The sequence below is a fragment of the Hypanus sabinus genome, chromosome 18 (assembly GCF_030144855.1).
Source record: "Hypanus sabinus isolate sHypSab1 chromosome 18, sHypSab1.hap1, whole genome shotgun sequence".
Taxonomy (NCBI): Eukaryota; Metazoa; Chordata; class Chondrichthyes; order Myliobatiformes; family Dasyatidae; genus Hypanus; species Hypanus sabinus.
The window spans coordinates 53139802-53199528 of record NC_082723.1 but is presented as its reverse complement, the minus strand read 5'-3'; the positions used below and the strand labels follow the sequence as shown (position 1 = coordinate 53199528).

The 59727-nt window shown below is 45.3% G+C and overlaps 1 long non-coding RNA gene across 1 annotated transcript; it reads right to left on the bottom strand.

Annotated features, from left to right (window-relative positions):
- Nucleotides 1-28652: 28652 nt before the first annotated feature.
- LOC132377521 (uncharacterized) lies at nucleotides 28653-42718 on the bottom strand. Its single transcript, XR_009506669.1, has 3 exons — nucleotides 42690-42718; nucleotides 33401-33500; nucleotides 28653-28713 (listed from the first exon to the last, which is right to left on the bottom strand). It is a non-coding gene; the product is annotated as an uncharacterized LOC132377521 (long non-coding RNA).
- Nucleotides 42719-59727: the final 17009 nt, after the last annotated feature.

Here is a 59727-nt window from a genome sequence, read left to right as displayed (position 1 = left end):
GTGTTACAGTGGGGTGGGTGTATTAGTGTTACAGTGTAGTGGGTGTATCAGTGTTACAATAAGTGGGTGTATCAGTGTTACAATGGGGTGGGTGTATCAGTGTTACAATGTAGTGGGTGTATCAGTGTTACAATGGAGTGGGTGTATCAGTGTTACAGTGGGGTGGGTGTTTCAGTGTTACAATGGGGTTGGTGTATCAGTGTTACAATGGAGTGGGTGTATCAGTGTTACAGTGGGGTGGGTGTATCAGTGTTACAGTGGGGTGGTGTATCAGTGTTACAATGGGGTGGGTGTATCAGTGTTACAGTGGGGTGGGTGTATCAGTGTTACAGTGGGGTGGGTGTATCAGTGTTACAGGGGGTGGGTGTATCAGTGTTACAATGGAGTGGGTGTATCAGTGTTACAATGGAGTGGGTGTATCAGTGTTACATGTGGGGTGGGTGTATCAGTGTTACAGTGGGGTGGGTGTATCAGTGTTACAATGGGGTGGGTGTATCAGTGTTACAATGGAGTGGGTGTATCAGTGTTACAGTGGGGTGGGTGTATCAGTGTTACAGTGGGGTGGGTGTATCAGTGTTACAATGGAGTGGGTGTATCAGTGTTACAGTGGGGTGGGTGTATCAGTGTTACAGTGTAGTGGGTGTATCAGTGTTACAATGGGGTGGGTGTTTCAGTGTTACAGTGGGGTGGGTGTATCAGTGTTACAATGGAGTGGGTGTATCAGTGTTACAGTGGGGTGGGTGTATCAGTGTTACAGTGTAGTGGGTGTATCAGTGTTACAATGGAGTGGGTGTTTCAGTGTTACAATGGGGTGGGTGTATCAGTGTTACAATGGGGTGGGTGTATCAGTGTTACAATGGGTGGGTGTATCAGTGTTACAGTGGGGATGAGTGTATCCGTGTTACAATGGAGTGGGTGTATCAGTGTTACAATGGAGTGGGTGTATCAGTGTTACAGTGGGGTGGGTGTATCAGTGTTACAGTGTAGTGGGTGTTTCAGTGTTACAGTGGGGTGGGTGTATCAGTGTTACAATGGGGTGGGGTGTATCAGTGTTACAATGGAGTGGGTGTATCAGTGTTACAGTGGGGTGGGTGTATCAGTGTTACAGTGTAGTGGGTGTTTCAGTGTTACAATGGTGTGGGTGTATCAGTGTTACAATGGGGTGGGTGTATCAGTGTTACAATGGAGTGGGTGTATCAGTGTTACAGTGGGGTGGGTGTATCAGTTTTACAATGGAGTGGGTGTATCAGTGTTACAGTGGGGTGGGTGTTTCAGTGTTACAATGGGGTGGGTGTTTCAGTGTTACAATGGGGTGGGTGTATCAGTGTTACAATGGGGTGGGTGTATCAGTGTTACAGTGGGGTGCGTGTATCAGTGTTACAATGGGGTGGGTGTTTCAGTGTTACAATGGGGTGGGTTTTTCAGTGTTACAATGGAGTGGGTGTATCAGTGTTACAATGGAGTGGGTGTATCAGTGTTACAATGGGGTGGGTGTATCAGTGTTACAATGGAGTGGGTGTATCAGTGGTTAGTGGGGTGGGTGTATCAGTGTTACAATGGGTGGGTGTATCAGTGTTACAATGGAGTGGGTGTATCTGTGTTACAATGGGGTGGGTGTATCAGTGTTACAGTCGGGTGGGTGTATCAGTGTTACAGTGGGGTGGGTGTATCAGTGTTACAGTGGGGTGGGTGTATCAGTGTTACAATGGGGTGGGTGTATCAGTGTTACAGTGGGGTGGGTGTATCAGTGTTACCATGGAGTGGGTGTATCAGTGTTACAGTGGGGTGGGTGTATCAGTGTTACAATGGAGGGGTGTATCAGTGTTACAATGGAGTGGGTGTATCAGTGTTACAATGGAGTGGGTGTATCAGTGTTACAGTGTGGTGGTTGTATCAGTGTTACAGTGGGATGGGTGTATCAGTGTTACAGTGGAGTGGGTGTATCAGTGTTACAATGGGGTGGGTGTATCAGTGTTACAGTGTAGTGGGTGTAATCAGTGTTACAGTGTAGTGGGTGTATCAGTGTTACAATGGAGTGGGTGTATCAGTGTTACAATGGGGTGGGTGTATCAGTGTTACAATGGAGTGGGTGTATCAGTGTTACAATGGAGTGGGTGTATCAGTGTTACAATGGGGTGGGTGTATCAGTATTAACACAGTGGAGTGGGTGTATCCGTGTTACAATGGAGTGGGTGTATCAGTGTTACAGTGGGGTGGGTGTATCAGTGTTACAATGGGGTGGGTGTATCAGTGTTACAATGGAGTGGGTGTATCAGTGTTACAGTGGGGTGGGTGTTTCAGTGTTACAATGGGGTGGGTGTATCAGTGTTACAGTGGAGTGGGTGTATCAGTGTTACAATGGGGTGGGTGTATCAGTGTTACAATGGAGTGGGTGTATCAGTGTTACAGTGGGGTGGGTGTATCAGTGTTACAATGGAGTGGGTGTATCAGTGTTACAATGTGGTGGGTGTATCAGTGTAACAATGGAGTGGGTGTATCAGTGTTACAGTGGGGTGGGTGTATCAGTGTTACAGTGGGGTGGGTGTATCAGTGTTACAATGGGGTGGGTGTATCAGTGTTACAATGGAGTGGGTGTATCAGTGTTACAGTGGGGTGGGTGTATCAGTGTTACAATGGAGTGGGTGTATCAGTGTTACAGTGGGGTGGGTGTATCAGTGTTACAGTGGGGTGGGTGTTTCAGTGTTACAGTGGGGTGGGTGTATCAGTGTTACAGTGGGGTGGGTGTATCAGTGTTACAATGGAGTGGGTGTATCAGTGTTACAGTGGGGTGGTGTATCAGTGTTACAGTGGGGTGGGTGTATCAGTGTTACAATGGGGTGGGTGTATCAGTGTTACAATGGAGTGGGTGTATCAGTGTTACAATGGGGTGGGTGTATCAGTGTTACAGTGGGATGGGTGTATCAGTGTTACAGTGGGGTGGGTGTATCAGTGTTACAATGGAGTGGGTGTATCAGTGTTACAGTTGGGGTGGGTGTATCAGTGTTACAATGGAGTGGGTGTATCAGTGTTACAGTGGGGTGGGTGTATCAGTGTTACAGTGTAGTGGGTGTATCAGCGTTACAATGGAGTGGGTGTATCAGTGTTACAATGGGGTGGGTGTATCAGTGTTACAATGTAGTGGGTGTATCAGTGTTACAATGGAGTGGGTGTATCAGTGTTACAATGGAGTGGGTGTATCAGTGTTACAATGGGGTGGGTGTATCAGTGTTACAGTGTAGTGGGTGTATCAGTGTTACAATGGAGTGGGTGTATCAGTGTTACAATGGAGTGGGTGTATCAGTGTTACAGTCGGGTGGGTGTATCAGTGTTACAATGGGGTGGGTGTATCAGTGTTACAATGGAGTGGGTGTATCAGTGTTACAGTGGGGTGGGTGTATCAGTGTTACAATGGGGTGGGTGTATCAGTGTTACAATGTAGTGGGTGTATCAGTGTTACAATGGAGTGGGTGTATCAGTGTTACAATGGAGTGGCTGTATCAGTGTTACAATGGGGTGGGTGTATCAGTGTTACAGTGTAGTGGGTGTATCAGTGTTACAATGGAGTGGGTGTATCAGTGTTACAATGGAGTGGGTGAATCAGTGTAACAGTGGGGTGGGTGTTTCAGTGTTACAATGGGGTTGGTGTATCAGTGTTACAATGGAGTGGGTGTATCAGTGTTACAGTGGGGTGGGTGTATCAGTGTTACAGTGGGGTGGGTGTATCAATGTTACAATGGGGTGGGTGTATCAGTGTTACAGTGGGGTGGGTGTATCAGTGTTACAGTGGGGTGGGTGTATCAGTGTTACAGTTGGGTGGGTGTATCAGTGTTACAATGGAGTGGGTGTATCAGTGTTACAATGGAGTGGGTGTATCAGTGTTACAGTGGGGTGGGTGTATCAGTGTTACAGTGGGGTGGGTGTATCAGTGTTACAATGGGGTGGGTGTATCAGTGTTACAATGGGGTGGGTGTATCAGTGTTACAATGGAGTGGGTGTATCAGTGTTACAGTGGGGTGGGTGTATCAGTGTTACAGTGGGGTGGGTGTATCAGTGTTACAATGGAGTGGGTGTATCAGTGTTACAGTGGGGTGGGTGTATCAGTGTTACAGTGTAGTGGGTGTATCAGTGTTACAATGGGGTGGGTGTTTCAGTGTTACAGTGGGGTGGGTGTATCAGTGTTACAATGGAGTGGGTGTTTCAGTGTTACAATGGGGTGGGTGTATCAGTGTTACAATGGGGTGGGTGTATCAGTGTTACAATGGGGTGGGTGTATCAGTGTTACAGTGGGGTGGGTGTATCAGTGTTACAATGGAGTGGGTTTATCAGTGTTACAATGGAGTGGGTGTATCAGTGTTACAGTGGGGTGGGTGTATCAGTGTTACAGTGTAGTGGGTGTTTCAGTGTTACAGTGGGGTGGGTGTATCAGTGTTACAATGGGGTGGGTGTATCAGTGTTACAATGGAGTGGGTGTATCAGTGTTACAGTGGGGTGGGTGTATCAGTGTTACAGTGTAGTGGGTGTTTCAGTGTTACAATGGTGTGGGTGTATCAGTGTTACAATGGGGTGGGTGTATCAGTGTTACAATGGAGTGGGTGTATCAGTGTTACAGTGGGGTGGGTGTATCAGTGTTACAATGGAGTGGGTGTATCAGTGTTACAGTTGGGTGGGTGTTTCAGTGTTACAATGGGGTGGGTGTTTCAGTGTTACAATGGGGTGGGTGTATCAGTGTTACAATGGGGTGGGTGTATCAGTGTTACAATGGGGTGGGTGTATCAGTGTTACAGTGGGGTGGGTGTATCAGTGTTACAATGGGGTGGGTGTTTCAGTGTTACAATGGGGTGGGTTTTTCAGTGTTACAATGGAGTGGGTGTATCAGTGTTACAATGGAGTGGGTGTATCAGTGTTACAATGGGGTGGGTGTATCAGTGTTACAATGGAGTGGGTGTATCAGTGTTACAGTGGGGTGGGTGTATCAGTGTTACAACGGGGTGGGTGTATCAGTGTTACAATGGAGTGGGTGTATCTGTGTTACAATGGGGTGGGTGTATCAGTGTTACAGTCGGGTGGGTGTATCAGTGTTACAGTGGGGTGGGTGTATCAGTGTTACAGTGGGGTGGGTGTATCAGTGTTACAATGGAGTGGGTGTATCACTGTTACAATGGAGTGGGTGTATCAGTGTTACAATGGGGCGGGTGTATCAGTGTTACAGTGGGATGGGTGTATCAGTGTTACAGTGGGGTGGGTGTATCAGTGTTACAATGGAGTGGGTGTATCAGTGTTACAGTGGGGTGGGTGTATCAGTGTTACAATGGAGTGGGTGTATCAGTGTTACAGTGGGGTGGGTGTATTAGTGTTACAGTGTAGTGGGTGTATCAGTGTTACAATATAGTGGGTGTATCAGTGTTACAATGGGGTGGGTGTATCAGTGTTACAGTGGGGTGGGTGTATCAGTGTTACAGTGGGGTGGGTGTATCAGTGTTACAATGGAGTGGGTGTATCAGTGTTACAGAGGGGTGGGTGTTTCAGTGTTACAGTGGGGTGGGTGTATCAGTGTTACAGTGGGGTGGGTGTATCAGTGTTACAATGGAGTGGGTGTATCAGTGTTACAGTGGGGTGGGTGTATCAGTGTTACAATGGAGTGGGTGTATCAGTGTTACAGTTGGGTGGGTGTTTCAGTGTTACAATGGGGTGGGTGTTTCAGTGTTACAATGGGGTGGGTGTATCAGTGTTACAATGGGGTGGGTGTTTCAGTGTTACAATGGGGTGGGTTTTTCAGTGTTACAATGGAGTGGGTGTATCAGTGTTACAATGGAGTGGGTGTATCAGTGTTACAATGGGGTGGGTGTATCAGTGTTACAATGGAGTGGGTGTATCAGTGTTACAGTGGGGTGGGTGTATCAGTGTTACAACGGGGTGGGTGTATCAGTGTTACAATGGGGTGGGTGTATCAGTGTTACAATGGAGTGGGTGTATCAGTGTTACAGTGGGGTGGGTGTATCAGTGTTACAATGGAGTGGGTGTATCAGTGTTACAGTTGGGTGGGTGTTTCAGTGTTACAATGGGGTGGGTGTTTCAGTGTTACAATGGGGTGGGTGTATCAGTGTTACAATGGGGTGGGTGTTTCAGTGTTACAATGGGGTGGGTTTTTCAGTGTTACAATGGAGTGGGTGTATCAGTGTTACAATGGAGTGGGTGTATCAGTGTTACAATGGGGTGGGTGTATCAGTGTTACAATGGAGTGGGTGTATCAGTGTTACAGTGGGGTGGGTGTATCAGTGTTACAACGGGGTGGGTGTATCAGTGTTACAATGGAGTGGGTGTATCTGTGTTACAATGGGGTGGGTGTATCAGTGTTACAGTCGGGTGGGTGTATCAGTGTTACAGTGGGGTGGGTGTATCAGTGTTACAGTGGGGTGGGTGTATCAGTGTTACAATGGAGTGGGTGTATCACTGTTACAATGGAGTGGGTGTATCAGTGTTACAATGGGGCGGGTGTATCAGTGTTACAGTGGGATGGGTGTATCAGTGTTACAGTGGGGTGGGTGTATCAGTGTTACAATGGAGTGGGTGTATCAGTGTTACAGTGGGGTGGGTGTATCAGTGTTACAATGGAGTGGGTGTATCAGTGTTACAGTGGGGTGGGTGTATTAGTGTTACAGTGTAGTGGGTGTATCAGTGTTACAATATAGTGGGTGTATCAGTGTTACAATGGGGTGGGTGTATCAGTGTTACAGTGGGGTGGGTGTATCAGTGTTACAGTGGGGTGGGTGTATCAGTGTTACAATGGAGTGGGTGTATCAGTGTTACAGAGGGGTGGGTGTTTCAGTGTTACAGTGGGGTGGGTGTATCAGTGTTACAGTGGGGTGGGTGTATCAGTGTTACAATGGAGTGGGTGTATCAGTGTTACAGTGGGGTGGGTGTATCAGTGTTACAATGGAGTGGGTGTATCAGTGTTACAGTTGGGTGGGTGTTTCAGTGTTACAATGGGGTGGGTGTTTCAGTGTTACAATGGGGTGGGTGTATCAGTGTTACAATGGGGTGGGTGTATCAGTGTTACAATGGGGTGGGTGTATCAGTGTTACAGTGGGGTGGGTGTATCAGTGTTACAATGGGGTGGGTGTTTCAGTGTTACAATGGGGTGGGTTTTTCAGTGTTACAATGGAGTGGGTGTATCAGTGTTACAATGGAGTGGGTGTATCAGTGTTACAATGGGGTGGGTGTATCAGTGTTACAATGGAGTGGGTGTATCAGTGTTACAGTGGGGTGGGTGTATCAGTGTTACAACGGGGTGGGTGTATCAGTGTTACAATGGAGTGGGTGTATCTGTGTTACAATGGGGTGGGTGTATCAGTGTTACAGTCGGGTGGGTGTATCAGTGTTACAGTGGGGTGGGTGTATCAGTGTTACAGTGGGGTGGGTGTATCAGTGTTACAATGGAGTGGGTGTATCACTGTTACAATGGAGTGGGTGTATCAGTGTTACAATGGGGTGGGTGTATCAGTGTCACAGTGGGGTGGGTGTATCAGTGTTACAATGGGGTGGGTGTATCAGTGTTACAATGGGGTGGGTGTATCAGTGTTACAATGGGGTGGGTGTATCAGTGTTACAGTGGGGTGGGTGTATCAGTGTTACAGTGGAGTGGGTGTATCAGTGTTACAGTGGGGTGGGTGTATCAGTGTTACAATGGAGTGGGTGTATCAGTGTTACAGTGGGGTGGGTGTATCAGTGTTACAATGGGGTGGGTGTATCAGTGTTACAGTGGAGTGGGTGTATCAGTGTTACAGTGGGGTGGGTGTATCAGTGTTACAGTGGGGTGGGTGTATCAGTGTTACAATGGGGTGGGTGTATCAGTGTTACAATGGAGTGGGTGTATCAGTGTTACAATGGGGTGGGTGTATCTGTGTTACAATGGAGTGGGTGTATCAGTGTTACAGTGGGGTGGGTGTATCAGTGTTACAGAGGGGTGGGTGTTTCAGTGTTACAGTGGGGTGGGTGTATCAGTGTTACAGTGGGGTGGGTGTATCAGTGTTACAATGGAGTGGGTGTATCAGTGTTACAGTGGGGTGGGTGTATCAGTGTTACAGTGGGGTGGGTGTATCAGTGTTACAATGGAGTGGGTGTATCAGTGTTACAGTGGGGTGGGTGTATCAGTGTTACAGTGGGGTGGGTGTTTCAGTGTTACAGTGGGGTGGGTGTATCAGTGTTACAGTGGGGTGGGTGTATCAGTGTTACAATGGAGTGGGTGTATCAGTGTTACAGTGGGGTGGGTGTATCAGTGTTACAGTGGGGTGGGTGTATCAGTGTTACAATGGGGTGGGTGTATCAGTGTTACAATGGAGTGGGTGTATCAGTGTTACAATGGGGTGGGTGTATCAGTGTTACAGTGGGATGGGTGTATCAGTGTTACAGTGGGGTGGGTGTATCAGTGTTACAATGGAGTGGGTGTATCAGTGTTACAGTTGGGGTGGGTGTATCAGTGTTACAATGGAGTGGGTGTATCAGTGTTACAGTGGGGTGGGTGTATCAGTGTTACAGTGTAGTGGGTGTATCAGCGTTACAATGGAGTGGGTGTATCAGTGTTACAATGGGGTGGGTGTATCAGTGTTACAATGTAGTGGGTGTATCAGTGTTACAATGGAGTGGGTGTATCAGTGTTACAATGGAGTGGGTGTATCAGTGTTACAATGGGGTGGGTGTATCAGTGTTACAGTGTAGTGGGTGTATCAGTGTTACAATGGAGTGGGTGTATCAGTGTTACAATGGAGTGGGTGTATCAGTGTTACAGTCGGGTGGGTGTATCAGTGTTACAATGGGGTGGGTGTATCAGTGTTACAATGGAGTGGGTGCATCAGTGTTACAGTGGGGTGGGTGTATCAGTGTTACAGTGGGGTGGGTGTATCAGTGTTACAATGGGGTGGGTGTATCAGTGTTACAATGTAGTGGGTGTATCAGTGTTACAATGGAGTGGGTGTATCAGTGTTACAATGGAGTGGCTGTATCAGTGTTACAATGGGGTGGGTGTATCAGTGTTACAGTGTAGTGGGTGTATCAGTGTTACAATGGAGTGGGTGTATCAGTGTTACAATGGAGTGGGTGTATCAGTGTAACAGTGGGGTGGGTGTTTCAGTGTTACAATGGGGTTGGTGTATCAGTGTTACAATGGAGTGGGTGTATCAGTGTTACAGTGGGGTGGGTGTATCAGTGTTACAGTGGGGTGGGTGTATCAATGTTACAATGGGGTGGGTGTATCAGTGTTACAGTGGGGTGGGTGTATCAGTGTTACAGTGGGGTGGGTGTATCAGTGTTACAGTTGGGTGGGTGTATCAGTGTTACAATGGAGTGGGTGTATCAGTGTTACAATGGAGTGGGTGTATCAGTGTTACAGTGGGGTGGGTGTATCAGTGTTACAGTGGGGTGGGTGTATCAGTGTTACAATGGGGTGGGTGTATCAGTGTTACAATGGAGTGGGTGTATCAGTGTTACAGTGGGGTGGGTGTATCAGTGTTACAGTGGGGTGGGTGTATCAGTGTTACAATGGAGTGGGTGTATCAGTGTTACAGTGGGGTGGGTGTATCAGTGTTACAGTGTAGTGGGTGTATCAGTGTTACAATGGGGTGGGTGTTTCAGTGTTACAGTGGGGTGGGTGTATCAGTGTTACAATGGAGTGGGTGTTTCAGTGTTACAATGGGGTGGGTGTATCAGTGTTACAATGGGGTGGGTGTATCAGTGTTACAATGGGGTGGGTGTATCAGTGTTACAGTGGGGTGGGTGTATCAGTGTTACAATGGAGTGGGTTTATCAGTGTTACAATGGAGTGGGTGTATCAGTGTTACAGTGGGGTGGGTGTATCAGTGTTACAGTGTAGTGGGTGTTTCAGTGTTACAGTGGGGTGGGTGTATCAGTGTTACAATGGGGTGGGTGTATCAGTGTTACAATGGAGTGGGTGTATCAGTGTTACAGTGGGGTGGGTGTATCAGTGTTACAGTGTAGTGGGTGTTTCAGTGTTACAATGGTGTGGGTGTATCAGTGTTACAATGGGGTGGGTGTATCAGTGTTACAATGGAGTGGGTGTATCAGTGTTACAGTGGGGTGGGTGTATCAGTGTTACAATGGAGTGGGTGTATCAGTGTTACAGTTGGGTGGGTGTTTCAGTGTTACAATGGGGTGGGTGTTTCAGTGTTACAATGGGGTGGGTGTATCAGTGTTACAATGGGGTGGGTGTATCAGTGTTACAATGGGGTGGGTGTATCAGTGTTACAGTGGGGTGGGTGTATCAGTGTTACAATGGGGTGGGTGTTTCAGTGTTACAATGGGGTGGGTTTTTCAGTGTTACAATGGAGTGGGTGTATCAGTGTTACAATGGAGTGGGTGTATCAGTGTTACAATGGGGTGGGTGTATCAGTGTTACAATGGAGTGGGTGTATCAGTGTTACAGTGGGGTGGGTGTATCAGTGTTACAACGGGGTGGGTGTATCAGTGTTACAATGGAGTGGGTGTATCTGTGTTACAATGGGGTGGGTGTATCAGTGTTACAGTCGGGTGGGTGTATCAGTGTTACAGTGGGGTGGGTGTATCAGTGTTACAGTGGGGTGGGTGTATCAGTGTTACAATGGAGTGGGTGTATCACTGTTACAATGGAGTGGGTGTATCAGTGTTACAATGGGGTGGGTGTATCAGTGTCACAGTGGGGTGGGTGTATCAGTGTTACAATGGGGTGGGTGTATCAGTGTTACAATGGGGTGGGTGTATCAGTGTTACAATGGGGTGGGTGTATCAGTGTTACAGTGGGGTGGGTGTATCAGTGTTACAGTGGAGTGGGTGTATCAGTGTTACAGTGGGGTGGGTGTATCAGTGTTACAATGGAGTGGGTGTATCAGTGTTACAGTGGGGTGGGTGTATCAGTGTTACAATGGGGTGGGTGTATCAGTGTTACAGTGGAGTGGGTGTATCAGTGTTACAGTGGGGTGGGTGTATCAGTGTTACAGTGGGAGTGGGTGTATCAGTGTTGCAATGGGGTGGGTGTATCAGTGTTACAATGGAGTGGGTGTATCAGTGTTACAATGGGGTGGGTGTATCTGTGTTACAATGGAGTGGGTGTATCAGTGTTACAGTGGGGTGGGTGTATCAGTGTTACAGAGGGGTGGGTGTTTCAGTGTTACAGTGGGGTGGGTGTATCAGTGTTACAGTGGGGTGGGTGTATCAGTGTTACAATGGAGTGGGTGTATCAGTGTTACAGTGGGGTGGGTGTATCAGTGTTACAGTGGGGTGGGTGTATCAGTGTTACAATGGGGTGGGTGTATCAGTGTTACAATGGAGTGGGTGTATCAGTGTTACAGTGGGGTGGGTGTATCAGTGTTACAATGGGGTGGGTGTATCAGTGTTACAATGGGATGGGTGTATCAGTGTTACAGTGGGGTGGGTGTATCAGTGTTACAATGGAGTGGGTGTATCAGTGTTACAGTGGGGTGGGTGTATCAGTGTTACAATGGAGTGGGTGTATCAGTGTTACAATGGGGCGGGTGTATCAGTGTTACAGTGGGATGGGTGTATCAGTGTTACAGTGGGGTGGGTGTATCAGTGTTACAATGGAGTGGGTGTATCAGTGTTACAGTGGGGTGGGTGTATCAGTGTTACAATGGAGTGGGTGTATCAGTGTTACAGTGGGGTGGGTGTATTAGTGTTACAGTGTAGTGGGTGTATCAGTGTTACAATATAGTGGGTGTATCAGTGTTACAATGGGGTGGGTGTATCAGTGTTACAATGTAGTGGGTGTATCAGTGTTACAATGGAGTGGGTGTATCAGTGTTACAGTGGGGTGGGTGTTTCAGTGTTACAATGGGGTTGGTGTATCAGTGTTACAATGGAGTGGGTGTATCAGTGTTACAGTGGGGTGGGTGTATCAGTGTTACAGTGGGGTGGGTGTATCAGTGTTACAATGGGGTGGGTGTATCAGTGTTACAGTGGGGTGGGTGTATCAGTGTTACAGTGGGGTGGGTGTATCAGTGTTACAGTGGGGTGGGTGTATCAGTGTTACAATGGAGTGGGTGTATCAGTGTTACAATGGAGTGGGTGTATCAGTGTTACAGTGGGGTGGGTGTATCAGTGTTACAGTGGGGTGGGTGTATCAGTGTTACAATGGGGTGGGTGTATCAGTGTTACAATGGAGTGGGTGTATCAGTGTTACAGTGGGGTGGGTGTATCAGTGTTACAGTGGGGTGGGTGTATCAGTGTTACAATGGAGTGGGTGTATCAGTGTTACAGTGGGGTGGGTGTATCAGTGTTACAGTGTAGTGGGTGTATCAGTGTTACAATGGGGTGGGTGTTTCAGTGTTACAGTGGGGTGGGTGTATCAGTGTTACAATGGAGTGGGTGTATCAGTGTTACAGTGCGGTGGGTGTATCAGTGTTACAGTGTAGTGGGTGTATCAGTGTTACAATGGAGTGGGTGTTTCAGTGTTACAATGGGGTGGGTGTATCAGTGTTACAATGGGGTGGGTGTATCAGTGTTACAATGGGGTGGGTGTATCAGTGTTACAGTGGGGTGAGTGTATCCGTGTTACAATGGAGTGGGTGTATCAGTGTTACAATGGAGTGGGTGTATCAGTGTTACAGTGGGGTGGGTGTATCAGTGTTACAGTGTAGTGGGTGTTTCAGTGTTACAGTGGGGTGGGTGTATCAGTGTTACAATGGGGTGGGTGTATCAGTGTTACAATGGAGTGGGTGTATCAGTGTTACAGTGGGGTGGGTGTATCAGTGTTACAGTGTAGTGGGTGTTTCAGTGTTACAATGGTGTGGGTGTATCAGTGTTACAATGGGGTGGGTGTATCAGTGTTACAATGGAGTGGGTGTATCAGTGTTACAGTGGGGTGGGTGTATCAGTTTTACAATGGAGTGGGTGTATCAGTGTTACAGTGGGGTGGGTGTTTCAGTGTTACAATGGGGTGGGTGTTTCAGTGTTACAATGGGGTGGGTGTATCAGTGTTACAATGGGGTGGGTGTATCAGTGTTACAGTGGGGTGCGTGTATCAGTGTTACAATGGGGTGGGTGTTTCAGTGTTACAATGGGGTGGGTTTTTCAGTGTTACAATGGAGTGGGTGTATCAGTGTTACAATGGAGTGGGTGTATCAGTGTTACAATGGGGTGGGTGTATCAGTGTTACAATGGAGTGGGTGTATCAGTGTTACAGTGGGGTGGGTGTATCAGTGTTACAACGGGGTGGGTGTATCAGTGTTACAATGGAGTGGGTGTATCTGTGTTACAATGGGGTGGGTGTATCAGTGTTACAGTCGGGTGGGTGTATCAGTGTTACAGTGGGGTGGGTGTATCAGTGTTACAGTGGGGTGGGTGTATCAGTGTTACAATGGAGTGGGTGTATCACTGTTACAATGGAGTGGGTGTATCAGTGTTACAATGGGGTGGGTGTATCAGTGTCACAGTGGGGTGGGTGTATCAGTGTTACAATGGGGTGGGTGTATCAGTGTTACAATGGGGTGGGTGTATCAGTGTTACAATGGGGTGGGTGTATCAGTGTTACAGTGGGGTGGGTGTATCAGTGTTACAGTGGAGTGGGTGTATCAGTGTTACAGTGGGGTGGGTGTATCAGTGTTACAATGGAGTGGGTGTATCAGTGTTACAGTGGGGTGGGTGTATCAGTGTTACAATGGGGTGGGTGTATCAGTGTTACAGTGGAGTGGGTGTATCAGTGTTACAGTGGGGTGGGTGTATCAGTGTTACAGTGGGGTGGGTGTATCAGTGTTACAATGGGGTGGGTGTATCAGTGTTACAATGGAGTGGGTGTATCAGTGTTACAATGGGGTGGGTGTATCTGTGTTACAATGGAGTGGGTGTATCAGTGTTACAGTGGGGTGGGTGTATCAGTGTTACAGAGGGGTGGGTGTTTCAGTGTTACAGTGGGGTGGGTGTATCAGTGTTACAGTGGGGTGGGTGTATCAGTGTTACAATGGAGTGGGTGTATCAGTGTTACAGTGGGGTGGGTGTATCAGTGTTACAGTGGGGTGGGTGTATCAGTGTTACAATGGGGTGGGTGTATCAGTGTTACAATGGAGTGGGTGTATCAGTGTTACAGTGGGGTGGGTGTATCAGTGTTACAATGGGGTGGGTGTATCAGTGTTACAATGGGATGGGTGTATCAGTGTTACAGTGGGGTGGGTGTATCAGTGTTACAATGGAGTGGGTGTATCAGTGTTACAGTGGGGTGGGTGTATCAGTGTTACAATGGAGTGGGTGTATCAGTGTTACAATGGGGCGGGTGTATCAGTGTTACAGTGGGATGGGTGTATCAGTGTTACAGTGGGGTGGGTGTATCAGTGTTACAATGGAGTGGGTGTATCAGTGTTACAGTGGGGTGGGTGTATCAGTGTTACAATGGAGTGGGTGTATCAGTGTTACAGTGGGGTGGGTGTATTAGTGTTACAGTGTAGTGGGTGTATCAGTGTTACAATATAGTGGGTGTATCAGTGTTACAATGGGGTGGGTGTATCAGTGTTACAATGTAGTGGGTGTATCAGTGTTACAATGGAGTGGGTGTATCAGTGTTACAGTGGGGTGGGTGTTTCAGTGTTACAATGGGGTTGGTGTATCAGTGTTACAATGGAGTGGGTGTATCAGTGTTACAGTGGGGTGGGTGTATCAGTGTTACAGTGGGGTGGGTGTATCAGTGTTACAATGGGGTGGGTGTATCAGTGTTACAGTGGGGTGGGTGTATCAGTGTTACAGTGGGGTGGGTGTATCAGTGTTACAGTGGGGTGGGTGTATCAGTGTTACAATGGAGTGGGTGTATCAGTGTTACAATGGAGTGGGTGTATCAGTGTTACAGTGGGGTGGGTGTATCAGTGTTACAGTGGGGTGGGTGTATCAGTGTTACAATGGGGTGGGTGTATCAGTGTTACAATGGAGTGGGTGTATCAGTGTTACAGTGGGGTGGGTGTATCAGTGTTACAGTGGGGTGGGTGTATCAGTGTTACAATGGAGTGGGTGTATCAGTGTTACAGTGGGGTGGGTGTATCAGTGTTACAGTGTAGTGGGTGTATCAGTGTTACAATGGGGTGGGTGTTTCAGTGTTACAGTGGGGTGGGTGTATCAGTGTTACAATGGAGTGGGTGTATCAGTGTTACAGTGCGGTGGGTGTATCAGTGTTACAGTGTAGTGGGTGTATCAGTGTTACAATGGAGTGGGTGTTTCAGTGTTACAATGGGGTGGGTGTATCAGTGTTACAATGGGGTGGGTGTATCAGTGTTACAATGGGGTGGGTGTATCAGTGTTACAGTGGGGTGAGTGTATCCGTGTTACAATGGAGTGGGTGTATCAGTGTTACAATGGAGTGGGTGTATCAGTGTTACAGTGGGGTGGGTGTATCAGTGTTACAGTGTAGTGGGTGTTTCAGTGTTACAGTGGGGTGGGTGTATCAGTGTTACAATGGGGTGGGTGTATCAGTGTTACAATGGAGTGGGTGTATCAGTGTTACAGTGGGGTGGGTGTATCAGTGTTACAGTGTAGTGGGTGTTTCAGTGTTACAATGGTGTGGGTGTATCAGTGTTACAATGGGGTGGGTGTATCAGTGTTACAATGGAGTGGGTGTATCAGTGTTACAGTGGGGTGGGTGTATCAGTTTTACAATGGAGTGGGTGTATCAGTGTTACAGTGGGGTGGGTGTTTCAGTGTTACAATGGGGTGGGTGTTTCAGTGTTACAATGGGGTGGGTGTATCAGTGTTACAATGGGGTGGGTGTATCAGTGTTACAGTGGGGTGCGTGTATCAGTGTTACAATGGGGTGGGTGTTTCAGTGTTACAATGGGGTGGGTTTTTCAGTGTTACAATGGAGTGGGTGTATCAGTGTTACAATGGAGTGGGTGTATCAGTGTTACAATGGGGTGGGTGTATCAGTGTTACAATGGAGTGGGTGTATCAGTGTTAGTGGGGTGGGTGTATCAGTGTTACAATGGTGTGGGTGTATCAGTGTTACAATGGAGTGGGTGTATCTGTGTTACAATGGGGTGGGTGTATCAGTGTTACAGTCGGGTGGGTGTATCAGTGTTACAGTGGGGTGGGTGTATCAGTGTTACAGTGGGGTGGGTGTATCAGTGTTACAATGGGGTGGGTGTATCAGTGTTACAGTGGGGTGGGTGTATCAGTGTTACCATGGAGTAGGTGTATCAGTGTTACAGTGGGGTGGGTGTATCAGTGTTACAATGGAGTGGGTGTATCAGTGTTACAATGGAGTGGGTGTATCAGTGTTACAATGGAGTGGGTGTATCAGTGTTACAGTGTGGTGGTTGTATCAGTGTTACAGTGGGATGGGTGTATCAGTGTTACAGTGGAGTGGGTGTATCAGTGTTACAATGGGGTGGGTGTATCAGTGTTACAGTGTAGTGGGTGTATCAGTGTTACAGTGTAGTGGGTGTATCAGTGTTACAATGGAGTGGGTGTATCAGTGTTACAATGGGGTGGGTGTATCAGTGTTACAATGGAGTGGGTGTATCAGTGTTACAATGGAGTGGGTGTATCAGTGTTACAATGGGGTGGGTGTATCAGTATTACAGTGGAGTGGGTGTATCAGTGTTACAATGGAGTGGGTGTATCAGTGTTACAGTGGGGTGGGTGTATCAGTGTTACAATGCGGTGGGTGTATCAGTGTTACAATGGAGTGGGTGTATCAGTGTTACAGTGGGGTGGGTGTTTCAGTGTTACAATGGGGTGGGTGTATCAGTGTTACAGTGGAGTGGGTGTATCAGTGTTACAATGGGGTGGGTGTATCAGTGTTACAATGGAGTGGGTGTATCAGTGTTACAGTGGGGTGGGTGTATCAGTGTTACAATGGAGTGGGTGTATCAGTGTTACAATGTGGTGGGTGTATCAGTGTTACAATGGAGTGGGTGTATCAGTGTTACAGTGGGGTGGGTGTATCAGTGTTACAGTGGGGTGGGTGTATCAGTGTTACAATGGGGTGGGTGTATCAGTGTTACAATGGAGTGGGTGTATCAGTGTTACAGTGGGGTGGGTGTATCAGTGTTACAATGGAGTGGGTGTATCAGTGTTACAGTGGGGTGGGTGTATCAGTGTTACAGTGGGGTGGGTGTTTCAGTGTTACAGTGGGGTGGGTGTATCAGTGTTACAGTGGGGTGGGTGTATCAGTGTTACAATGGAGTGGGTGTATCAGTGTTACAGTGGGGTGGGTGTATCAGTGTTACAGTGGGGTGGGTGTATCAGTGTTACAATGGGGTGGGTGTATCAGTGTTACAATGGAGTGGGTGTATCAGTGTTACAATGGGGTGGGTGTATCAGTGTTACAGTGGGATGGGTGTATCAGTGTTACAGTGGGGTGGGTGTATCAGTGTTACAATGGAGTGGGTGTATCAGTGTTACAGTTGGGGTGGGTGTATCAGTGTTACAATGGAGTGGGTATATCAGTGTTACAGTGGGGTGGGTGTATCAGTGTTACAGTGTAGTGGGTGTATCAGCGTTACAATGGAGTGGGTGTATCAGTGTTACAATGGGGTGGGTGTATCAGTGTTACAATGTAGTGGGTGTATCAGTGTTACAATGGAGTGGGTGTATCAGTGTTACAATGGAGTGGGTGTATCAGTGTTACAATGGGGTGGGTGTATCAGTGTTACAGTGTAGTGGGTGTATCAGTGTTACAATGGAGTGGGTGTATCAGTGTTACAATGGAGTGGGTGTATCAGTGTTACAGTCGGGTGGGTGTATCAGTGTTACAATGGGGTGGGTGTATCAGTGTTACAATGGAGTGGGTGTATCAGTGTTACAGTGGGGTGGGTGTATCAGTGTTACAGTGGGGTGGGTGTATCAGTGTTACAATGGGGTGGGTGTATCAGTGTTACAGTGGGGTGGGTGTATCAGTGTTACAATGGGGTGGGTGTATCAGTGTTACAGTGGGGTGGGTATATCAGTGTTACAGTGGGGTGGGTGTATCAGTGTTACAATGGAGTGGGTGTATCAGTGTTACAATGGAGTGGGTGTATCAGTGTTACAGTGGGGTGGGTGTATCAGTGTTACAGTGGGGTGGGTGTATCAGTGTTACAATGGGGTGGGTGTATCAGTGTTACAATGGAGTGGGTGTATCAGTGTTACAGTGGGGTGGGTGTATCAGTGTTACAGTGGGGTGGGTGTATCAGTGTTACAATGGGGTGGGTGTATCAGTGTTACAGTGGGGTGGGTGTATCAGTGTTACAATGGGGTGGGTGTATCAGTGTTACAGTGGGGTGGGTGTATCAGTGTTACAATGGGGTGGGTGTATCAGTGTTACAGTGGGGTGGGTGTATCAGTGTTACAATGGGGTGGGTGTATCAGTGTTACAATGGGGTGGGTGTATCAGTGTTACAGTGGGGTGGGTGTATCAGTGTTACAATGGGGTGGGTGTATCCGTGTTACAATGGAGTGGGTGTATCAGTGTTACATTGGGGTGGGTGTATCAGTGTTACAGTGGGGTGGGTGTTTCAGTGTTACAATGGAGTGGGTGTATCAGTGTTACAGTGGGGTGGGTGTATCAGTTTTACAATGGAGTGGGTGTATCAGTGTTACAGTGGGGTGGGTGTATCAGTGTTACAATGGAGTGGGTGTATTAGTGTTACAGTGTAGTGGGTGTATCAGTGTTACAGTGTAGTGGGTGTTTCAGTGTTACAATGGAGTGGGTGTATCAGTGTTACAATGGAGTGGGTGTATCAGTGTTACAATGGGGTGGGTGTATCAGTGTTACAGTGTAGTGGGTGTTTCAGTGTTACAGTGGGGTGGGTGTTTCAGTGTTACAATGGAGTGGGTGTATCAGTGTTACAGTGGGGTGGGTGTATCAGTGTTACAGTGGGGTGGGTGTATCAGTGTTACAATGGGGTGGGTGTATCAGTGTTACAGTGGGGTGGGTGTTTCAGTGTTACAGTGGGGTGGGTGTATCAGTGTTACTGTGGGGTGGGTGTTTCAGTGTTACAATGGAGTGGGTGTATCAGTGTTACAATGGGGTGGGTGTATCAGTGTTACAGTGGGGTGGGTGTATCAGTGTTACAGTGTAGTGGGTGTTTCAGTGTTACAATGGAGTGGGTGTATCAGTGTTACAATGGGGTGGGTGTATCAGTGTTACAGTGGGGTGGGTGTATCAGAGTTACAGTGTAGTGGGTGTTTCAGTGTTACAATGGAGTGGGTGTATCAGTGTTACAATGGGGTGGGTGTATCAGTGTTACAGTGGGGTGGGTGTATCAGTGTTACAGTGTAGTGGGTGTTTCAGTGTTACAATGGAGTGGGTGTATCAGTGTTACAATGGAGTGGGTGTATCAGTGTTACAGTGGGGTGGGTGTATCAGTGTTACAGTGGGGTGGGTGTATCAGTGTTTCAGTCGGGTGGGTGTATCAGTGTTACAATGGGGTGGGTGTATCAGTGTTACAGTGTAGTGGGTGTATCAGTGTTACAATGGAGTGGGTGTATCAGTGTTACAGTGGGATGGGTGTATCAGTGTTTCAGTGGGGTGGGTGTATCAGTGTTACAGTGGGGTGGGTGTATCAGTGTTACAATGGGGTGGGTGTATCAGTGTTACAGTGTGGTGGTTGTATCAGTGTTACAATGGGGTGGGTGTATCAGTGTTACAATGGAGTGGGTGTATCAGTGTTACAGTGGGGTGGGTGTATCAGTGTTACAGTGGAGTGGGTGTATCAGTGTTACAGTGTGGTGGTTGTATCAGTGTTACAATGGGGTGGGTGTATCAGTGCTACAATGGGGTGGGTGTATCAGTGTTACAATGGGGTGGGTGTTTCAGTGTTACAATGGAGTGGGTGTATCAGTGTTACAATGGGGTGGGTGTTTCAGTGTTACAATGGAGTGGGTGTATCAGTGTTACAATGGGGTGGGTGTATCAGTGTTACAGTGGAGTGGGTGTATCAGTGTTACAGTGGGGTGGGTGTATCAGTGTTACAATGGAGTGGGTGTATCAGTGTTACAGTGGGGTGGGTGTATCAGTGTTACAATGGGGTGGGTGTATCAGTGTTACAGTGGAGTGGGTGTATCAGTGTTACAATGGGGTGGGTGTATCAGTGTTACAATGGAGTGGGTGTATCAGTGTTACAGTGGGGTGGGTGTATCAGTGTTACAATGGAGTGGGTGTATCAGTGTTACAATGGGGTGGGTGTATCAGTGTTACAATGGAGTGGGTGTATCAGTGTTACAGTGGGGTGGGTGTATCAGTGTTACAGTGGGGTGGGTGTATCAGTGTTACAATGGGGTGGGTGTATCAGTGTTACAATGGAGTGGGTGTATCAGTGTTACAGTGGGGTGGGTGTATCAGTGTTACAATGGAGTGGGTGTATCAGTGTTACAGTGGGGTGGGTGTATCAGTGTTACAGTGGGGTGGGTGTTTCAGTGTTACAGTGGGGTGGGTGTATCAGTGTTACAGTGGGGTGGGTGTATCAGTGTTACAATGGAGTGGGTGTATCAGTGTTACAGTGGGGTGGGTGTATCAGTGTTACAGTGGGGTGGGTGTATCAGTGTTACAATGGGGTGGGTGTATCAGTGTTACAATGGAGTGGGTGTATCAGTGTTACAATGGGGTGGGTGTATCAGTGTTACAGTGGGATGGGTGTATCAGTGTTACAGTGGGGTGGGTGTATCAGTGTTACAATGGAGTGGGTGTATCAGTGTTACAGTTGGTGTGGGTGTATCAGTGTTACAATGGAGTGGGTGTATCAGTGTTACAGTGGGGTGGGTGTATCAGTGTTACAGTGTAGTGGGTGTATCAGCGTTACAATGGAGTGGGTGTATCAGTGTTACAATGGGGTGGGTGTATCAGTGTTACAATGTAGTGGGTGTATCAGTGTTACAATGGAGTGGGTGTATCAGTGTTACAATGGAGTGGGTGTATCAGTGTTACAATGGGGTGGGTGTATCAGTGTTACAGTGTAGTGGGTGTATCAGTGTTACAATGGAGTGGGTGTATCAGTGTTACAATGGAGTGGGTGTATCAGTGTTACAGTCGGGTGGGTGTATCAGTGTTACAATGGGGTGGGTGTATCAGTGTTACAATGGAGTGGGTGTATCAGTGTTACAGTGGGGTGGGTGTATCAGTGTTACAGTGGGGTGGGTGTATCAGTGTTACAATGGGGTGGGTGTATCAGTGTTACAGTGGGGTGGGTGTATCAGTGTTACAATGGGGTGGGTGTATCAGTGTTACAGTGGGGTGGGTATATCAGTGTTACAGTGGGGTGGGTGTATCAGTGTTACAATGGAGTGGGTGTATCAGTGTTACAATGGAGTGGGTGTATCAGTGTTACAGTGGGGTGGGTGTATCAGTGTTACAGTGGGGTGGGTGTATCAGTGTTACAATGGGGTGGGTGTATCAGTGTTACAATGGGGTGGGTGTATCAGTGTTACAGTGGGGTGGGTGTATCAGTGTTACAATGGGGTGGGTGTATCAGTGTTACAGTGGGGTGGGTGTATCAGTGTTACAATGGGGTGGGTGTATCAGTGTTACAGTGGGGTGGGTGTATCAGTGTTACAATGGGGTGGGTGTATCAGTGTTACAGTGGGGTGGGTGTATCAGTGTTACAATGGGGTGGGTGTATCAGTGTTACAATGGGGTGGGTGTATCAGTGTTACAGTGGGGTGGGTGTATCAGTGTTACAATGGGGTGGGTGTATCCGTGTTACAATGGAGTGGGTGTATCAGTGTTACATTGGGGTGGGTGTATCAGTGTTACAGTGGGGTGGGTGTTTCAGTGTTACAATGGAGTGGGTGTATCAGTGTTACAGTGGGGTGGGTGTATCAGTTTTACAATGGAGTGGGTGTATCAGTGTTACAGTGGGGTGGGTGTATCAGTGTTACAATGGAGTGGGTGTATTAGTGTTACAGTGTAGTGGGTGTATCAGTGTTACAGTGTAGTGGGTGTTTCAGTGTTACAATGGAGTGGGTGTATCAGTGTTACAATGGAGTGGGTGTATCAGTGTTACAATGGGGTGGGTGTATCAGTGTTACAGTGTAGTGGGTGTTTCAGTGTTACAGTGGGGTGGGTGTTTCAGTGTTACAATGGAGTGGGTGTATCAGTGTTACAGTGGGGTGGGTGTATCAGTGTTACAGTGGGGTGGGTGTATCAGTGTTACAATGGGGTGGGTGTATCAGTGTTACAGTGGGGTGGGTGTTTCAGTGTTACAGTGGGGTGGGTGTATCAGTGTTACAGTGGGGTGGGTGTTTCAGTGTTACAATGGAGTGGGTGTATCAGTGTTACAATGGGGTGGGTGTATCAGTGTTACAGTGGGGTGGGTGTATCAGTGTTACAGTGTAGTGGGTGTTTCAGTGTTACAATGGAGTGGGTGTATCAGTGTTACAATGGGGTGGGTGTATCAGTGTTACAGTGGGGTGGGTGTATCAGAGTTACAGTGTAGTGGGTGTTTCAGTGTTACAATGGAGTGGGTGTATCAGTGTTACAATGGGGTGGGTGTATCAGTGTTACAGTGGGGTGGGTGTATCAGTGTTACAGTGTAGTGGGTGTTTCAGTGTTACAATGGAGTGGGTGTATCAGTGTTACAATGGAGTGGGTGTATCAGTGTTACAGTGGGGTGGGTGTATCAGTGTTACAGTGGGGTGGGTGTATCAGTGTTTCAGTGGGGTGGGTGTATCAGTGTTACAATGGGGTGGGTGTATCAGTGTTACAGTGTAGTGGGTGTATCAGTGTTACAATGGAGTGGGTGTATCAGTGTTACAGTGGGATGGGTGTATCAGTGTTTCAGTGGGGTGGGTGTATCAGTGTTACAGTGGGGTGGGTGTATCAGTGTTACAATGGGGTGGGTGTATCAGTGTTACAGTGTGGTGGTTGTATCAGTGTTACAATGGGGTGGGTGTATCAGTGTTACAATGGAGTGGGTGTATCAGTGTTACAGTGGGGTGGGTGTATCAGTGCTACAATGGGGTGGGTGTATCAGTGTTACAATGGGGTGGGTGTTTCAGTGTTACAATGGAGTGGGTGTATCAGTGTTACAATGGGGTGGGTGTATCAGTGTTACAGTGTAGTGGGTGTTTCAGTGTTACAATGGTGTGGGTGTATCAGTGTTACAATGGGGTGGGTGTATCAGTGTTACAATGGAGTGGGTGTATCAGTGTTACAATGGAGTGGGTGTTTCAGTGTTACAGTGTAGTGGGTGTATCAGTGTTACAGTGGGGTGGGTGTATCAGTGTTACAGTGTGGTGGTTGTATCAGTGTTACAGTGTAGTGGGTGTTTCAGTGTTACAATGGAGTGGGTGTATCAGTGTTACAATGGAGTGGGTGTATCAGTGTTACAGTGGGATGGGTGTATCAGTGTTACAGTGGGGTGGGTGTATCAGTGTTACAATGGGGTGGATGTATCAATGGGCTGCAGAGAGTGTGTTTGATCAGAGTACTGCTGATAGTAAAGGGTGTTGTAGTTTTGTCCCACATCTCTAAATTCAAAGCTGGCATCTTAATGGGCTGCTGTAAAATTGTCTTTAATGTTGGTGGGTGACTGTGGACAGTAGAGAGAGTGAGAAAGTCATTGAGCGATATGGGCTTCAGTCAATTCAACCATGCTAACCAGAAGTTCAGCTAAACTCATCCCATTTGGCAGCGTTTGACACATAATCCCTCTAGATCTTCCCTGCCCATGTTCCTGTCCAAATGTCTTTGAAGAGCACGTGAGAGAGAATAAGTTACAAGGAAACCTGTTGGGGAATAGGATTAGTTGGGTTGCTCTGTGAGTTAGCATAGACTCGATGGGCTGACTGCCCATCAGTGATAATAACGTATAATAAAATGCAGCATGATACAATTTTTTTTGGCAGGTGGGATATAGCAAAAACGGTTGATTAGATGGATCCAAACTGTTAACCTTATTGAAATAAACAGTGGACACTGTACACTGTTGTAATAAAGTTTAATTTATGTATGAGCCTTGCTTCTTAATACATATTATTACTAATATGCTCCTCAGGTATATTAGTCCGCTGGAGTTTTTAAGATGGTTGAGAATGTTCCAAGTCTTGCCCTTTCTCTCTTCTTGGCCCTGTATTCACGTATCCAGGGCAACCACGTCTAACGATGGGTGTTGCTCTGTTGAAATAGGCACAGGGCCCTAGCGTTGATGCTGAAACATTGAAATGACAATGGTCACCGTCTGCAAAACACAACAGAGTCCAGCTGCAGCTCCCAAGTGTGCAGTGTTTAACACCAAGAGTTTCTTCAGAACTTCACCCACTTCATCTGTGTATCTGTGACAGGAGTGTGCCTGGTGTATATTCAAACTTACCTTGGAGTTCACAAACGGAATTCAATGCGTGTATTGTCCCAGTTATCCTGGTGGTAGTGTATTGGGTTCAGACTGTGACTCACGTAGAGGTGGAGTACTCACTGGGCTAATGAAATGCTCTCATTTGCCCACCGTGGTCGTGAATCACAGCCTAAATTCACTTGGAATGAAGTCTTTCCGTTTCCCCAGTGCACATAGCACATGACCTGGGGAATCACTCGTTAGTTTAGTGATGTTACCAGGTTTTGGATATGGACTTCTCTCAGCCTTATAATTTTTATATTCTGTGTTTTTGCCCAATCTTTCCCGTTCTTTTGCGTGCAGGGAAGGGGGTTTTGTGGGTCGAAGTGCCTGTTCCGTTTTTGTTCATTTTTTTGCGTGGGGAGGAGGGATTAGGAATTTGATGATTGTGCTGCCGTTCGTTTCTGTATTGGTATGGTGGCTACCCGGAGAAGAAGAATTTCAGAGTTGTGTACTTCGATAATAAATGAACCTTTGGACCTTTGAAGCAATGAGTATATGTTCACATGTGTTGGGGCACTGTTTTAAAACATTTTGAAGTCCTACCCCCAGGGAGATTAACATCACTTCTGCTTTGCAGTGGTTAGCTGATTGCTCTGGTGAAGAGTTCACCATCAGTTACTGGAAGGACACAGCCTCAGAATAGAGGGACATCCCTTTAGAACAGAGGTGAGGAGGAATTTCTTTAGTCAGAGAGTGGTGGTGGAATTCGTTGCCACAGGCAGCTGAGGAGGCCAAGTCATTGGGTATATTTAAGGCAGAGGTTGATAAAATCTTGATTAGTCCGTGCATGAAGGGAGACAGAGAAGCAGGAGATTGGGGCTGAGGGGAAAATTGGATCAGCCATGATGAAATGGTGGAGCAGACTTAATGGGCCAAATGGCCTAATTCTGCTCCAATATCGTACAAACATTGGACAGGTTTAAAGATTGAAAACAGCTCTCAAATCGTGGAACGTGACCAAACGGTGAAAATCTTTACAAACACAAGCACACTATCTCTATCCTGAATTGTTCAATGTGCTCAAGTTACAGACCTTATATATGAGGATTTCAGGCACATTTATTTAATTTGCAGGTCTCAATCCCACTCCTTTTATGTACAAGCACCCTGACAGGAATCGTCAAATAAAGCCAGTTCTCAAGCAACCTTCCCAAAAAACAAATGTGGACCCTGTTTAGAAAGTTATTTTTTAGTAGCCCACTTTGTTTAGTTAATTAAACACAACACAAACTTAAGTAATCAGCAGCCCTTGATCTGCTGAGTTCCTGCAGCATTTTCTGTTTGTAACTAGCCCTATAACTAGTCCTATAGCTTTTTTGAACTCCTGTTTTTAAGGGAGAAAATGGTAACCGATTTGTTAACATAACAAACTTCAGCCTTTAACGACACACTGAAAACACTGGAGGAACTCAGCATCTATGGAGATGAATAAACAGCCAACTCTCCAGGTGAAGACCTTCATCAGGGTTAGATATTTGTTTATTGAACTTGGCTAAATCAACGGGAAGAGAAGAACCAAGAACGGAGAATAAAGAATATCCTTGTGCATCATTACATTCCAAATTTACCCACTGTGGGCATAATGGTGAATCCGAATCATGTTTCCAGTATATTAAGTTTCCGATGTTATTCGCCCAATAGTAAAATCTAAAGTTAGGTAAAGCTAAACCACCATCTTTTTTAGGTTTCTGTAACTGTTTTTTACTTAACCTGGGGTTTTTATTTTTCCACACAAATGAGGAAATTTTAGAATCCATGTTATCAAAAAAAGATTTAGGAATAAAAATTGGTAGAGCTTGAAATAAATATAGAAATTTCGGTAAAACCATCATTTTAATAGCATTAATCCGACCAACCAATGATAAGGATAAGGGAGACCATCTAGTAGTAAGTTGTTGAATTTGATAAAGCAAAGGTAAAAAATTCAATCTGAATAAATCTTTATGTTTCTTGGTAATTTTTATACCTAATTAAGTGAAGTTATCAGTAACAACTTTAAATGATACCCTGTTATTCAGTAAAGTTTGCGCATTTAAAGGGAATAATTCACTCTTATTCAAATTTAATTTATAACTAGAGAAGCTACCAAACTGAGCCAACAAGGATAAAATAGCGGGAATAGACCTATCAGGATCAGAAATATATAACAAGTCATCAGCATATAGTGATAACTTATATAACTTCTCATTACGGGTAATACCAAAAATATTAGGTGATTCACGAATAGCAATGGCTAAAGGTTCCAGTGCAATATTAAATAATAGAGGACTTAAAGGACAGCCTTGTCTTGTACCACAAGATAATTGAAAAAAAGAGGATCTATGATTATTAGTAAGAACAGAAGCAACAGGTTTATAATATATTATAATATTATATTATATTATATTATAATATAATAAACACACATTACGAATTTGGTTTCAATTTCGTAAGTTTTCCACTCTGAGAAATTTTGTTCTTGATAGCCCTATCTTATTTAACTTTTTTTTTAAACCCTCCTTAATAAATCAAGCCTTTAGCATATGGAAAAGGAAAGGTATAACACGCTTTCATGATTTTTTTTTGAAGGTAGTCTGATGTCTTTTGACCAACTTTCTAACAAATTTAAGTTACCTAAAACTCATTTTTTTAGATATTTACAAATCAGAAACTTTTTATTTAAAGTTTTACCATCCTTTCCCAATTCAACTCCGATGGATTTTTTAGATATAATTTTTACCTTGAACCCTTGTCAGAAGGGTTTAGTGGCTCTTATTTATAATATGATCATGAAGATACAACCAGAAATGTCAGGAAGAATTAAACAAGAGTGGGAAAAAGAGCTTCAATATACTATATCAACAGAAAAATGGGAAAAAAATTTACAAGTGGTTAACTCTTCTTCTATATGTGCTAAACATGCTTTAATACAATTTAAGGTGGTACATAGAGCCCACATGCCTAAAGATAAGCTTGCTCGATTCTACTCCCATATTAACCCTCTTTGTGACAGATGTCACTCAGAAGTTGCTTCATTAACCCACATGTTTTGGTCATGTCCCACCTTACATAACTATTGGAAGGATATATTTGCTATCATTTCCTCAGTTTGGAATATTGATTTACAACCCCATTTTATCACTGCAATTTTTGGTATACCAAATGAGGATGGTAGTCGACTTTCCCCTTCAATTAGATGAATGATCGCATTTGCAACTCTAATGGCTAGAAGGTCTATATTACAAAATTGGAGAGAAGTAAACCCTCCTACCACGTTTCAGTGGTTCTCTCAAACTATTTCTTGTTTGAGCTTAGAAAAAATTAGAAGTACTATTTTTGATCCATCAATTAAATTTGAAGAAACTTGGGGACCGTTTATTCGACATTTTCATATGAGTTAATTTGACCTCTTCCAGACCTTCTCTCTTTTTATCCTTGTTTTGGTATGGAGTTCCGGAGTTCTTGACACTATCATGTATATATAAACTATTATTATTGCCCATGTTAGTTAAGGTTTATTGCTTTATTTTAATATATATTTTTTCTTGTATTTTTTTCCCTTTTTTTGTGATTATCCTTTTTTCATGTACAATTAATTGATTATCTTATGATGTTCTTTGTTGATATCTCAATAAGATATTGATATCTTATTACTAATTTAACTTCAAGCCTAGTGTATTTATAACCCATTCAATGTTATGTTATGTTATATTGTTTTTTTTTGTATATGAAACTCAATAAAAAGATTGAAAAAGAAAAAAAGACCTTCATCAGGACTGAGAAAGAAGGGGGAAGATCCCAGAATAAAAGGGTTGGGGTGGGGAAGGAGGATGCAGGAAGGTGAGAGGTGGTTGGGAAAGATAAAGGGCTGGAGGCGAAGGAGTCTGATCAGAGAGGAGGATAGACTATAGGAGGAAGGGACCGGGGAGGGGGATGGTAGGCAAGCATGAAGAGGTAAACGTCCAGAGTGGAGAATAGAAGAGGGGAAGGGGAGGGAGTTTTCTTTTACTGAAAGGAGAAATGGATGTTCATGCCACCAGGTTGGAGGCTACTCAGATGGAATATGAGATGTTGCTCCTCCAACCTGAGGGTGGCCTCAACCTGGTCGTGGAGGAGGCCTTGGGTTCTAGCTTTGGTTTCATATCCTCTAAGTGGCCCTCACTGATTTTGTCCACACCACCTCATCCATTTTTATGGGCCACTGCAACAACTTACCATGCTAACGGCAAAAAGTTTGATTTCTCTGACCAAGTGTGACTTGTACGCTTGGTACACACCTTGCAGGTGTGGAATATCACACAATGCGAATGGTATTGTTGTGTTTTACCTGTTCTCTTCCAGATCTGTGGCAAGCCTTGCCCCACTTCGTGAGCCGCAGTGCCCCGCAGTGCCAGCCTATCTACTGGATCAGCGTGGTACAGGAGAGGAAGGCGAGGAAGGTATGCTGATTTGGAAGACAAAGAAAGTCCTTGTTTAACCACGGTGGAGTCTGTAGTACTGAGAATATAGAGCCATTACCATAGAGTTATATAGGCGTGGCACAGAAACAGAACCTTGGAACCATCTAGGCTGCACTGCGATCAAGAATCCATTTCTACACCAACCCTACTCTAACGGCTGAAATGGGGTCACTCCTTTTCCCTTACTAGGGGGAGATAGAGAGAGAGAGCCTGTGGTGTGTAGAATACTGGGTGAATGAGTAGTCTTTGGGGTACTGCAAGTCTGTATTTTTATTGATGCTTTGCTGCCCGCTTGAGTGCTCGCTGAGGGGTGCCGATGCTTTTTTGCTGGTGGGTGGGGGGGTCGTTGCCTTGGCGCTGCTTGGGCGTGGGAGGGGTGAGTTGGGGGGTGGGCTTTGACTGTCATTCATTCGTTGGGGGCACTCCTCTGTTTTCGTGGCTGGTTTCAAAGAAAAAGAATTTCAGGATGTATATTGCATACGTTTCTCTGACATTAAATGTACCTATTGAAACTGAACACTCGTTAGTCCCCCCGCATTCTGTCAATTCCTTTCAGATTCTACGACTCGCTTTCACATGAAGTGCAATTTGCCGATTAACCTGCCAACGCACACAGTTTTGCGAGACGGGAGGAAACCGTAACAGACGAGGAAACCCACCTACATGGTCACAGGAGAAACATGCAAACGGGTGCCTATTTTCTCACTTCCCTTCCTCCTCCCCTCGTGTCCATCCCCTGCTGCAGATGGTCATCACCCAGCCAACCCCTCCCCCCACCAATAAGCCCCAACCCAACATCTCCTGGTTCATTATGATCTCCCATGGTGGACGCTACTGGGCTAGTGGCCCATGCTAGTGATTACAGCCAACCATGGCATCATCTTTATCAAATAGGCAAATCTCCATCGGGATGACTTGGAAGTGGAGGCAGCTGTCGGCTAGATGGGACAGAGAGGAATGTAAAGTCAACCGTTTCAAGTTGCTTTTGGCTGGAGAGGAAGGGAGAGATGTGGTAACTGAAAGAGACTCCATCGGCTGGTTTGAAATGGGCATCGAGGAGGGACTGATGCTTTGTTGAAAGTGAATAGCAGAGAAGGAGTGATTGACGTGTGTTTTTGGCTACAGCTGGTTTCCAATACATCAGGGTATTCACTCGGAGCCTTATTTAACCTTTTTACTTGGATTATCTTGGGATGGTCAATGGCGCCTAACGGGGACTCCTTTGCTTGCATCTTCAGAAACAGCTCTATTTCCACCTTTAATTTCTCTATTTTTCCCTTTCAGGGTTCTTTTGAAGACCCTGACCTGGAGTCATACCCAGGCTTTGGTTCTTTGCAGAGATGGGACCCATTCTCGGGGTTCCAAGACCGTACGCTATTCGACATGCCAAGGGTTTGGCCTGAGAGTCTCGATCGTGTTTGGAAGCCTAAGGTCTCGGGCCCTGGAGACGGGCGGATCGAAGGTCGGTGTCATGGCAGGAGACCCGTGTGTCGTCGGGGAGGCCGGAAAATCTTTTGCTGTGGGCCCAAAGACCCGAGGTCTTTGCGATCTTCAGACACAGAGCTTGGAAAAAGTGACGAAATGGACTTTTAACATCAGTTGTTGTTATGTCTCCCGCTCGCTGTGAAAATGGGGGGTACCTCCCTCTCCCTTATTAGGAAGAGAGAGAAACTGTCAAATGTTGGATAAAATGCGAAGCCCTTAGGGTAACTTCGGTCTGTGTCTTTGCTATTGCTTAGCACACGCTTGGGCTCGGTGACGGCACTGAAGCGCTTTTTTGCTGGTGGGGGGGTATCATTGTTCGCTGCCGCTTACTGGGAACTGGGGAGGGGCTTTGGGGTTCTCACATTTAACTGTCGTTCATCCTTTGAGGCACTTCTCTGTTTTCGAGGATGTTTGCGAAGAAAAAGCATTTCAGGATGTTTCTTGTATACATTTCTCTGACATTAAATTGGACCTTTGAACTTTTGAATTGCAGCAAATGACCTGGCCAGTGACTTGACCTACCCTCTTTCTGTGGCGGTCATTATGCCCTTATCAATCAGTGCTGGAATATTGTCCCCACAAATCCACCCACCCCCACCCCCGCCATTTTTTAATCACAAAGGAGACTTGGAGCTTTAGAGAGCAACACTATGATGTGCCCTGTGATCCCGGAAGCGATTGCACGTTGGAACGCCCAAGAGTCCTGTGGCTGGAGAGGAGGAGGGAGCAGGCCAGCCATGCTGCTGCTCTCGGGCTGGCAAGCAATTACAAGACATCTTCAGCACTACTTTAAGGTGTGAAAAGTCCTTAGCGCATTTAATGACACAGGGTGCGGTTTTATGTTTGGAAGATGATATTAGGAAAGCACAGAGGAGTTGGTGGCAGTAATGCACCTTAAAGTTGGGCGGCCAGCGGCCATTAAAAAAGATAGAGGAAGAAGAACCTCCATCAGGAGTCTAGGAGAGGCCCTTTGATTTGGAGCTGATGGTGTGGTCTGAAACTGAGAAGGGGGCAAATGAGGTGGAGAGACAGGAAACCGTAGATGTGTGGACTAACCCAAGACATTGATTGTCCTCTTCCTTCCATGGAAGCTCCCTGACCCACTGAGTTCCTGCACCATCTTGTGTGTTGCTGTGCAAACCTGGTCGGAGGTTGGAGCCAGAGATAGGGGTCTTTGGGGACATGTATGAAGGCTCCATCTGCTGTTAAATAGGAGCAAACACCTGATTGCAAGGTGAGGAATGACAGTGAATGTAAGATAAATGGCCAATCAGGAAATCAACAGCTCCGCCAATTTATAAATAATGGACAACTGGCCGCCAGTGACCGGGACCATTGATACCAAGCAGGGAATTCTCTGAACAGTGACATACGTTCCATCTGAAACTTCTTTAGGTTCCTAGTACTTTCCTTGAAAGACAGTAACGGCCGGAAGACTCCGCCATGATGACAGGGATATCACGAATCCCTCAGCTCTCTGCTCTGCTAACTGCCACACTGTTTTGATGGCTCACTGAAAACTTGCTTTGATTTTGTTTTTAGCCTTGACAGATCATCAGATTCGGATATATCAAATTCCCATGGACACCTGCGCGATCAACAGGAGCTCCAGTGAAGTTAGATATGAGGTTCCTTCAACACTTTTCCACCACGCTGTTTTTAATATTGAGCCTTTGATATAATGAAAAGATTGCAGTGCGCGCGTAACAATCCCACCCCCTCGATGAGGCCATTAAAAGAGGTGTCAGGTCACGTGGCCAAGCACTCACTCAACAACTCTCTGAATGAATATAAAAGATTCTATAACCCTGAAGGACTTATTTCTAATTCTAGTCTCTGATTCCGCAGCCAGCAGCACTAGTATCCCTGCATCTTCCCACTGCAGCAATGTGAATGTTATGCACTACCCACCACCCAGCTCCGATCGTACCATAAGAACATAAGATATAGCAGCAGAATTAGGCCATTTGGCCCATCGAGTGTGCTCCACTATTCCATCATGGCTGATTCATTTTCCCTCTCAGCCCCAATCTCCTGCCTTCTCCCCGTATCCCTTTCACGCTCGGACCAATCAAGAATCTATCAACCTCTGCCTTAAATATACGTTGGCCTCCACAGCCGCCTGTGGCAATGAATTCCACAGAATCACCACTTTCTGGCTAAAGGGAAGCCCCTGGATTCTGAGGCTGTGCCCCCAAGTCTTAGACTCCCCCACCCCAGGAAACATCGACTCTACATCCACTCTATCGAAGCCTTTCAACGGTCGATAGGTTTCAATGAGGTCAACCCTCACTCTTCTGAATTCCAGTGAGCACAGACCCAGAGCCATCAAGCGCTCTGAGGGAAATGGACGAGTTAGAGAAGAAAAATGAGGAAAAAGAAAGGATAGGGATAAAACAGGAGAAGGAGGAAGGAGGAATGCGGAGGAGGGAAGAAGGACAGGGAGGAAGAAGAAGAAATGAGGAAGAAAGGAAAGGGGAAGCAGAATAGTTAAACATCTTCATCAATCCTGCTTAGTCAGTGTTGAAGAGAGCAAGAAATGATCTGAGAAAACCCCTCGGTGGTGGAGAACTTAGAAACTATTCGTTTGTGTAGTGTGCAAAAAGCACATCACATCTCAAACGACTCAAATATTACTTCATCCTTCTGAAGTGATCTTATTCATATTATATCTGTGATGTGTATTCCCCAGTTTTACCTACGTTATAGTATGAAATGAGATTAACGATACCAGCCATCCAATTTATAATACACATTACCCATTGTCCATGTGATTAAATGTGGAATTCATTCAATTAAGACCATAAGACATAGGAGCAAAATTAGGTCAGTCCACCCATCGAGTCCGCTCCGCGATTTCATCTTGGCTGATTTATTAGCCCTTTAAACTCCATTCTCTTGCCTTCTCCCCATAACTTTTCATGCCCTGACTAATCAAGAACCTATCAACCTCAACCTTAAATGTCCCCAATGACCTGGCCCCCACAATTGCCTTTGGCAAAGATTTCCACATGTTCATCGCCCCCTGCCTAAAGAATTTCCTCCTCATCTCTGTTCAAAATTAAACAAGTAGGTCAGTGCTGGTATTTTTAAAACAATGAGCAGATGATTATGATTTAGATGCATTAATTATTCACCTGCAGTAAGTTTTAGAGAACAGTATTGTTTCCAATGGTTTTCCCTTACCGTGAATCTGTGGCCTGACAGCGTAGAAAGGATATGACATCCTGGTTATCGGCTGAGGAATAAGCATCGAAGGTTGGGGGAAATGTGACGCGTACAGCCACTGGCAGAAGGAGAAAACAGGAGCATTTTATTACCATTACACTCTACAAACACACTCCAAGCATTGAGACATCACTTTGAATCTCTCAGCAGGCGGTGTTTCTCCCGGCACTATATGCCCTGTATGGATGGGAACCAAACAGAAGTTTGCTTTCAGCTGTCTCACCAGCCCCAGTGTAGGTGCGGTAGTCAGCCAGTGCCAACCTGCCTTCACACTGAACTCATCAGTGACTTGACCAAAATACAATGAAAAGCTTATCTAGATCAGTTCGTTGCGAAAGTCCATTGACATAATACAAGGTAAAATGATAACAGAATGCAGGATAAATTGTTAAAGAGATAAGTTTAGTGCACATAGACAATACAATGCAAGGCCAGGGGCGGTAGTTCAATCACATACTGCAAAGGGTCTCAGCTGCAGGAAACATGTGCCGGAAATTTGGATTTTGAACTTTGAACAAATACCAAACACAATTCCAAACTATAGCAAGAAACTGGAAAATTTTTCAGGAGTTTTTTTCATTCATTTTCTCCCGTCCCCTTTTCTAACATTGGAATGGTTGGACTTTATGGATTAGAAGTACATTTAGCCTGTTATATTGATGTTGACTGAGAAAGAGTTGATTAGACTTAATGGAGCTGTAAGCGCTGGGATGTGGAGTGATGGACGGAAATGCTGGAGGGACTCAAAAGGCCGGGCAGCATCTGTGGAGGAAAACAGAGGTTCAACGTTTCAGATCCAGATGAAAAGTCTCAACCCAAAACACTGACTGCCCTTTACCCTCCATAGGTACTGCTGACCCAATGATGTCCCTTGGCATCTCAATAGTTAAACTTAATCCGACTTGCCGGACGGAAGTCTGTGGTCCTGAGGGCTATGGCAATTCAAATACTTATCCATTACTTTTCAGCAGAGAATTCCAGAACATCCAACACAATCTAGGCAATAGAAATATTCCCTCGATCTTCTCTGATCCTTTACAAATTGCCTTAAATCTGTGCTGTTTAATAGCAGTCAACTCTTAACCCCCTTTACCCAGACTCTTATAAACTTGTCAAGTTCCATCACAATTTTAGAAACCTTGGTTCATTCCAGTGCTTAATCCCCACTCCCTGCCAGTCTGATCATGACCACGAGTACTTGCTCTTTGACCACCACCAGCTTTCCAGCACAACCACAATTTGATGAATTCTACGGTACTTTCCTACCAGCAAAGGATTCATCGTAAATGTCAAAACCTAGCTCAACACCAATCATCTGCACATACAGTTCTGTACTTTCTATCAATTACAGGGAAAATGATGGATGAAAAATGGACAAAACCATTTAATTTGTCATCCGCCACTCTGGAGGTTGCATGATATAATAACAATTTTGTTGACAGGTATTCCACAGAAAATATTCAATTTACAAAATTTCTCTATACTGCCATTGACTATTTAAAGGTACATATCCATGATTTGCAAGGTTTTTTACGCTGCTACAGAAAGTCGGCCTATCTCTGCCCACCATGCATTTTCTCCAGGATTCTACTTGTCATTGGGATTCATCAGAAACTGGATTCTGTCAAAGTGGAAACACGAGGAAATCTGCAGATGCTGGAAATTCAAGCAACACACACGAAATGCTGGTGGACCAGCATTTCGTGTGTGTTGTCTGTCAAAGTGGATTGAATTGCCCAGCAGATCTGAAAATTCCACCTTGCCAATTAATACGTCCACACTAGATCGGATAATTTTGAAAACGCCGGTTTCGTGTAAAACGATAGGCATCCATACCAAGCGTTTTTGAAAATACCTCCATCCACATTAAAATGGGTATTTGGGCAAATGTCCTCTTACTGGGCATGCTCAGGACACATCTACAGAAAACAAGTGGATTTATCCGGTCTAGTGTGGATGTAGCCTTAGTCACAGAAACCTGCAAGTGTTAATATTAGACCTGATGTATTTAGTTGATGTGAGAAAGGTGAGCATTGGCTAAATATTAACAGTTCGCTAAAATTTCCGGCAACACTAATATAAACAATCTTTAATGATACAAAAGACTGCAGTCAATGGAGGGAATGAAAAGCCTGTAGAATGGAAGGTCAGAATTAACACCACGTTTGAAGGTGATCTGGGGGAAAGCAAGATATTTTTGGAAAGAAGAGAATGTGAGGCAGATAATGAATCTTCTGAAAGAGCTGATACGTTCAAGGTCAGCTATAACTGGTGCAAATGCTTCAAGAAGCATGCAAGCCCATATCATGCTCATCTTATGGAGGTGCAGGTGGGACACATCAAGATCTGAACATATTCCAAAGGAGTTAAAATGAATCATTGAAGAAACCGACTATTGTCCTCAACAAGTGTTGAGTTTAAATGACTCTCTGCTCTTTTGGAAGATCATCCCCTGTTCACATTCATTTCAAGGGATGAGGAGGCTGCGTCAACTATCATGACAATCAAAGATTGATTCTTTTCTTCTCGGATGTCGTGCTGCGGGTGATTGCCAGCTTACACCATTCTCATTTGACCGCTCAATAAACCTAAGGGATATTAAAGGCCAATCTTTGCATGGAATGGCAAGGAATAACCTGGTCATCAGAGCCCATCTCATTTTCAACAATGCTCCAAGTTAACAATGAAGGCGTAGCTGAGGAAAAGGACCGCAGTTACCTGGACACACCAGAGGAGGGCGCACTTAGGGGTGGATGGGGTAAGAAATGAGTGGCGGCTCAAAGAGTGTCTCTAAATTCTGACGAGGCCAAAATGATGGCCATAAGCTGCCCGACCTGCCAACAAGTTAAGCCCAGGGATGGCCAGTAGCTCCCTTGGGACATAACCAAAGGGGTACAGGAGCAGGTCAGATCTGGCAGATAGAACATATTGGGTCTCTGCTGCGACAGAATAAAAAGCAGTTTGAGTTGACCATGGTCAACACGTACTCCAAAGTCCTGGTGGCAGTGACGTGTAAACGTGCAGTTAGTATGTGTAGCCATAGTGACTAGGAAAACAAAATAAAAGGGCTACAGCACTTGTCATCCATGTATGGGATCCCCTGGGAAATTCAATCAGACTATTGGCTGGAGCTAAGATCTGCGGTTGGGGCATGGAATCCATGGATGTTTCACATCCAATATCACCTGAGAGCAGTGGGGCTGATCGAACACAACAGGTTAAACTATTACCTGAGCTCCCCAGGGGTGGCTAGGTGTGCTGCAGCAAGCGGTGGACTAATTGGATTCCTGGCCAGCAAGTCCAGCTGGGTCCCCAGTTAACAGTGTCAGACCCTCTGAGGCTGGAGGAGGTGGAGTTGGAAGGGGAATCGGGGAAGGTTCGGGTGCAGTAACCACAGGGGGCCACCAGGGCGGGGAGAGTTTGCGATGCATGGACCATAGAATACACAGAGTGGGGGGGGGTGGGTGTAGCGATACCGGGGGAACCGGGAATGACATGTCCAAATACCCAGTGGTTAACCAGGGAGGGTATGAGTGTGTGTCTCCCTATATTGCAGAATGGCGAAGTGGTGGGTGCAGACGACAGTGGTGATGACGTTACCTGTGGTGGGAGGTCCTATCACATGTTCCTGTGGATGGGGTATGAGTATGCAAACAGAACCAACACATCGGATTTCTGAATTTGTATGAGGACTCTGACCCACGCCGTATACCATTAATACAAATCCTCTTCGATGGTAAGGAAAAAGACTGTTGGGGGAACTTGTCCAGCTCCATTGACTTTGGCATTCTGCTTTGGGTGAAACAGGGAGAGGATAGTCCGTTCCAACAAACCTCGCCCAATCATATGGTTCAGGCCTTAAAGAACTTCAGACTTAGTGACCCCTGGTGGAGTGAGTCCTTTAAGAGCTGGTATTTCCCTACTTGTAACTTGTTTAACCCCTACAGTCCTGCCTCTGAAAGCTATTCCACAGCTGACAAGGACGGGAAAGGACTGTCAGTGTGGGTGGTATTACAGACACAGGCCCAACTAGTCAGTGAGACGCAGAGTACATGAGTAGGAGCGGTATTCTGGAATAACTGTGTCGTTGCTGAACGGTGCGGTGAAGGTGGGTGTTGTGTATTTAATATATCAGTAGTATTTGAGTAATATTGTAAATATGTTGTTTGATTAAACGTTCTTTGTTAAGTTTGGGCACTCCCCAAACACAGGATGGCACTTAAGGGATATGCAGCTCCAGGGCCTTCCCACAGGGTGGTTTAGCTGCTGCTGTCCGGGGTATGTAGTGCCGTAGATACAGCCCTGGGTAAGCACCCTACCCGTGATGCTCGACGTAGAAAGAGGCCTATCACAGGGACAGAACAGATAATAGTCTTTCCCCAGTACTGAATGGCCAGACCATCCCGGGAACTGATATGTGTGACCTCTGCCATGGAGACGCCGGGTAACTAGATGGCCATCGCCAACAAGTCCACGAAGGATGTTCTGACTCGAGTGTCGGCTGAAGTGAAGGCTACTTGAATGGTTGCTTTGCAGAGTCGGATGGCCTCAGACTACCTGCTTGCAGAGAAAGGTGGCACCTGTGCTGTTATTGGTCAAGAGTCGGGGAACATCACTCACCTGGCTGATCATATCTGACAGTCAGTGGATAAGATTAAGAAAGTGGGGGACCAGTTACATAGCTATTACACTTGGGGAGAAGCTGGTAACAACTTGGGTGCTAGGAGGTTAGTACACTGGGTAGTGTCTATTAGGGTTATAGTACTATCGGTATTGTAGTTTTTGCATTTGATATGTGGTTTAGTGGGGTGTTCATGGGGATTATACAAGCCTGAGGCCAAATGTCACTGTGCTGCATCTTTTGAGGGATGGAATGTAAAATAAATCATTAACTTACTTGACCATTGAAAGCCACATCTGCCATGCCGGTCGCTGATTGTCCCCTTTAGGATGTAGCAGCTCTCTCCCATTGGCTGGCTTCCGCATAGCAGCACTGGCGCCCAGTTCGTGCAGCCAAACAGTATAAGAGTAGCGCATGCGAGACGCTCCATCTCTTTTTGCTAGGGGCTCCCCTTCAGACTGGGTCATGAACAGGGCTGAAGGATCATTGGGAAAGTGTGCTGCAGAAAGAGGGGCACGAGTGCACACTTAGATAAAAACCTGCTTGTTGAATGTTTAGTATGGGTGGCTGTGTAATTTGGCTGGACTTAACAAAGTACCTGTTTGAGTTAGAAGAGTTATTGAATGTTTAGCCTCATTGGGGGCTTATGTAAGTATTTATTTGATTTAGATACTTGTGAGTGTTTCACTGTTTATTTGTAAATAAATGGTTAATGTGCTTACTCACAATCAGTGTCTTATGTCCCACTTACTGAATCCAAAGCACCTGGATGGTTGGGGTCCTTGTTGATAGATGATGCTTTCCAGTGATACTGCTCCTTGTAGATGTGCTCAACGGTGTAGAGGGCTTTACCGTGATGGGCAGGGCTTTATCCGCTACTTTTTGTAGGCTTTTCTATTCAAGGGCATTGGTGTTTACAAACCAGGCTGTGATGCAACCAGCCAATATACTCTCCACCACTCATCTGTAGAAGTTTGTCAAAGGTTTAGATGGCATGTCAACCTTCACAAATTTCTAAAAAAGAGGTCGAGACTCTGCCATGCCTTCTTGGTAATGGCACACACATACTGAATCCAGGACAGATTTCTGAACAGCAGCAACTGTAAGACCCCTCAAGCCTGCTCCATCATTCGAATTGATCATAGCTGATCTGACTGCTACCCGATTCCACATTCCTACCTCCTCTTGCTCGTCATTCTCCCTCTCGCTTTTGAAGTGTCATTCAAAAAAAAACTGTTACTACTGGCCTCTGAAGAAAAGAGTTTTGAAGACTTGATTCTGAGAGAAAGCAACGTCACCTCATTTCTGTCTTAAATTAACAAGCCATTTCTTTAAGATAATGATTCATCAACCATAAGAAGTTGTGTTACCTTGTCATTACCTTTCACGGTCTTGTATGTTTCACTGCATAAAATGATATATTATGTACTGTATACTTTTATTACGAGGGGTGATTGATAAGTCCGTGGCCTAAGGTAGAAGGAGTCAATTTTAGAAAACCTAGCACATTTATTTTTCAACATAATCCCCTCCTACATTTACACACTTAGTCCAGCGGTCGTGGAGCATACAGATCTTGGACCTCCAGAAAGTGTCCACTGCATGGGTGATCGATAAGTTCGTGGCCTAAGGTAGAAGGAGATGAGGTTTTAACTTCAAACTTTCTGCATAATCCCTCAAAGAGTTGACCTGCCCATGCATGTAACAAGAGCTGTATAACTCATCTTCTACCTTAGGCCACGAACTTATTGATCACCCCTGCTGTGGACACTTTCTGGAGGTCCAAGATCCGTATGCTCCACGACCGCTGGACTAAGTGTGTAAATGTAAGAGGGGACTATGTTGAAAAATAAATGTGCTAGGTTTTCTAAAATTGACTCCTTCACCTTAGGCCACAAACTTATCAATCACCGCTCATATGTCAATTTGAGATTTAAATGCTAATACTTTTGTTATTCAGATACTTTTCCGATGTATTTTTATTCATGAGTTCTGGAACATAAACCAGAGTTTTTACATTGAAGCAGAAACCTTTTCACTTGCTGATAAATACTTCTGGAATACAACTCTTTCATAAATCAAGAAATGTTGATCAGTCCTTAACACTGTCCACAAATACATTCAGATGTCAGTTGAGGAAAACCCAACTGGTGGAACCCTTTGACAAGATTGTATCCAAAGTTGGCCTTCCACTTCAGTGAATTCGAACTATTCAGCTCTCCACAAACGTCGGGAATTTCTGTTTTCTGAACAATAGATCCATGGAGAGTGGAGTCACACTGAGACACTGACTATTCACATCAATTTACACAAATTCTACATTTATTTTATTTTATTTTTCCTGCATTCCATTCAATCTACCCAAGATTCAATACTCATCTGCACACTGGAGGCAGTGGCCGGTTCACCTCCCAACCTGCACATTTTCAGGATGTGGGAGGAAGCCAAAGCACCCAGAAGAAGCCCACACATTCACAGGGAGAACATGCAGACTCCACAACAACAGCAGCAGAGATCAGTATCGAACCCAGGCTGCTAGAGCTGGTAGGCAGTGCCTCTACCAGCTACAGCACTTTAATGTCCTCAGGGCAGGCTCCAGTAGATACAATGGACTGCAGAAACAATGATGATCTCCAACTATACTGTCGACTTCATGAGAAGAGGCTCATCGTTGAGTGAGCACATGACACAGCACAGGGTGTGAGCACATCAGAATCCTGCACAGCCGACAACTCTTTTGTCACCAAAGTCCATATCTACCTTGGGTACCTGGAATGGGAACCATGTACCAGGCAGGAAAATCCACCATCATAGCAAATGAGATGAAAAGGTTCAAACTGTCAATTATTGGACAATTCTTTAAAGGTATCTAGTTCCTTTATAATTCTAAAAAGGGAAACTTATCACCTCGATACCTTTCCATTTGCAGAGAATTCTGTCCCTTTTCACTGGATGATTTTACCTGTTTCCTCTCTCAGAAACTTGTACCTGATGTTCCTGTCACTACCCAGCCTCAGACCACAGCCAGTAGATCTACAACCCCCAAAAGGGGTGCATTAACCACCATGCAGAGTCAGCTTTGTCTAAAAGCTTCTCCACCAAAGTCAACTCACAACTAGACGCTTCTTAAATATGAATGTGAAGTTTCTGCTACTTGGAACTGAGAATCATAGATAGAAAATCACTCAGTAGGGCACATACTATTTTTATAATATTCTACTCATATGGTTAGTTTCATTATTCCATCATAAAACATATAGTATGTAGTCCTTCAACCCACGGAGTCCACACCAACCAGCAGGCATCAAGTTACGTTAATCCCATTTTATCCTCCCCATATTTGTATCAACTCTCTCCATATTCTACCTGCACACCAGGACAGTTTAATGGAGCTAATTATTGGAACGTGGCAGGAAGCAGAAACCTGGGGGAAGATTATATAGTCACATGGAGGATGTGCAAACACCAGACAGCACCAGAGATTAGGATGGAACTCAGGTCACTGGCACAGTCAGGGAGTTTGTTCTGCCACTTAATGCAGTATAAAGCTGGCAATGCTTAGTTACATGTCTGGGCCGTCCCATGAGGGATAGCACCTTTGGTGAGGGGGCCCATCACGTCCATTCCAGGCAGCTCATTCACTGGACACTCAGCTCTCTCACCTGTGGCTCCAAGTGGCTGTTGGCATGTGACAGAAACCACACTCCGGTATACCAGTCCAACAGGTGGGCTAAACCAGGTGAGGGTAGCCCATGGCCTAGTACCTGGGGAGTGGGAGATGCCTGTCCTAGCATGCAAAGTCAGCTCTGGCGGACTGGGTGGATGAGATCTACAGTGAGATCCAATGGCCTGGAAGGTGGTACAGACAGATAGACAGACATACTTTATTGATCCCAAGGGAAATTGGGTTTTGTTACAGCCGCACCAACCAAGAATAGTGAAGAAATATAGCAATATAAAACCATAAATAATTAAATAGTAATAAGTTAATCATGCCAAGTGGAAATAAGTCCAGGACCAGCCTATTGGCTCAGGGTGTCTGACACACTGAGGGAGGAGTTGTAAAGTTTGATGGCCACAGGTAGGGATGACTTCCTATGACGCTCAGTGTTACATCTCGGTGGAATGAGTCTCTGGCTGAATGTACTCCTGTGCCTAACCAGTACATTATGGAGTGGATGGGAGTCATTGTCCAAGATGGCATGCAACTTGGACAGCATCCTCTTTTCAGACACCACCGTCAGAGAGTCCAGTTCCACCCCCACAACATCACTGGCCCTACTAATGAGTTGCTGCACTGCAATTGCGGTACTGCAATGCTCCATGGGAAGCTAAGGGCGTGACAAGGCACAGACGATGTCATCGTCATCCACTGTATCCAAGATAGACCCCAGTTCATGACGCTTGTTCATTCCACTGGACCCAGACTTCTGAGGCTGAGAGAGTGGAACTGCCCCAGTGCAACAGTTTTTCCACTTTTAAGCCTCTCCTGCACATTGTTGGATGTAATGGACAACCACCTTTATTCAGTGTTAATTGTTAAAAATTGTTGTGTCATACCATTTACGTTTGAATTGTCTCAGCCTATTGATTATACTGTTCTCTATTGGAGCTTTCCACACCCACCTTCACTGCGTTGGTCCTCCTCACCAGCTGGTCTGTACTTTGATATTGGCCCCAACGCCACAAGGTCTGACACCCAACCTCTAGAAAAAAAGAGATTTACACTGTCAGACCATCTGATTCATGAAAGAGGAGAATGATGGAAGATGGATTCAACAACTTGCATGAAGGCCAAGCTGCCAACTTTAACCCATGGGCATAGAGTTGAAGCTGATCTTCACTTGTGGTGTAGTGTTTGGTGAATTGATGGGTCAGCTTAATTATGCATGATAGCTTTAAATCAAAAGAGCCACTGATTCATCCTGAAACCAGTCAACTTCACAGGTGAAGACTAAGTTCACCCATTCATTGGATGTAGACTTCAGTAACAAAATACAAAATCAATATTGTATATTGTACAGCGTAGAAAAATACTCAAGGTAGTCTGATTTGTGGTTAATGCAGGAAAATGGATCTCAGGTAGAAGATGAGCTATGATCTTATCAATGGACAGAGCAGACTAGAGGGATTAATTTCTTCCTCTTGTTTCTGTCTCTTTCATTCTAATGCTGCAATGAGGCGCCATCATTATGTCAAAATCATAAAGAAGTCAATAGGAGACCAAGCTTGTTGAAAAATATGATGGTCAATAATTTCCTTGATTGACTAGAAAATTGGAGTCAATAAAGGAAATGACTAACAGGACAGCAAGAGTAGTTGTATAGTGCCCATGAGTCACACCTTTGATCCACTTGACACCAAGACATAACAGAGACCGAATGTTGAGTTTCTCATTCTCCAAAGGTATTTACTCAGAGGAGACCACATGCAAGGTACTCAATGACATGGAATGGACAAAGCTAGGATTTTTTTTAACTAAACGGCACCATACAAGCCTCAAATTAATCAAAGGTCCATTTACAACTCAAACCAGAAGGTTCTTAACAGTAAGAATAGTCTTAAATAAGTAAGTGGAGGACAACACATGGTTAAGAAAATAAGCAATAGAATGGGAAAACCAGATGGGGGAGATGGACTGTGTGGAATAGCCTGCCCAATCTTCACCTAGCTTGGAATCTATGAGCAACTTATTGATTGCTGTGCAATTTGCTGCTGCTGTTAGTAAGCTCACACCCACGACCCTCTAGAAAAGGCTGAAGTGGATTGATCCAACACTGATGGTCTAAATATCCTTTAATGTCTACCCTTTGTATTTAGTACTAAAGTGCCTGCCACATTTTGATTCTCTTTGTTTCCATTGATAGATTGATATGAAGCAGAAAGTATCTTGGATTATTTCTCCAGTTTAGATTTTTTTCAAAACCTTGTTAATTTAAAACATTTAGGTGAGATGGATTAAATAAGGAAATCTAACTGAGTATTAAACCGACATCTACTCTGATTCCAAATCTATTTTTTATTACAGTATTTTAAGACCATAAGACATAGGAGCAGAATTAGGCCATTTAGCCCATTGTGTCTGCTCCACCATTTCATCATGGCTGATCCATTTTATTAGATGTTTGCTTTCTAAACAGGTGGATCTACAATGTAGCAACACATCAGCACACAAGACTGCAGATTTAGTTCTTAGCAGTGTCAGGGGTTTTCCTTTCTGAGGGGAACTTCAGGCAGTTGGGCTCCAATAGTGTGGCTCATTGGTTTGCTGGTAGGACTCTAAATTTGGTCTGTCAGTGTTGATCAGAGGCCTTCTCACCATTGCATCAACACCCCTTGACTGGATGATGCCACACAGAAAATGAGAGTTAATGAACTAGATTTTAAAAGTTTTGGAATATTGTCCATCATATGAAGGTGAAGTGCCACCCTATTTCTGAATGGACATTGAACCCATGAACACTACCTCGCTACTTTTTAATTTTTATTTTCATACTACTTACTTAATTTAACCACATTTTTTTCTACTATTGTGTGTTGCATTGTACTGCTGCTGCAGACAACAGTTTTCACGACATGAGCTGGCAATACTGAATCTGATTCCAATGCTGATATTATCAAACTTTATAACATGGAATAAACAAAATCTTTGAAAATTCTAGATAAGGAGAAGAAGGCATATGATATGCTTATCTTTCCAAGTCAGGGGATATCATATAAAAGTTGAGACATTAAGTTGCAACAGGTCAGAACACCAACTGAACTACACTTAAGAGTATTGTGTATTGTGATGGTTATCACACCATAAGAATGGTACAATTGTATGAGAAGATTCATCAGGATGCAGTTTAGATTGGAGAACTTCAATCATGGGGAGAGATTAGATAAGCTGGGTAAAGGAGGCTGAGCATGACCTGATAGAGGTAAATAAAATGTAGTGAGGTATAGACACTGGAAATCCCATAGTAAGATTATCAAATACAAAACCCAACAAATTTTCCCTGCATTGCTTCCAATGTTAGGGCCATCCTTCCTTAACGGTAGTATATTGTTTAGCACAACACTTTACAGTACCTGCCACTGTCTGTAAGGAGTTTGTAAGTTCTCCCTGTGACCACGTGGGCTTCCTCTCACAGTCAAAAGACCTACCGATTGGTAGGTTAGTTGGACATTGTAAATTGTCCCGTGATTGGGCTAGGATTAAGTTGGGGGATTACTGGATGGTGTGGTTTGAGGGGCTGGAAGGGAACGCAGAGATCAGAAGTGTCCATGCGGCTGTATGGAGTGGGTCTTATAAAATTGCACAAGAATTTCCCTACTTTTATACTCCATAAGTCTTCTTAATTACTTGCTCTACCTGCAAGTTTGATATCTTAGCTCCCTTTGCTCGGCAACATCTTGTAGAGTAAAATTACAGCTAATTATTTGCTTTTTCATTCTTCTTTATGGTTATATAGTAAAATTGGATAGGTATATGGACAGGAAAGGAATGGAGGGTTATGGGCTGAGTGCGGGTCGGTGGGACTAGGTGAGTGTAAGCGTCGGCACGGACTAGAAGGGCCGAGATGGCCTGTTTCTGTGCTGTAATTGTTATATGGTTATATGGTTTTCAAAGTGGTTAACTTCACATTTGCCCAAATTACACTCCAACTGGCAACTTCTGGCCCCTCGTTTAACCTATCCATATCCCTTTGCAGGCTTCGGGTGTGCTCCTCACAACTTGCTTACCCGGCCCACTCTGTATCAGCAGCCAGTGTCACCCTGCAATTGAGTCCCTTCATGTCGAACCAACTGGCACAACCCTGAATACTCCCTCACCACGACCACCTGATCACTTTGCACTACAACAGGCTTTGTTTTTCTTTGTTCTAATTGTGCATTTTTGTATCGTTTTCTTTCTTCTGCCTCCCTTCCTTTTTAAAGAGTGGAGTGGCACTTGCAATTTTCTAGTCCTCCAGAACCATTCCAGAACCTAGTGCTTCTTTAATGGTCATTACTAACGCCTCCACAATCTTTTCAGCTACCTCTTTGTAGTTTTGTAGTCCATTTGGCCTAGGTGACTGAATACCTTCAGAACTTACAGCTACCCAAGCACCTTCTCCTGAGTACTAGCACCTACAGTCACTCATGCCCCTGGCCCACTCAACACTTGCATACTGCTCGTGTCATCCACAACAGAGACTTATTCTAAAATACTTATTCTAGAAACATAGAAAACATACAGCACAATACAGTCCACAAAGCTGTGCCAAACATATCCCTGTCTTAGAACTACTGAGGCTTTATCCATAGCCGTGTGTTCTTCTAATCTCCATGTACCTATCCAAAAGTCTCTTAAAAGACCCTATCGTATCCGCCTCCACCACTGCCATTGGCAGCCCATTCCACGCTCTCACTGCTCTCTGCGTAAAAAACTTACCCTTAATATCTCCTCTGTACCTACTCCCCAGCACCTTAAAACAATGCCCTCTCATGCTAGCCATTTCAGCCCTGGGGAAAAGCCTCTGACTATCCACATGATCAATGCCTTTCATCATCTTATACACCTCTATCAGGTCACCTCTCAACCTCCGTCGCTCCAAGGAGAAAAGGCCGAGTTCACTCAACCTATTCTCATAAGGCATGCTCCCCAATCCAGGCAACATCCTTGTAGATCTCCTCTGTACTCTCTCTTATAGTGTCCACGTCCTTCCTATAGTGAGCACAGTACTCCAAGTGGGATCTGACCAGGGTCCTATATAGCTGCAACGTTACCTCTCTGCTCTTGAACTCAATCCCATGATTGATGAAGGCCAATGCACTGTATGCCTCCTTAACCACAGAGTCAACCTGCGTAGCAGCTTTGAGTGTCCTATGGACTCAGACCCCAAGATCCCTCTGATCCTCCACACTGCCAAAAGTCTTACCAAAAATGCTATATTCTGCCATCATATTTGACCTATCAAATGAACCACCTCACCTCAACCTTATCTAGGTTGAACTCTATCTGCCACTTCTCAGCCCAGTTTTGCATCCTATCAATGTCCCATTGTAAACTCTGACAGCTCTCCACACTATCCACAACATCCCCAACCTTTGTGTCATCAGCAAATTTACTAACACATCCCTCCACTTCCTCATCCAGGTCATTTATAGAAATCACAAAGAGTAGGGGTCCCAGAACAGATCCCTGAGGCACTCCACTGGTCACCGACCTCCACGCAGAATATGAGCCGTCTACAACCACTCCTTGCCTTCAGTGAGCAAGCCAGTTCTCTCCAAATGTTCATAAATCCTGCCTCTCAGGATCTTCTCCATCAACTTATCAACCACTGAAGTAAGACTCACTGGTCTATAATTCCTGGGCTATCTATACTCCCTCTCTTGAATAAGGTAACAACATCTGCAACCCTTCAATCCTCCAGAACCTCTTCTGTCCTCATTGATGATGCAAAGATCATCGCCAGAGGCTCAGCAAACTCCTCTCTCCCTCCCAGAGTAGCCTAGGGTACATCCTGTCCAGTCCCAATGACTTAACCGATTTGATGCTTTCTAAAAGCTCCTGCACATTCCCTTTCTTAATATCTACACTCTCAAGCTTTTCAGTCCATTGCAAGTCATCCCTACAATCGCCAAGATCCTTTTCCATAGTACATACTGAAGCAAAGTATTCATTCAGTACCTCTGCTATTTCCTCTGGTTCCATTCACATTTTTCCATTGTCACACTTGATTGGTCCTATTCTCTCACATCTTATCCTATTGCTCTTCACATACTTGTAGATTGCCTTGGGGTTTTCCTTAATCCTATCCGCCAAGGCCTTCTCATGGTCCCTTCTGGCTCTCCTAATTTCATTCTTAAGCTCCTTCCTGTTAGCCTTATAATCTTATAGATTCATATCATTACCTAGTTTTTTGAACCTTTTGTAAACTCTTCTTTTCTTCTTGACTAAATTTACAACAGCCTTTGTACACCATGGATCTTGTACCCTACCATCCTTTCCATGTCCCATTGGAATGTACCTACTCAGAACCCCATGCAAATATCCCCTGAACATTTGCCACATTTCTTCCGTACGTTTCCCTAGGAACATCTGTTTCCAATTTATGCTTCCAAGTTCCTGCTTGATTGCCTCATATTTCCTTTTATTCCAATTAAATGTTTCCCTAACTTGTCTGTTCCTATCCCTCTCCAATGCTATGGTAAAGGAGATAGAATTGTGATCACTGTCTCCAAAGGGCTCTCCCACTGAGAGATCTGACACCTGATCAGGTTCATTTCCCAATACCAGAACAAGTACAGCCTCTCCTCTTGTAGGCTTATCTACATATTGTGTCAAGAAACATTCCTGAACACACCTAACAAACTCCACCCCATCTAAACCCCTCGCTCTAGGGAGATGCCAATCAATATGTGGGAAATTAAAATTTCCCACTACAACAACCCTGTTGTTAGTACTCCTTTCCAGAATCTGTCTCGCTATCTGCTGCTTGATGTCCTTGTTATTATTACAAGTAGTTGGTCTATAAAAAACTCCCAGCAGAGTTATTGACCCCTTCCTGTTCCTAACTTCCACCCACAGAGACTCAGTAGACAACTCCTCCATGACTTCCTCCTTTTCTGCAGCCATGACACTATCTCTGATCAACAGTGCCATGCCCCCACCTCTTTTGCCTCCCTCCCTGTCCTTTCTGAAACATCTAAAGCCTGACACTTGAAGTAACCATTCCTGCCCCTGAGCCGTCCAAGTCTCTGTAATGACCACAACGTCACAGCTCCATGTGCTGATCCATGCTCTAAGCTCATCCGCTTTATTCATGATACTCCTTGCATTAAAATAGACACATCTCAAACCATTGGACTGAACGCGTCCCTTCTCTATCATCTGCCTATCCTCTCTTTCGCACTGTCTCCAAACTTTCTCTATTTGTGAGCCAACCTCCCTTTCCTCCATCACTTCAGTTCGGTTCCCACCTCCCAGCAATTCTAGTTTAAACTCTCCCCAATAGCCTCAGCAAATCTTCCCGCCAGGATGTTGGTCCCCTTCCGATTCAAGAGCAACCCGTCCTTTTTGTACGGGTCACACCTTCTCCAGAGGAGGTCCCAATGATCCAGAAATCTGAATCCTTGCCCCCTGCTCCAATCCCTCAGCCACACATTTATCTTTCACCTCATTCTATTCCTAAACTCACTGTCACATGGCACAGGCAGTAATCCTAAGATTACTACCTTTGAGATCCTGCTTCTCAACGTCTTTCCTAACTCCCTGTAGTCTTTTTTTTCAGGACCTCCTCCCTTTTCCTGCTTATGTCATTGGTACCAATATGTACCACGACCTCTGGCTGTTCTCCCTCCCTCTTCAAGATGTTGTAGACGCGATCAGAAACATCCTGGACCCTGGCACCTGGGAGGCAAACTACCATCCAAGTTTCTTTCCTGCATCCATAGAATCACCTGTCTGACCCCCTGACTATAGAGTGCCCTGTCACCGCTGCCATTCTCTTCCTTTCCCCACCCTTCTGAGCCACAGGGCCAGACTGTGCCAGAGGCACGGCCACTGTTGCTTCCCCCATATCCAGCATCATTTTCCAGTGGTCCAATATCAATTCTTGCCTCTCTTTTACTCTTTATGTATCTAAAAATACTTCTAGTATCCTCTTTTATATTATTGGCTGACTAACATTCATATGTTATCTTTTCACTCCTTATGGCTTTTTAGTTGCCTTCTGTTGTTGTTTAAAAGCTTCCCAATCCTCTAACTTCCCACTCAATTTTGCTATATTATGGTATCTCTTTTGCTTGTATGCCATCTTTGACTTCCTTTGTCAGCCACGATTGCCTCAACCTCCCTTGAGAATACTTCTTTATCTTGGTGATGCATCAGTCCTGTGCCTTCTGACCTGCCTCAGTAACTCCAGCTATTGCTGTTCTGCGGTATTCTCTGAGGGCGTCCCTTTTCAATCAAATTTGGCCAGCTCCTTTCTCATGCCTCAATAACTCCCTTTGCTCCACTGTAATACTGATACATCTGACTTTATCTTCTCCCTCTCAAACACTGTCTCCTAAATACTCCTTTACCTTAAGCTCCCCAATCAATGATTACACAGCACCAAATCCAGAGTTGCCTTTCCCCTAGTGGGCTTAACTATGAGCTGCTCTAAAAAGCCATCACATAGGCATTCTACAAATTCCCTCTCTTGGCATCCAGCACCAACCTAATTTTCCAGTGCACCAGTAAATGTCACCAGGTTTGGACGTGGCCCAAGTGGCGGAGTGAGAGACACTGAAGCAGGTCGATAGTTCACAGGTTTTGATGCGAACAATATTAAAGGAAAAAAGAAAGCAATAAACGCTAGGCCAAACAGGGCCGTTGACCCAGAACGGAAAACGAAGCCTACACCGCAGCTGGAAAGAACAACTAAAAATAAAATGAACATCATTAGTCTCCAGAGTCAGTTGACTCGACAGTCCAATTTCTCAGGCAAGGCGGAATGCAGATAACAGTAGCTGTGTCCAAGTCTCTCCAAGGACTGCGACGGAATGAATGGGGTTTAATACTATCACAATGAAATGATAATTAGCTGACACGTGCATATTCACAAGAGCAATTGCCGAATCTGTTCACTGCTGACTCCGTGGTTGCGACAGTAAATTGAAAGCCTCCATCTCTGTCATAACATTGCCCTTTTTACATGCTTTTTCTATTTCCCGTTCTGCTTTGTATCTCACATCCTGGCTCCTGTTCAGAGCCCTGGATACGACTCTCACCAGGGTCTTTTCACCCTTGCATTTTCTGAACTCTACCCACCAGGATGCTCCCTCTTCTGATCCTCTGTCTCCTCTTCCTAAAGATTCAATTTCACTTTTTACCAGCAGAGCGGCTCCACTCTCTCTGCCTACCTGACTGTCCTTTTGATACAAAGTGTAAACTTGGATGTTAAGCGCCCATCTGTTATCTTCTTTCAGCCATGACTCAGTGATGCCTGCAACGCCATACCTGCCAATAACTGTGCTACAGATCATCTATCTTACTCCATACACTGCATGCGTTCCAATATAACACCTTCAATCCTGTATTCATCACCCTTTCCGATTTTGCTCTCATGTTTCACTTCAACTTATCCCGCTGACTGCAGTTATGCCTTATCATCTGCCTTTCGTTCCTCACAGTCTCACTACATCTCCATCTACACCGCATCTCCAGCTACCCTAGCCTTAGCTGCATCACTCTGGTTCCATCCCCTACCAAATTAGTTTAAACCCTCCCCAAGAACTCTGACAGACCTGCCTGCAAGGATATTGGTCCCCCTTGGGTTCAGGTGTAAACTGTCCTTTTTATAAAGGTCAGACCTTCTCCAGAAGAGATCCCAATGATCCAGAAATCTGAAACCCTGCCCCCTGCATCACTTTATCTGCCACATATTCATCTGTGCTATCATCCTATTCTTCATGTGGTACTGGGAGTAATCCACAGATTACTACCTTGGAAGTCCTGCTCTCCAGCCTGGTCCCTAACTCCCTATACTCTCTACACAGGACCTCTTCCCCCTTGCTGAGGGGAATGGCTACACAGGAACCCTGCACTAACTGCTTACACCCCTTGCTCCTGGTGGTCACCCATCCACTATCTGAAGCCTGCACTGTGGGTGTGACCACCTCAGTAAGAGTCTCATCTATGAGGTTTTTCTGCCTTTCGGATGGTCCTAAATGCATCCAACTCCACCTCCAGTTCCTCAATCTCGTCAGTCGGGAGCTGAGGTTGAGTGCATTACTGCAGATGCAGTCATCAGGCAGACCATGATGTACCCTGCATCCCACATCTCACTGGAGGAACATTCCATCCTGTCTGCACTTGATATGCCTCTAACTTCTCAAGCTCAAGTTTGATGTTATGCATAAGTTAAAGGGTCTCCACTCGTTTAAAAGGAACAAGGGGAGTGAGGTCCTGGTGCATTTACAGAGAGCAAGGTGAACCAGCGGAATAATCAGATAGTAAACTCTTACCATAACTCCAAACCTAGAATCAGTGAACAAAGCACTCAGAATAATTTGTGATGGACAATAAAGGCATCTAGTTAAATTACAGTAAATAATGACACATCACAAATTCATGAGTATTTCACTTTTCTGTTGGGCATGTAAAGATTGTCCATGGTGGTGTAGACAGCTACCAAGGTCCACAACTATGCATTAACAGAGGACATGACCAGATGTCACTGATTCTCCCATGGTTTTACACCACAGAGCCACTTCCTGACTCTCCTCACTGATACATCAAGCTAATTCAGATTTTAAGCCAGCATAAATAAGGACTATTTAGCCCTCTGGTCTTCATCTGGCCCTCTCACCATAACCTTCTGTTTATTTCACTTTGACTGGCCTCTGAGCTTCTTCTGAGTACATGCATTCATCTAGTTCAACCACTCATGATAGCAAGTTCTCCTTTATAACCATCCCCTGAATCACAACATCACTCTTCCATTTTATAGTGGATTTAATGGTGCTTGCCTTATGTTTATGACCCATGTTCTCGATTCTCTGCAATTACTTCATCAAACTGTTTCATAATCTTCCAGCCATCTATCAGAATACTCACTTGCATAACCAACCCAGCCCTCCGCCTTCTAGAAAATACAGCCACAATTGTCAGGCCTGCTCCCACTGACACCACCCAGTCTGTGCATGTAGGCATCTCCCAGTTTCCACCCAATTAATAGGATTCACCTGCTGCTTGTCCCAGACCCATCATCTGCAGCCAATTCAATCCCAGTTCTCATCCAGAGTCCTCGTTCACTCATCGAACCAGCCAACCTCGATTAATTGCTCCTAGCTTTCAGTCTTCCTGCCTGAAGTTTACCTTGTTGCCTGTTGTGTTTAGTTTCAGTTCTCTATTGTGTTTGGCCCTTTGTGGCTTGTTGTTTTGCAGTCTATTATTAAAGTTATCATTTACTGCTAATTCATCTCCGCTGCTCTACTTTTGGCTCCAGTGTCCTCTACACTTCCTGGCAGAAAGAGTGAGCCAGCCACTGACCCAGCAGAGTGCGTTCGCCTAAAGGAAGTTGTCCACTGATACGAGTACATGATCGAGAAGCAGCAGGAACCCATTGACCATCAGTCTGCCACTCTTCTCCATCTCTCCGCCTCAGTGCAGTAACCCCGTGCCAGTCAACCTTCTCCCTCTGGATCCCGGATTCCCACGCCTGAATGATTCGATGGATCTCCAACCCAACGCTGAAGCTTCCTGTCCCACCTCGAGCTGCAGCCACCTCTGTATCCTGTAGACCGGACCAAGATCACCTTCCTCACCTCTCTCCAGACTGGGCAACCTCTGACAAAATCCAGAAATTTGCTGCAAATGGTGACTTTATTAACCCACCGCTAAATGGTTTCATAAAGCCACCACCTGCAACAAGTATCAGGGTTTCACTGCTGAAGCCTACATTTAATGTCAGAGAAATGTGTACAATATACATCCTGAAATGCTTTTTCAAAGTGGAAGGGAGGCAGCGGATCGGTGCTGGATTACAACGTGGGATTCAGGACCTTGTGGTGGAGTGCAGCTGGAATGTGGGATCACCGCTGGCCCGTTACCATCACAACCTTTCAGAGCGCTTGAACGATAGGTTTCAACAGGTACATTTAATGTCAGAGTAATGTGTACAATATACACCCTGAAATGCTTTTTCTTCGCAAACATCCACAAAAACAGAGGAGGGCCCCGAAGAATGAATGACGGTTAAACATTAGGACATCAAAGCTCCCCCCCTCCCGCGCATAAGCAGCAGCAATGACCCCACCCCTCACCCCCACCACCAGCAGAAAAGCATCAGCTCCCCCCACCGAGCACTCAAGCGTGCAGCAAAGCATCAATAAAGACACAGACTTGCAGTACCCCAAAGACTACTCGTTCACCATGTAACTTGACATACCACTGGCTCTTTCTCTCTCCCTAATAAGGGAAAAAGAGGTGTCCCCATTTCACAGCAAGAGCGGAAACGTAACAAACAACTGGCTGATTTACAATGTTAAAAGTCTGTTGCATCGCTTTTTCCGAGCTCTGCGTCCCGACAGTTAGCCCTATGAAGCCTCGGTCTCTGCACACACAGCCCACGGAAGTTAACCCACTACTCCCGATGTTCCGTGTTCTACTCAGGAGATGCCTACCAACCTCAAAAGTCATATCACTCTGATTCCCTTATTGAATGACCCTTTGGATCATCAGTCAGAGCCCAAGTCCATTACCAGAACCATTTGAGGGTGCAGGCCCCTCATCACCAATGTGTCCAGAACCCACTTAATCCAGAGCTCCCTTAACACCTCGCCATCTGTGGAGAAACAGCTTGTGTGCATAGTGTGGAGCAGCCAATTGCCTATGCATCAAACGCCCACTGCACCTGGGAAACGGCACCTCCAGGTAGAGACGAGGGGCTTTCCATCTGACAAGCCCTCCCTGGCCTCTCATTCCAGCACCTTAACCCGTCTCACTCTCTCTGTCTCGTCAACACTCCATCACTCTACATGCACAGGAGGCTCTGGTGGATTACAGTGCAGCAGACAACTTTCTGGAGCTTGGACTCCCTACTGAACCTATCTCTCACCTCTTCAGCATCACTCCCATTGATGAACTTCCCTTGACGTCTGGGATAATGAGCGCCAGAGAGTACCGCAAATCCATCCAAGTCCTCCTGATCGACTCACCCAACACCCCTCTCGTCCTTGGTTACCCCTGGCTCTCCGCCCATGAACCTCACTTCGCCTGGTCACCTGATTCACTGCTGGGCCGCCTGTCTGCAACCTCATTTGTCCTCACCCCATAGATCCGTGGAGATGGAGAAAACCCTCGGCCTCACCAAACTCCCAGAGGAATACCATGACTAAGCCATTGCCTTCAGTAAAAGGGATGCGAGCAGCCTACCTCCTCACAGACCAAAAGACTGCACAACTGACCTCCTCCCAAACACCACCAATCCCCAAGCTATCAATTCTCCCTCTCTTCTCCTCAGATCTAAGCTATTAATGGCTATAACGCCAAAGCACTACAGCACAGCTTCACTTGACCATCCCAGTCCCCAGCTGAAGCAGATTCTTCTTTGTCAAAAACAAAGGTAGGGATCTTCATCCCTGCATTGACTACCACAGACACGTTAAAACCACTATTAAGAACCGCTACTTTCTCCCTTTGATAGATAACACATTTGAAACCATCTGCGGGATCCAGATCTTCACCAAAATGGATCTACAAAGTGCATACAGCCTGATTCACATCCACCAGGGATAACTGGAAGACAGCATTCATAACACCAGCTGGCCACTATGAATACTTGGTGATGCCTTTCAGAATTTCCAAGAGTCCAGCCATTTTCCAAGCCTTCTTCAACGAGATCCTCTGAGATCTGCTACACAGGTGTATGTTCATCTACCTCAACGACATTCTTACCTTCTCCAAGTGCCCCCAAGACCGCGTCTGTTATGTCATTTCAGCACGTCAGCGTCTCCTCGAAAGTCAACTGCGCAGCAAGTTAGAAAAATGCCAGTTTCACACCCTGGTCATTTCTTTCATGAGTTATGTCCTTTCATCCCAGGCCATAACCATGGACCTGGAGAAAGTGCGCGTTGTCATTGAATGGCTCCAACCACGCTCCCTCAAACAGCTACAACACTTCCTTCCACTACTTCATCAGAAGCTACAGGCAGTTTGCTGTTCCTCTCAAGTCACCTGCCTGATCTGCTGCTGTGGACCAGCTTTCAAGGAGCTCAAGAGACTCCACCACTGCTCCCTTTCTCTGCCATCCAAGCCCCTCTGGACCCTTTGTGGTAGAGATGGTTGCATCTGATGTGGGTGTCCTCTCCCAGCAAGGACTGGATGGGAAGACACATCCTTATTGCCTTCTTCTCACGCAAGTTCAACCCTATACCATTAGACAGGGAGCTACTCACTATTAAATGGGCTTGGAGGAATGGAAACATTAGCTGATGGGAAACACTGAGCCCTCCCTGATCTGGACTGACCACCAGAACCGGATATCCATACAACAGACCTGCCAGCAAAACCTATATCGGGCCCGCTGAGCCCTCTTCTTCAAACAATTCTCAGAACTGAAAAAAAATCCTTTGATTCATCATCTTTCCTGGACAAGAAAACAATCAGATTCTCATATATACGTGTAACTACAATTAGACGTAACAGATGTAAAGATGCTGAACTCCACCCATCTCCCAGTCTGTTTCAGGTAAACTCACCAACAGGGTTTGACGCGAACACCGGACGGAGATTTTCCTTTATTTGTCTCCTAAGGCAAAAGAAAGGAGTCAATTCAAAGCTTTAGAATTGGACATTTGATTTGTTCATTTACATTTTAAGAATAGTTTTATTTGGTTTCCAATATGATTCTGCAAAAGCTGAGTGGGAAGCAGGATTGTGCGTTAATGACCACACCTACAGTGGTGAACTGCTGTAGGAAAGTGAGGAGGTCTGATGGGATATTCCATGGAGTACCCTGAGGAGGAACTTGGTAGCACTCTGCAGAATATCAAGCCTTTCCATCTGATGAAGCAAGTTTGATGTTTGGTCGCTGTAGTAATGTAGGAAATTAGTTGATAAATTGGTAATTGGTAATTGGTAGGTGGTAATTGGAGATAACTCCCCACAATCTCCTCAAAATCTTCATTGCTTTCCTAAACATCAGTGGCATAACAGGCAGTAACTAACTATCTCATCAAAAGAGTACAAGGCACCTTTAACTTTCACCATGTTAGGACAAATACTTTACAGTTCCATCTGAAAGACTCTGCTTCCAGAAGTATAGAAGTTCCTCAGTATTGTACCTGCCAGATCTGAAAGCAAGGGTTCAGAGAGCATATGGTTTGAAAATACTGAGATCTGTTGTCATTTTACTGTGGGAATTTAGTCATAAGAAAATTATTTGAGCCATAAAGCACTCATGTATAAATACTATAGAACATGTGAATACATGGCTCCTCCATAGAGAGAGTTGGGTGCACCAAGTTCCTGGGAGTTCACATCATGGATTACCTCAGCTGGTCCCTTAATATCACCTCCCTGAACAAGAATGCACAGCAGCGTCTCCACTTCCTAAGGAGATTGAGGTAAGTGAGCCCCACCCCTCCCCCCAATCTTAACTGCATTTTATAGCAGCACCATTGAGAGCATCCTTACAAGTTGCAACTCCATCTGGTGTGAAAGCAGCTGAGAATCAGAATGGAAGTCCCTACAAAGGACTGTGAGAACAGCTGAGAGGATCATAGGGGTCTCCCTACCTTCCATTGGGGACATTTATCAGGAGTGCTGCACACGCAGGGCCCTTAGTATTATCAAGGACCCCATGTATCCATCCAGCATCCCCTTCGACTTTCTATAGTTAGGCAGGAGACTCCGATGCATAAAAGCAATAACGGTCAAGATGGGAAACAGCTTCTTTCCTCAGGCCATTAGGCTTCTGAACTCCCTGCCGCATCACATTCAAAATGCCGCTGGTTAATCTGTTCTGTACCTTACAATATTTAATTTATGTACTTCAGTTTGTTTATTTATGTGTAATCCATCTGTAGATTTCATCCTTAACTTATTATGTGTTATGTGTGTTATGGACAGTACTTTACACCCTAGTTCTGAGAAACGTCTCATTTGATGGTATACGTGTATATAGTTAAATGATAATAAACTTCACTTGACTTGATATGCAGAAAAGTCATTAACGTTGGCTGCCTATTTTAATACGATGCACATCGCAGACAAAATCAATCCCATTACACAAACCAATGGTCTCACACACTGAGTGAATGATCATTTCTAAGGTCTTTTGACACTTGTGCTAATTAACACACAAAGAGGTGCAGTAACTCTGTGGGTCAGGCAGCATCATTGCCAGATGAAGGGTTTCAGGTCAAAACCCTTCATCTGGCAATTTTTTCAAAGTTTGCTGTGTTGCTTCAGATTTCAGCAGCTGGGGTCTCCTGTGCTAAACAACCCACTTTGAGGATCACTTAGTCAGCTTTGTACCTTGAAGAAGAAGCCACCGGCTCTGGGCATTGGGTAGTAGCAGGCTGGTTCTGAAGCACAGGGTTGTCAAGCTTGGATGGCACTTGGCAGAGTAATCCTTCAGGGAAATGTGGAGCCTGGGTCTTCACCTGATGTGCTATTTTAGGGAGTTTGTCCACTTGGTCATAACTCGTAATAGTTGGCCCAAGAGATCCTTCTCCTTTCTTGGACTTCTTTATCAAGAAGGAAACCTTTCGATGCCCTCCCTTCAGGGAAGATGGAACTGCATCGCCTTTAGCACCATCATCATCAAGTGCTTGTGCCTCTTTATCCAAGGCCTCATTCAAATAAGCACCATCGCTAGCAGAGTGAGGATCGGTATCTCTGGGTGCTTCATGGACAAAATCCTCAACTGAAGATTCGGTTCTGGGAAGACTGACCACACCCTTCATCGCTGAGTTGGCTGTCACTAGAGAAACAAACATGCAATGAGAAAATTTAGTATTCACAGCATTTGTAATAGCTTCGACCTTTCTTTGTAAAGAGTGTTGCATTGTTAAAGATATCTTACACGAGGAGTGTTCACCTTGAACTCTGTCAGAGGAACACAGAAACAGCATTGGTCAATTTTAAAGACCAGGGGAGTTTTCCCAGCCCACATTAATCCCTCAATCATTATCGTGGAAAGAAATTAAGATTGTCTCGAATTCTTTCCTCTAACATTATCAGCATAATTTGGCTATAATCAAATGAATCAGCTATTCAGCCAACCATTGAGCACATCTACATGAAATGCTGTGGTAGGAAAGCAGCATCCATTTTCAGAGATTGCCTTCACCCCAGCCAGCCAGGCTCTCTCACTGCTGCCATCAGGGCAGAAGGTACAAGAGGCCTCAGGTCTCACACCACCAGGTTCAAGAACAGTTACTACCCTCAACCATCATGCTCTTGAACAAAAGGGGATAACTACACTCATTTGCCCATCAGAAGTTCCCACAACCAATGATCCCACTTTAACGACTCTTTATCTTGTCATTTCATGCCCTTGGTATTTATTGCCATTTATTTATATTTGCAATTACACAGTTTATTGCACACTGGTTAATCTCTCATTGATCCTGTTATAGTTATGATTCTATAGATTTGCTGAGTATGCCCGCAGGAAAATGAATCTTGGTGTTGTTCCTCCAGCATTTTACGTGTGTTGCTTAGATTTCCTGCATCTGCAGATTTTCTTCTGTCTGGGGTTGTATATTGTGACATATATGTACTTTAACAATAAAATTTAATTTGAACTTTGAACTTTAAATCAGCATAAGAATATTGAATCTCAAAGTTGTGACTTTCACTTAAAACCATTGTAATCATGATTTCCATGATCTTTTATCGTTCAAGATACAATAGAAGAAAAGGAAGCCCTTAACTCCGAGTGGAGTCATCGGGGCGCCGTCGTAACGGCACTTTTTTAGCAGACTTTCTTGTTTTTACAAGGCTGAGTTGCTAGCTCAATGCTCAACCCAGCACGGATGGAAAGCATGCGAGGGAGCCGGCTGGATTTGAACTGTCTGCTTCTTTTATTGAGAAAGAAGCAGAGAGCTTTAATGCCTCCTTGATGGGGGATAGAAGTGCATAGGGACTGGACATCCATGGTGAATATGAGGTGGCCAGGGGCAGAGAGCTGAAAGT